General features: G+C 39.3%; 1 long non-coding RNA gene across 3 annotated transcripts; it reads right to left on the reverse strand.

Moving 5' to 3' along the window:
* Window positions 1–13529: 13529 nt before the first annotated feature.
* On the reverse strand, window positions 13530–52981 carry LOC106034903 (uncharacterized). Of its 3 annotated transcripts, XR_001206400.3 has the most exons (4): window positions 51356–52981; window positions 47544–47664; window positions 17392–17467; window positions 13530–16686 (listed from the first exon to the last, which is right to left on the reverse strand). It is a non-coding gene; the product is annotated as an uncharacterized lncRNA (long non-coding RNA). The 3 variants fall into 3 exon arrangements; XR_010829475.1 differs by having other exon boundaries at window positions 47544–52978; XR_001206401.3 differs by lacking the exon at window positions 47544–47664 and having other exon boundaries at window positions 51356–52965.
* Window positions 52982–72089: the final 19108 nt, after the last annotated feature.

Here is a 72089-nt window from a genome sequence, read left to right on the forward strand (position 1 = left end):
TTTACACAAACCTTGTCATGTACTTTCTTCTTCCAGTTAACTCATTTTCACAAATATCTTGCTTTAAATTCACTTACCTTCTTACCTACATGATTCTTAATGTCATTTTACTACAGAGCCACCATAATGCCTCTTTGGATTTTTTTTTTTTTCCTTGTGGGAGAATGCGGCAATCAGCTGCAAATCCTTCACAGGGAAACATGTGAATAGTTTGTAGTTCCTGCTTTCCAGATTGAAATGGATGTGCCAATACCTATACAGATCAGTTTCAAAGCAGTACAATCATTTTAACTCACTGCCAACATCATCTTCACAACTTTACAGCAGCACATGCTGCCATCAATCTCTTCTTTTGTGAAAATAATTCTTTCTAGTTATGTATGTGGAGTGACAGTGACTGAACCATTACTTTACCCCATGAACAGTTAAATAGGGATACTACAGTGGTTGTATCTCCTGTTATCACCCAAAGAAGGCCTTCAACACCACACTAATCTCAACTACAAAAAGCCATTTTACTAGTAGGAGAAGAAAGGACATGTCGGTGAGTCACTGCGTTCCTTCACAAGCTATCATCTTTTTCTGTTCTCCACTACAAATGAAACTTCTACACACAGAATCACAGAACAGATTGGGTTGACTTGGAAGGGACCTTAAAGGTGACCTAGTTCCAACCCCCAGCCATGGGCAGGGACACCTCCCACCACACCAGGTTGCCCAAAGCCCCATCCAACCTGATCTTTAACACTTCCAGGCATGGGGCATCCACAGCTTCTCTGGGCAACCTTTTCCAGTGCCTCATCACCCTCTGAGTAAAGAATTTCTTCTGAATAGCTAATCTAAATCTCCGCTCTTTCATTTTAAAGCCATTCCCCCTTATCTTATCACTATACTCCCTGATAAAAATCCCTCCCCTGGTTTCTTGTAAGGCCCCCTTTAGTTACTGTAAGACCGCTATAAGTTATCCTCAGAATCTTCTTTTCTGCTGGATAGGAAAAATAATAATTTTATAGAGCTAAAGAGATGATTCATGTTCATAAGCGAGCTGAACAATCTGCAGTCTCACCCCTCAAAAGAAAAAAAAAAGTTTTCATGCCCATAAGCATTATTTTTCCCAAAGTCATAAGAGTGAAGTGTAGCTTAAATAAATCCTGCATCTGATTCCATGCTACCTGGCAGCAAAATAAGATTTTTTATATTACAAATGCAGTATTAGTAACATGTAAAGCATACAAACAGCACTTAAATGGGTAAAGACTCAGACACTGATTTCCATTTTCCAGAACTCTTCGTTACCTTTTAGTTACTTTCAGAAGACATCAAAATTATTCTCTTTGTATCGTTATTACAATACTACTAACAAAACAAGAAAACGTGAAATATGTTGTTAACAGTTTTATGTTTGAACAAATGTAAATATGGCGACAGGAAAAAAAATAGGATTCAAATATTTTCTCATAAAAATCCAAATCCTCTGTGAATCTAAATTAATTCAGAAGCTTGGAAATAAATAATTTATGCTCCAAAATCCAAATCAGAAAAAATGATGAGTCGTAGACTGCAGATGTTCATATATTATTCGGTGAATCAGGTGCACTACTTTTTCAGAGAAAACTGCAAGAACAAGATCTGTTACAAAGATAGTGACAAAATTTGAATGAAAATGCTCAAAGTTTGAGCTTGTATAACTGTAAAACATTTTCTGCTATTATATGTTATATACAAAGTATTTTAACATTTTAGTGCAAAGTGGAAAATCTCATTTAAAATAATTTTGAGTTTTTCCCTTATTATAAGTATATTGCTATTAGTGAATCTTGGACAACTCAACAGGAATAACAAGAAAATAAGAATTACATATCTAGTATTTAGAACTTTTTGTGTTCTACTCCATATAATGGTAGCTTAAAGTGAAGATCAAAATATAAGAGGTCATTGCTTTGTTGGTCTACTGATCTCTCATGCTTACAGCAGCTAAATGAACTAAACATATTTCAATCCCACCCAGTTCGTGCCCCTTCCAATATCTCCAAATAACAGATAAACTAATATAAGTGCATGATAAATTACTGACTTCTGAAATCTCACAAAAAAAAAAAAAAAATGCAAACAAACAGAGTATACTGGTGCCATCCTTGATAAATACAAAGCAATAGGTTCTGATGCCTCTGACATCTGACATGTTTTGAAATACCACTAATAAGATTTTACAGAATACCACAGATATTACAACCTGATGGGTCCTGATGGGTCTGAATATAAATGTCCTTCATATTTTCCTCTGCTGGCCACAAACTATTCTTCTCCATACAAATTATGTTATTTAATCTAGAAGCTATCTGCTGAAGCTCACCTCTTTCTAATTTGGCTAATGCTTTCAGAGTGTGCAAGAAACTTCTCTCTGCTACCGTTGAGGGTCCTCAGGAATCAAAAGGGCTCAGCACACTCTAAACTGCTAAGGCCTGGACTGTTGAAGTTGACTCTCAACAAACAATAAAATGCTCTTAAACACAAAGTTTTAACTTCTGCTTATGGGATATTGAAAGAAATGAGAAAAATTAAGGATTTCTGTGTAGGACATGGCTGTCTCTTCAGCCCTGTAGTGTAAAAAAAAATAACTATGCAGTCAATAAATAGTGCTCATCAGGAGAAAGCATCAGGTTGCATTTCAGGGTTCTATCCTGCTAGCAGAAGTGAAAATCTATATGAGGACACCTGGGACATGGGAAGAGAACAAAATTGCTCTGAGCCACTGTGCTTGCTGATAAATGGCACACTAAGAAAAAGACATTACTTTCCTTTCTCACAAGTTGCTCTAAAGGAAATCTATAAGCTGCTTTCAAGATCATGTTTGTTATTATTTAAATTTTCCCTCAACATATAAACCTACCCTGGTATGTACAAAACTTAAGAAACAGAGAGAAACCCAAGCTGTACCCAGGGTCACAAAGCTTTCAGAATCCACAACTGACGATACACAGACAGAGGATGGTATACCAGTTATTACAGCCTAGGACACAAGGAGATTACATTTGGTTTTCTGATCCTCCGCATACTACTCCTCCCTCTAACAAACTGTTAGGCAACTCACTTGGTCTTTTGGCTAAACTGAATCAAGGACACAACAGCGCTTCTGTGTTCCCTGAGCACGACTCACCTGTTTCCTATATTACATATGAACAAAATCCATCTCCTCCCTCCCACACATTGATTTCAAAGGAGGAAGTCCATGTGTGAGGTAGGAGAGAAGCCAGGAGTCCCAGAGTTCACAAAGGGGGTAGGCCTGCAGATCATACACAGCACACACCTATATGAATGTTCACAAATCTTTATGAAGAGTGCTATTACAACAGCTTAATCTCATGGATTATGAATTCTACACACCTGGAACCCCATTTAGCCTAAACCTCAACTGCTAGTTGGAGCCCATTACTCATTCAAGTGAACTGGAATGAGCATACCAATTCTAGATGTTACAAATCAAATGGAAATGTGCAAGCATCCCAAGAAAACCTCTGGAAGAGTTACTTTAGATCACACCTGGTTCTATTTATTTTGTATCTTGCCAGAAGAAGCTATTTTGCTACCAGTATGAGCAAAAAAAAAAAAAAAATGCCTACAGCACAGTACCATAGCTGAATGGCAGACAAGAACAGTATGGGTGATCATTCCAAACTTTAGCCTGCATATAGCAAAGAAATCAGGAATAATCCATCCTCAGATAAAAGTTATTAATTCCCTCCCTATCCCATACTAACTTCATGCACTTCATGACCTTTTAATACTGTGCTGCTAAATGCCTATGTATTGTAAACACTGCCAAACAAGAGCTAGAGTAACCTCCTGTCCCAGTAATAGAGAGATTCAAAATGGAAAACAAAATACATCCAGATTTTGAGAGATCTCATAAATGATTGAAAAAAATGTTTTAAAAAGACCTACAATTTTGTGATAGAGGCTATATCCACAAAATCACATCACTTAGGAAAAAAAAGGATAATTTGCCTAAGTGTTTTTAAATCAGCTCTTGTTCAAATGCTTCCCTCCTCGTGAAACAATGTTCACTTGTAATAATTGTGAGGTAAGACATCTGAAATCAGTAATCCATTCAGACCTGTGACTTTTGGCCGACGGCACTTGCAATTTTCCAGAAGCAATTCTTCAGTGAAGAAGAAGCACAGTGAAAGATGAGAGCATGCTTTATTTTTAGAAACAGTTGCTGTTTCAGACTTATTGGGGTGGGTGTGTTAATAAACTTAGGGAGATTGATTTAACAGGCAAAACTAATTGGTCCCATTTCTCAACAAGTGGATTATTGTGCTTATTCTTACAACTACAAAGTGACACCTGAAGCAGCACATGGCTAACTGCACTAGGAAAGAAAAAACAGAAAAGCAAAACAGTTTCAAATAATACACATAACAGATTTTAACAGAAGAAAGCATTATATGGTCCATTATAAAGCAGGGGAACTATGGTTTGCAGTCACCCATTTCTTGTGCTGAGAATTAATGTATGTTATAAGCACGAGGCCATCTTCACATACAACAGAGCTGATGATGCTCAACAGTCCAGGTTCGCTCATTAGGTGTTCCTAGCAGACTGACTGTAGAGAGAACAGGTGAAGTATTTTTTTTTGGCACACTGAACTTTAAAGGAAGCAGGATGTTTCAAGCTGCTGAGGATTTGGATTGCAAAAATACAGCCCTGAGAGATGGATTAGTGGGCAGGTAATGGCAAAAGGCATCCGGATAAATTGCAAAGTTATGTGGTGAACTTATTTATTACATGCCTATGCAATCTGTCACAGGGCTGTCCAATTTATCACCTTCCCATGTGAGATGCATATATTAATATTGCACGCTGATATCATTTGCTGACAGCTTATGATCCTGTTTCCTGAAATTCATGCATCGCTATTCCCTGCTCTCTCCTATCACAAGCAACTCCAGCCAGTTATACTTTCAGACAAATGCTGAGACTTCTGACCCAGCTGGCATCATGTCTTATGCTCTTTCCAAATCAAAGTCAAAGTGTTGAAAATAAAGCTTATGCAAAACCACTTAATGACTGAGAAAAAGCCAAAGTAGGGTTAGTTGCTAGCATCCTGCTGCTCGTGGATTTATTGTATCATGATATGCCATTGTTCAGCCAGTAAAAGCAACCTTTTATCTTCACCCAGCTGAAAGGATCTTGTCAACACCATTCTACCAGAACACCTTTTTAACATAAATGGCTGATTCATGAAAACACTTGTCTTGCTGTTACTGGTTTTTGTATAATCACATCAGCTTTTAGCAAGAGCTAAACACTACTTTTCACTGAAATACCTACAACAACAGGCTGCAATTATACATTCTTAGACTTCATTGTGTCTGCACTGAATCACAGTGGCAGTTACTCCTGAGTCAGCAAGGCTGAGTCCTGCATGCATTAAGGTAAAATGCAAGTCACGGAAAACTTTGGATATAGTCATTTCACTTAAGAAAATTCTGTCAGCACCTAAAGAGAAACATGTAGTTCTTGATCCCTTTCTGTTTCTCAAACTGCTGGTTTTGAGATAAAGTACTCACAGTAGTTATGAGGTCCAACACAAACTCCCTATTAAATCCGTCTCAGGATGTATCTGCAAGTCACGTTAAGTTCATGTGGAAAAAGAACAGTTTTTCATGAAATAAAAGAAACAAAACTGCAGGCAACCAAACAGAAGAGCAAAACTCAGTTGCCACTGGAAATGACTAGAAAAGATTTAAGAATTGAATCTTCTCCTGCAGATGTTTGGAGCCAGTAAAAACTAAACTCAGCAAAAAGCCGTTACCAGGGGAAAAGCACATTACTGGTTTTCTGGCATAGCTTTAGCATGCTACAGTTAAATGTCTCAAACACAAGGAATTGAGATTATCTAAGGCAACTGTCAGGCTGCCTTGTCTGGAAACACAGTACCTTATTGTCTCCTCCTCACTTCTTCCTGAATAAGAAATTCAAAGCCCAGTTAAAAAGACTACAACTTTCAGGCTGTCCCAGGCTGAGATTTGAAGAACAAATCAAACTTTTGGTATATACTGTTTTCTATGTCATTTTGAAAGGGACAACAAACTTCACAGCTATTCATATCAGCATCTGGATCATCTAATCAAAGATTTATGTACAGAGTTTCTGAAATCCCTAACTTATGATCAGATCATAAATGGGATCAGAGACTGAGACAACAACTGCTGGAAGATCTTACGTAATTTGAACAAGTTACAATTTTACAAGCTACAGAGCACTACTGCATTGTACTACACATTTGGAAGACAAGCAAACAAACTGGAATTGGATAGAAATACAAAGATCCACAGTGATACACAGGGGCAAAGGAAACAGGTGATCGCTTCCATAGGTTCTTCAAAATGCAGACAGACTACATTTTCAGGAAACAATGCACATATGAAATTTAACAGATGAGTGGTGTTTGACCTTGGAGATAGGACCATGTTTTTCAAGGGTTAAAACAATTTTGAGTAAGCACACAGAAAAGCACTAAAAGAGCTTAAAAAGAAACATAGCATAGAAACAGCACACAGTGGAGAATCAGAAAAACATCACAAGAAATCTTTCAGAGAAAAGTACATTCTTAATACATTCAACAGAATTGAACTCTGGGTAACTGAAGATTACAAAACCAGGCACTACAAATCAATATGACAGATGAAGTTCCATTACAGTATGTGCCCCAAAGTACACAGGAAAAGCTTTAGCTCACACGATGGGTACTACTACAGGGTATGTGAGTGATGCAAAGGTGAAGTCAAAGCTTAACATGCTGAAGTGCGTAATTTTTGCAGGAAATGGACTGCTTAGAGTGAATCAAAAACATGTCAAATACTAATTGTGATTCAGGGAGCATTCATGTAGAAAGACAGTGATACGTTAAAGATTGATGCTGAGATGTCTTTATTAGTACAAGGAAGCCATCAACAGAATATAAAATAAAGTTGACAGAATTCTATTGTCCTGTCACAGAGGCATCTAGAAAATGCTGGCAATGGAAAGCCTCAAAGACAAATTGATTTAAAAGATGGAAGAAACTGCAGAAATGATACGACTGCAGTAATTTCAGAAGAGGAATGTCTCATACAGTTCCTGGTATGCTAAAAAATATATATGAAAACACTTTTGCATACCCACCAGACGCAGCCGAGGTAGACTGGGAGGATATGTTATGTGGGGTGGGGAAGGACAATGGAACTAGGTGATCTTTGAGGTCCCTTCCAACCCAAACCACTATAGGATTCTGTGATTCAAGGCATTCCAACTGGCCCTTCCTAAAACTTTAAAACAAGGGATAGTGAATCAGATACATTAGAGCACTTATTATGCCAACAAGTGCATTATAGTTACTTTACATAGAAGCTTACAATAGGAAGAAGACCAGGAAACATAAAGTATCAAAATTGAGATACAGCTTGCTCTAGTATTTGCAGCAACTTTGGATCCTTGGATCAATTGGTTAAGAACTAATGTATATTTTCCTATAATTACTACACCTGCTATCCAGAAATAGAACTGCAAGAGTACAGGAGCTGCAGTACTGAGAGACAGTGGATCATAATTAGATCATAACCCAAAATGTTTTGCAAAAAGTATGATTTTAAACACAACTGTGAATCCACCCTGTGCCAATTACCTCAGAAAAACACTATTCTGAGTATTCATTCAAAACCTGAAAACATATTTCCTTGCTTTGTTGTCACAATAAAATTTCAGGTCAGTTTTCTTAATAAGATGTTACTTTCTGCTACATAGTTCTGTAGGCATACAGGAATGACTGTACTTGATTAAGTAAAAGCAACATGTAAAAAAGGGCTACTGTAAATCCCTTTTATATACCAATAAAAATAAACCATGATTTTCAAAAGACAAAGCATTTGTAGACATAAGGCAATATCCCTCACCATCCTCACAGTATCCTTCCAGACAAAGCGTCCAACGTACAACTAGACAAGTACATAATGTGATGAGCAAACTATTGTCTGATGGGTCAGACTCAAAGTGTTATAGCAAATGGGGTTACATCAGTCTAGCAGCCAGTCACTGGTGGGGTTTCACAGGGCTCCATTTTAGGGCCAGTTATGGTGGTTTTACTCAGGTGGGCGGCTGAGTTCCACCGCAACCACTCTCTCACTCCCTCTCCTCAAAGGGAAATGGGGAGAAAATATCACACAAGGAGCTCAAGGGTTGAGATAAGGATGGGGAGATCGCTCAACAATTATTGTGACAGGGAAAACAGACTCAGCATAGGGAGATAGTAAGATTTATTGCTTATTACTAACAAGCTAGAGAAGTGAGAAACAAAGGAAAAAAAAAAACAAAAATGCCTTCCCTCCGTCCACCCTCTTCCACCTCCTCCCCCCGAGCGGCGCAGGGGAATGGGGGTTATGGTCAGTCTATAGCGCTTCATCTCCACCACTTCTCGGTCACTCTCGTCCCCTGTGCTGTGGGGTCCATCCCACAGGATGCAGTCCTTGCTGAACTGATCCGGCGTGGGCTTCCCACAGGCAGCAGCTCTTCAAGAACTGCTCCAGATATGGGTCCGTACCACGGGGTCTATCCCTCAGGAGCAAACTGCTCCGGCACAGGTCCCCCACGGGCAGCAGCTCCTGCCAGGTCACCTACTCCTGTGTGGCTCCTCTCCACGGGCTACAGCTCCGGCCCGGAATCTGCTCCGGCAGGGGTCCTCCACAGGCTGCAGCCTCCGCCAGTGCAGGCCCACCTGCTCCACCGTGGTCTCCTCCACGGGCTGCAGTATGGAACCCTGCTCCACCGTGGTACTCCATGGGCTGCAGGGGGACAGCCTGCTTCACCATGGTCCTCACCACAGGCCGCAGGGGACTTCTGCTCCGGTGCCTGGAGCACCTCTCCCCCTCCTTCTTCACTGACCTTGGCACCTGCAAGGCTGTTTCTCACTCCTCTCACTCTCCCAGCTGCTGTGTGGCAGCATTTTTTTGTTGTTGTTGTTGTTTTGTTTTTTCCTCCTTTTCTTAAATATGCTCTGACAGAGATGCAAACAACATCGCTTATTGGCTCGACTCTGGCCAGCAGCAGGGCCCTTACGTAACATGGGGCAGCTTCTAGATTCTTCTCGCAGAAGCCACCCCTATGGCCCCCTGCTACCAAAACCTTGCCACGTAAACCCACTACACCAGTTCTCTTTGATGTTTTTAGAAATGATCTGGACAGAAGACTTGAACGCATAGCTGTCGACTCCCTTGAGGTTAGAGATGATCTTGCCAAGATATTGACAATTCAGAGGGCTGGGCAACCACCAACTGCATGAAGTTCAACAAGGGTCAAAATATCAAGAGAGCTGGAAACCACAGAGCAATCAGAAAAATATGATTAATTGCCATCATAGAATCGTGGTGGGACAAATCACACAGCTGAAACACCGGAATCAAGGGCTATAAACTTTTCAGAAGAGAGAGGCAGGGAAGGAAGCACGGCGGTGATGACTGAGGTCATCTACCAGGACTCCTGTAAGACCTTTGACATGGTCCCACATGATATCCTGATCTCTAAATGGTATAGACATGGATTTGAAGGGTGGACTATTTTGTAGATAAGGAATTGGCTGGATGGCCACAGCCAGAGAGCTGTGGTGAATGGAGAAGTGGAGACCAGGGTCTGTCTTGCCACTGGTGCTGTTTAATATCATTATTAATGACATAGACAGGGAAATCAAAGGGCACTCTCAGCAAGTCTTCAGATGACACCAAGTTGAGTGGTGCGGTCAATACAACAGAAGGAAGGGATGACATCCAAAGAGACCTGGGACAAGCTAGAAAAGTGGCCCCATGTGAACATAATGAGTTTCAACAAATCCAAGTGCAAGGTGCTGCACCTGGGCACAATCCCAGACATGAGGAGAGACTGGGAGAAGAAGAACTTGAGAGCAGCCCTGCAGAGGATGACTTGGGGTTTCTGGTGAACAAAAAGCTCAACATGAACCAGCAGTATGCACTTGCAGCCCAGATGGCCAACTGCATCCTGGGCTGCATCAACAGAGGTGAGGCCAGCTGACTGAGAGAGCTGATTGTCCCCCTCTGCTCTGCCCTTGTGAGACCCCACCTGGAGCACTGCATTCAGCTCTGGGGCCCCAGCACATGAAAGACATGGACCTGTTAGAGCAGATCCAGAGGAGGGCCATGAAGATGGCAAGAAGACTGGAGCACATGCGAGAGCTGGGGATGTTCAGCCTACAGAAGAGAAGGCTCTGTGGAGACCTTGTTGTGGCCTTTCAGTACCTAAAGGAGACGTATAAAAAGATGGAATGTGACTTTTTACATGGGCAGATAGTGATAGGACATGGGGAATGGTTCTCAACTCAAAGAGGGGAGATTTAGATTAGATATTAGGAAGAAATTCTTTACTATAAGGGTAGTGAGGCACTGAAGCAGGTCGCCAGGAGAAGTTGTGGATGCTCCATCCCTGTAAGCGTTCAAGTTCAGGTTGGATGGGACCCTGGGCAATCTGATCTAGGGGGTGGCACCCAAGCCCATGGCAGAAGGGTGGAACTAGATGATCATTAAGATCCTTTCCAACACAAAGCGTTCTGTGATTCTATGAAAACTATTAGCAAATGTCCAAAAGAGGTAACAAAGATGGTGAAAGGTCTAGAGGACAAGAGGAATGAGAAGTGGCTGAAGTCATGTGGTTTGTTCAGCCCAGAGCAGAGCAGGCTGAGGGGAGGCCTCATAGCAGCCTGCAGCTTCCTCTCAAGGGCAGTAGAAGGGCAGGCACTGAGCTCTGCTCTCTGGGGACAGCGACAGGACCTGAGGGAATGGCATGGAGCTGCGATGGGACATTCAGGCTGGGTTTTTGGAAAAGGTTCTTCACCAAGAGAGCGGTCAGGCACTTGGACAGGCTTCCCAGGGCAGTGGTCATGGCCCCAAGCTGCCAGAGTCCAAGAATCATTTGGACAATGCTCTCAGACATAGGGTCTGGCTTTTGCATGGTCCTGTGGGGAGCCAGGAGTTGGATTCCATGATTCTTGATGGTCCAACTTGGAATATTCTGTGATGCAATGTTAACTGTAAAGCACATATAACCACAAAATAGATACCCAAGATAGGTATTTTCTCTAAGGATGTTATGACCTGATACCAAAGTGGCAAGCCTTCACTCTTCAGCTTATTATGAAGAAAAAGAATCAGAATAATGGGCCCAAACTCAAAATTGAGAAAAATGAAAAAGCTGAGCTAATCAGTGGAAAATGCGTGCCAAACGATATGGAATTTAATCCACAAAAGACTTCAGAGATATTCATGATGAAGTAAAGCAGTTCAGAGATCCACTGTATACATCTGTACCTCCGAATAAAAGAAGTCCAAAGACTTCAGACCACACACAGGACTCCTGATCACCCATTGCTTAACTGACAGCTTGCTCCTTAGCTGTGTTCTGAACCTCACCCACACAGTTTCTGGGCATGGTTCTGGAGACAGTCCACTGGAGAGGTACCATTCAATAAACAAAAAAAAATTTAAAAAATTACCCCCAAAAAACAATAAAGAAAGCATAATGAAATACAGCAAGTGTACTTTTTAAAATAAATGGAGACATTTCCAGAGCAAACCACAGACATTTTCAGCTATAAGTGATGCCCATCTTAACAGCTTTTTAATAGATATCATCACATACATGCAAAAGCCTGATACAGAGAGGCAGAGAGGTAAGCATCTAGGTAACCTGACTACAGTCTTAGTTGCACAGCAGCATTTCCAAAATGGTGACTTATGTTTAGAACAGGAGAAATCATCTTACAGATCAAAGTACTTATTTGTGTATCTCTTACTTTTTATTCAAGGGTTACATACTACTACCCAAATAATATTTGAGAAATCATACGCTCTTATCCATGCTTCAGCCTTCGGTATCATAACAGCATTTTATAGGTATGTGCTTTTATTTGCAAAACTTCCCTTGGACCATTAATTAGCAAAGGCAAGCACAAGTAATTTAATACTGAACTTGCCAGCACTCTGTCACGCTTGGGCACGATAGCAGGTGAGATTGTCCACTTGAAGTTTCTAAGAGCAATATGTAGTCTCTTCGTGAAATGAATTATAACTCGGGCTTTCCAGGAACTAATATTCTTTGTTTTTGCTTTGCTTTCCACCTCCAGTTCTTTTTTTTATTTTGTCTTTAGGCAACTTAAATATTTAATCAGCATAAACAACAACAATGCCAAATAGTACAATTCTGTTTCTTCAGCTGTCGACTCCTTAACATTTGAATCCATGAAATTAATAGCCTGCAATCAAGGTGAAATAGAAGCATAAATTCACACAAAAAAATCCTCAGCCGATAAACTTCTCAACAGTTCAATATACAGCTCATTATACCTCAATCTTATTTTTATTCCAGTTCATATTAGACTCCTTTAGAGCAAACTTAAATGTATTAATAGTTCCTCCTTTTCTTGCCATAAAAAAATAAATTTATCTAAGGCACATCCATTCTACTTTCCAATCTGTATCTACACATGCACTACAATGGAGAGGTAACACAACACAAACTTGAAGAAAAGGGAATAGTTGGTGGAAGGTGAGGTTTCAGTTGGAAATTAGAAGACATTTCTTCTCAAAAAGAGTAGTCAGGCATTGGAATGGGTTGCCCAGGGAGGTGGTGGACTCACCGTCCATGGAGGTGTTTAAGGAAAGGTTGGACGTGGTGCTTAGGGACATGGTTTAGTGGGTGACATTGGTGGTAGGGGAATGGTTGGACCAAATGACCTTGGAGGTCTTTTCCAACCTTAATGATTCTATGATTCTTTCCTGATTTCATGCCTCTGTAGGGGGTGTGGGCACCCGCGGGTGCAGGCGTGTGTCTGCATTGTTGCTGCATGTGGCAATGCCAGGGCTGCCCCGTGCTGGCCCCATGCTGGCCCCAAAAGCCCCACGGCAGGGCACGGCTGGGCCCAGCAGCCAAGCTGGCGGCGCCTCACCTCAGAGACAGCCTGGGGAAGAAAGGAGGGCACAGCGCTGCCCGGCACCTGGCAGAAAGAAAGGAAGAAAAGGGGAGAAACAGCCCTGCTGGCACCTGTGGGAGAGGACGAGGAGGGCAGGAGGGGCTCCAGGCACCGGAGCAGAGATCCCCCTGCGGCAGGAAGCAGCGCTGGAGCAGGGATTTCCCTCCCTCAGCCCCTGGGCAGGCCCCACACTGGAGCAGGGCACGGTGTGAGGAGGAAGGGGCGGCAGAGAGGGGCTCTCAGGGACTGACCCCAGCCCTGTGCCCACTCAGGGGCAAGAAGTGGAAGGGTGGGGGACGGAAGGGTGAGGCTGGGCATGAGAAAAAGGACAGGTTTTAGTTTGTAATAAGGGGTTTTAGTTTGTACCACTTTTTAATTGGCAATAAATTAACTTGCTCCAATTAAAGTCTGTTTTGTTTCTTACAGTAATTGACAAATACTGTCCCTGTCCTTATCTCAGCCCATGAGCTATTCCATCTTATTTTCTCCCCTTGTTCCTGCTGAGGAGGAGCTGTGGTAGAGCAGCTGGGTGGGCCTCTGGGCCCAGGTCAACCCACCACAGTCTTCGAATACTTCAAAAAAAACAATGCATAGTACTCCAATAGTCCAGTAAACTTATTACACAACCTAAAAATGAGCTTTGATTCTTTTTGTGAATCTGTGTAGCAGTGACAGGGATAGGATAACTTAACACACAGAAATAATATAAGCATTCTGTACACAAGAGATCTGGGAAGACAAATTAAGATATAATTCAGGCTGTGGCCTGAAGCTGTTCCACACACAGATCTCATGTTGATGTTAATCATGAAGTGGCTGGAGGGTGTAATCCTGGAAAAATATGTCTCTTTATAATGGGAAACCATTTTTTCTAGTTGAAAAATAAAACACGAAGAAATCCCTTATAATAGGATGAATTTACACACGATACATACGAACTATAAGCAATTTATTCTGTTTTTACTGAAGACAAACAGTGAAGGAAGTATATATGCACCACAGAAAATATGGCATTAAGACTTCTTCAGTCAAAGAATAAAGGGTTCAATGAGCTTGCTCTCATTTCCTACAGGAATAAAGCTCTGGGAAATTTCAGGCAGAGAAGTGTTGAGACAGAGACTCATCAACAATAGTTTAACTACCAATTATGTTTTATTGTCTAACTTGGTTATCATAGAACACGGGATACAAGGAGATCCATCTATCTATTTTCAAAGACATGTAAAGTTAACAGAAGTACTGGTCGGTCACACTGATAAAAGAAGATAATCACCTATTTTAAAGTGACACCATCTGTTTAGCCAGAACATAATTGCAAAAATAGATAAAAACACATTTTTAAGATTAGTTGACTAATGAAAAAAAATCATGGAATGTCGTGGCTTCACCACCATTTTACATTTTTCAACTGAGACATATTATCACTACAAATGGCTGGATGAAATAAAATGTTCCGAGTATAGAATTTGGACTAGACTGGTATTTGTTCACTGTAGCTCTAAAATGCATGCTCTTATGAATGGGCAACTGCAGTGAAGCCTGCCAAATTAGATAAAACCATCTAAGAAATTCTACTGCATAAAAGCTGCCAGTTGACTTCACTAATTTAAGTTATTTTCAAGTGTTGTATTTAGTCTGTTTTTAGTTCATTTGTCCATACAGAGTAAGTGGCTAACCAGGAATACCTGAATGACATACCAAAGATACCTTTTGAAATGAATCCTTGCTAAACAGTGAGCTGTTATGTGCTATATAATTCATCTGGAATTTCATAGTATACAAATTTTTTACACTGTGTTTAGTATTGCTCCCTTTTAGTGACAACTATTAAGTCTTACATATTTAAAAATTGGAGCTGTTTCAATTGTCTGTGTAACATTTCCTGTTTAACAAACTCTGTGGCGGATTTGGTCCCAGTTCAATAGGAAATCTCATGGTCTTCTCTGGGTTTGCATTTTACTTCCTGGGTACAACAGATTCTACTTTGAGATCTAACATTGTGCCTGGACATCATAAAAAATTTCAAATTGCTCTCAATTTATAGTCACTGCTGCTTGCACTTAGCGTTTTTCAGCAAAGCAATTTGTGTTGTATGATACTTTGAAGTAGTGTCCTTGTAAAGAATCCCATCATATGCTGCAATTTCATCTGTGTAGTCACAATAAAATTTTATACTTGGAAGAATCTGTGCTGGTTCTGTTCACCATCCATGAAGAATTACTCTCAATCTGTTCTAAGGTTAGATCATTTTATCTGCTTGAGCCTGACATATTTTGCTCAAGGGGTGGACAGTACCAGCATCATTTACTCTACAGACTTCTTCATGCAACTCCTTGGCTAATTTTTTGGTTACTTCAGAAACAAACTTCATTTAATAAATATTCTTCAAAATTATGATGATTTTGCAAAGCTGATAGGACATTTCAACAATTGTTTCCACAACATAAGTCTATCAGAATTTACCTCAAAAGATTTCAACCCCAAATGGTTTGTGAAATCACTGACAACTAGAACATACTTTCTTGCTATTTTCTACATTTAAATGTATTGTTACTCAGCTGGAAATCTCAATCACAACACAACTACTCTAGCCTGATAATACAGGACAGGAGAAGAATTTTCATTGATCCATTGACTATTAATATTTTTAACTAAGATATCACCAGATGGTATCCAATGCAGTGTAATTTTATAGTACCCTCCACATAACTTTTGAATACTTTTTCTATCATTAGGGTAGCTTCTCTTTCCTAACCATGCTAGGATATCAGAGCCCTACAAGTGTTCAATGTTGAGTGAGTCTTGTTGAACATGTTCAACAAAGCTCACCAGGAAATGCTTCTCTGGAAGGCAGCTACCATCTCACAGTTTACTAGGAGGCTACAGTTTTCATTAGAAGTCCCCCAAAGCTTGAGATTTTACCCTTCCAGATTTTTTCTTTGTTTTTAACTCAGTTTGTCAGGTTCTGTGGCCAACTCTCTCCTCCCATCCCCTTTCATGGGAGGACTTAATACACTAATTTAATCAAGGAAATATTTAATCAAAGTAATATATCATTAAAATATTGTCAAGCAACTTCAACTTTCAAGGCTTTTGGGAGCCCTATACATTTCTCAGGTCATGTCAATTAAATTTTACTCCCCAAGCTTTCCATTTATTTATTTGTTTATTCTTTTTGCCTTCTACTAATGTACTAAGTTACTAGATCTTGGGTGATCCCTTACCATATTCAAACTCTTGTTCTATTACAGTGAAATCAAAGAGTCAGACTTAAAAAAACTATTTAAAATAAAGCTTAGCATTAAGGTAGCTGAAGATAAACTTACTTATTTCATATTGACAATATAAATATCTCTAGTTAACTGCAATAACCACATTTCAACTGAAAGAGTAAATTCAGCTAAGATCCTTCTTCACACATACCCATATAGAAGTCATTCTATGCTATCACAATTATGTTTTCAGGTCAATGTCTGTGTCTGTTTTCTCTATACGAGGACACAAAAAAAATATATATATATACACAGTTTTGGTCTTTCAAGCCTGGAAAGCTACTTCCAAAGCAGCAGGAACCACCACTCTTGAATTGTGCTGGGATGTCCTTCTTCTGACTTTGCCAGATGTCAAACTCTTACAGAGTGAAGGAAAATGCTTGCCATTATATCTCATGCCAACTGAAAAAGGAATATATTCTTTACTTAGCATTTTTGCACTCATGAAGTTAAGAAGTTCTTTGGATTTTTGTTCATAGAACTTACTATTTCATATTTTTCTTTAACATGTAGCTATTTTTTTCTTTCTGTATTAAAAGCAACCTGATAATAGGTACTATTAGGAGATTACATGTGGTGAGGAAACATGCATGGAGGGTGCATATATGAACTTGCATGCATAGCTGTACCTAATAAACACAGTACTCCACCACAAGCTATGCTGGAAGTTACAGCACTATGAAGTAAAGAGATTAAGACTCCCAGCTGAGAACAGTAAGAATTTATGGTTTGCTATGCAAATCTTGCTGTTTGGAGGCCCCAACGCCATCAGAAAGGATATGAATGGCACTCTTTCATTGTAGTAAAGCAAGGAAGAAAGAGCCCTCACTTTCCTTCCAAATAACATCTTCTCAAGTCACAGAGAACCACACGAACTTTTGTTGTTACTTAAAATTTTTGGATTGATAACTGCAGCTTTTTACAGCAGAAGGATGGGAGGAAATACCCAGAACCTCCTAATTTCTTTCACCCCAGCCTGGAAGAGAGAGTAGATGGGGAACGAGAAGCTTTAAGAAGAGGACATTCTGCTGTTTTAGAACAGTCGACCCACTACAGCAGTGCAAACCAGAAGTTATTTTTGGATAAAAGAGCCACAGAATGACTTACCGAGTATTACATTCCCATATATTCAGAATTGTCTTCATCTGAGCCCGTTTTAGCTGTAACAGCATATTGCCCGATGCTGCAGCAAACATAACTTGCTTTAGCTTAGCTTTCTGAAATCACATGGATTTACCTCTAAAAGAAATTAAACTGCATATGATAAAGGTATAATAAAACTAAGCAACCATTGCATAATTAAACCTGTGGACAGGTAAGAAAAAAAGTGTTAGCAATGAACAGTAATCATACAAAAGCTACCTCCAGTGGAGCAGGTTTGAGGAGGAAGAAAACTCCCCACCATCAATATTCTCCTCCCCAAAAAACAGAACTGGAATGCTCACAACTTGCCTCAAGAACACCACAGAAGGGTGAGCATAGCACTCAATGTAGTAGATACAGGAAATCCTGTTTAGAGCAGTTTAAACTGAATCATTATTGGGAATTAGCTGTAGTATTACATGTTAGTATCATTTTATTCATAATAGTGATAATTGTTTGCAGTACCATGATTAGGCTGGTGAGGCACTGATTAGACTCAAATATGAAGTGTTCTTTAGCCTACACATTGCATAGGGCACAGTACAGCCAAGCATTCTTGTACTAGACTCATTTCTACATAAATGCTAAATTTCTTAATTGCATTAATAATAGTCCTTACAATTTGTCTGTTTTTAAAGCAAAGCGGAAGTGTTCTTTCATGTATGACAAAATTATATATGCTCTCAACACTTTAATATAGGTACCCATACCCAACTCTTCTTTAAACTATTCTGACAAGCTAAAGTATTTCCTGCACAGGTTAATAATGCCTTATTACTCTTATAAAACTGAATAGGTGCTGCAACACATTTTCTACAAACTGCAATAAGCAGCAAGTCACTAGAAGACAATTTCAGAAACTAGAAAGATACTTTAAATTGAGACTGAATTACCGTGAATTAGTAACAGCAGTAATTATTTTGTGTCAGTTTGGGAGCACCAGTAGGACATGGAATGGGAAATGTTTTATTGCATCTCGTTTGCTTCCCAAGCTGTCAGTTTTTCATAGTATTTCTGCTACTTATTAGTCAATAATCTCTACCATTCAAAAAGTCACCCAGAAGCCAGCAGGTCAGGCTGATGGCTGGACTTGGTGATCTTGAAAGTTTCTTTCACCTTAAATGATTATCTGATTCCAAGTGATCTACTAACAAAAAGTTCACATAGATCACTTCATCACCAGTTTAATCAGAAGTAATCTTGTTTATTTTGCGGTATTCATCATCTCAGCAGTTCAACAGCATACTGTATGATAAGGCAGCACACACACGGCTACAATAAAACACCACGTTAAAAGGTAAATAAAATCTTTTAGGGAAGCAAAGTCGCCATCAATATACTCACAATTTCCTAGGCAAGTTCACCGAATTGGAAAGAAGGGAAGAGGTGAAAGTTCTGTCTGTAAACTAGTGGGTAACAGTTCGCCAGCTGCCCAAATTATTCTCAAGTACTTAGGCACATCTCTGGATAAAAATTATTACGGTTCAGAGGATTTGATGTAGACAGGAACATTTGTCAAACTATAACCAAACTTTTTCAATTTACATTAGCGAAGTTATGAAGCTGAACTATGGCAGCCACTTGCACTAATCTATTAGTTAAAGAAAAAAGCCACAATGCATGACATGCCTGCAAATCTATCTATATCTGTAAGCAGATGTGTATATTCAGGAATGCATTTTAAGCATCATTAATACTGATACAGAAAGATACCGCAGTCATCTTTCATAACCAGAGGTTTCACAGCTGCAGTGTGCTTGAACAACCTTCTTCAGCTCAGAGTGTTCATCTGTCTTGTAGAAATGGTTCAGCATTTTCATTCATCATTTGAATGAGGTGTGGTAAAACTTCTACTTTTTTTTTTTAAGCTCAACTAGTGTATTTTCATGGACTGTGCTTTCTGAGCCCATTAATAGTAATGATGTTATATGGTTCATGCTAGTCCTTTCCTTGGGCTGCTGCCCACATCTGAGCAAGTAATAAAGAGGGAAAGCCCCTCCTGTATGGAAATGCATGGCTTCACTGGAGCAGGGTGAGTGGAGTGCAGTTAAAAGCTTCAACTAATAGAATCCGCTATTTTTTCCAAAGAAAGAAAGTAAGCAAGCACAGACAGAACAGGGACCTATCAAAGACAGAAATTCTCCCTAGGATTTTCTTTTTTTTTTTTTTTTTTTTTAATTAAACAGAATGCTGTGCTCATATAAATTCACAGGAACACAGGAGTAAAGACATATTTAGTATGTGCTGTACTGGGTATTATTCTCAGCTGCCTGTTTACTGTATTCTACTAGATAAGTGAGTAAAAGCAAAAGCTTACACCCCTCCCTGTGGCTTAGGAGGCCCTCAGCTGTGCCACATTACCATCATATTCCAAGCTACACTACATCTTTCATCTCCCCAACCGCCATGGATTTTGTGGCATCCAGGATCATGATTATCACTATGCTTGGAAGTACTCTTCAAATTTTATGTTTAGGGAGGGATTATTCGCTTTATTTAGAAATAGCTCAGATTCCTTCCTCTACTCCAAGACCAGAGCTGCTGACATCCATGGGCAGTTTCTCCCCTACTCCATTCAGAGATAAGTTTTCAAAATAAGCTGAGCATTTGGGGCCTGATTAATATCTATCTTCCAGAGTACTCTAAATGTGTCTTTACAATAGTGGTGCTGGGAAGCACAGCACAGAAAACATAACTCAGGGGAGATCGAAACAGTACTCTCAATTTAGACTGCTATGACCTAGAGTGACTAACAGTCCTTAAGGCTGTAAACTGGAGTAGTGCTGCATGCCCCCCTTAGCACACTCCACTAAACTATCTACTTCTTGAATGCCTTCACCATCCCAAGACATCATATCATAATGTCATACCAGAGAAAATAACTTTTTCTACAGTGAACCAAACTACAGCATACAGAATAACTACTGATAGCGAAAATAAAAAAAAAAATCAGGTAAAAGTGACCATCGCACTTCTTTGCCCATCTTGATAAGATGGGAAATCAATACATTTAAAGGAAATTTTTGCATGATCAAAACATGCTAAATATAAATTAAGAACCACAGAAACAACCCTCTAGGCACTCTCTATGAAGACTGACAAGGCAATCAAAGAAAAAAAAATCCAATTTGCCTGCTGCACACAATGAAGCAAAAAATGGAAATATTCTGGGTATGCACACCAGATGCTGACACAATCTCTTTCAGAACAAGTTAAGCAAGGGAACAGAGGGACCCTCAAAACCTTAAGGAAAACTCTTAAAAGACAAAGCATAATCGTCTCTCTCAGCACTACACAGAAGAACAGCAAATGATAGACATGCGTGCAAAGGACCAGTTTCCACTTTATCAATGGGAGTATGAAGAAAACAAAAGAAAACTGTCACCACTTTTGTTTTAATTCTATAATTATTCTCATTTTCATCTCTTCACTTACTTTCACACTATGCATATGTCTTTCCTTTGTTTAGAGCACAACATTTTTCAGCTAGATCAGACACTAAAGACTACAAACCAGCAACGCAGCCTGCAGAGACATAGATGACATTAATTAAAAGCCGTGCTTGGCTTAAGAAAGCCCTATTGTCTCAAACACCAAATGAATTAATCCAGACTGTTCTGAAAAGGGATGACATTATGAATAACTTCCACACGTCTTAAATGCAAGATGGTCCTGAAGAGGCTTGAATCCCAAATCTCTCTTCAGAGGTAAAAGAAAACGTGAGGCCACATTTGTTTTAAGAACAGAATCATTATTTTATGTCTACAGAATCATAAGAACCCAGTTATTCAAAATTCACAAATTTTAATTGATAGGGCTCTCAGATTGGTCACTACGGACACTATAAAACTAACATAGAAAGCATTTTTTTCTAAAGTAGTATGTCAATTTAACAGATGTTTTAAAGGACTAAAATGGATGTTTCCAGAGAATGATGAAGGATGCATCAAGGATGCATCAGTGAAAACATTATGCAAAAAGTAAAAGTGAAATACTGCTGCACAACAGGATGTTTAACTTACTTTTGCAAAACTGAACAGACACTAAGAGGATTCTTTTTAGTGAAAAAAAATTTAGAATGACTCCCAGGCCTTTGATCCAGTCATGGTGGAAACCTGCTCTGGCATGCTTCACAGCCTGACAGAGCAGCACTGTAGAGGAGAGTTAATCAGCAAGATGTATAATGGGAAGAGGTCAGAATCAATAAGGACTTGCTTCTGACACTATAGTGCTGAACACCACAATTCATGCAGCAATTCTTTTAACTAAAAATATCTTCATGATTGCAGGCCAACTCTTATTTTAGTGCCAGTGACAGATTAAGGAAGCGCTCACTACCAAACTTATCATTTATTTATGAGGATTCCAAGTGGTATACAGCAGTGAAGCAATTTCTTTCCCATGGATTTCAGCAGAATGAAAACAATGTTATGACAAAATGCCCATTGGGGCAGAATTAAGATTGAGAAGTCCTTAGTATTTAAAGGTCAGTTAGTCTTAAAAGTCCACATGTTTAGGAAAACCTGCTGTACTAGATAGAAAAAAATGCCCATTTAGCCTCGTGTCCCATCTTTAAGATGGAACAAAAGTGAATGTCTAGGAAATGGTATAAGAAAAGTTAAAAAGTCATATAGTGATACCTTCCTACTAAAGCTTCCCCAGTTCTAAAGATCTGACTCAGGAAAGTTCTGAATCAGAGATGGCGATTTCAGAACTCACAGGCCTTCACAGGTCATTCTTCCATTAATCTGACCAGGGTAAACCACTTGCAGTTAATAAAACTAAAAGAACAGCAGAAGCCCAGCACTCCTGGGCCAAACTGCTGATATCTACATTCCATTGATAACTTCAAGTAGTTAGAAATTTGGAATTAGTAGTTCTGAAGTTAGCTGTGTGGGTTGGAGATGTAAATATGAATCTTTTGAACAAAGGATTCCTATAATAGAACCTCCACTTAAAATCACATTATAAAATGTAAATATGCTTCCCTCATATGTAGATATAGCTGGGTGTTTCATCATACTTCCCAGAACCATTAGTTTCAGTAAACTAACTCATGCTAAAACTTGCTCAGTTTCTAAAGTGCAAACCCACACTAAGAACATTCAATTTCCGTATGATCTGACTTGCTGGTATGGGTATGGCTGATATTCAGCCTGTTGTCTTAGTGTCCTTATGAATGATAAGCACACTACAATACCACAAATGACTGAAGTGTTTGCCTTCTTTATTTTAGAAGTACAGCAGAAGAGGATGCATCATGATTTGACACAATGATTAGACTTTTTAAAAATGGTTTCATATTGAAGGCTAACATTCAAGAATAAAAGCAGGCAGATAATGCAAGAAAACAGGAACCAGTTGTAGTAGCAAGGAGAAGACTGCATGTGGGACTGTTGATCCAAACTAATGGGATCTGGAGGGACACAAAACAGACTTCTTGGAGGGAGAGTCTAACAGCAGATTTGAACTACTTCTCCCTGCCATTTTTTGGCCCTTCAAAGATATGAACTCCAAAATGAGTTGAATCGGGATTTTTAAAAAATCCTGAGAACCAAGAAAAACAACAAATTAACGTCTATGTTGTTAGCCCCTGAAAGCTTGTGTGAGGAAAGGAAGTTGCTGAAGTTAAGATGAAGGCACAAATAAGAGCACCGCTTCTAGCTAAAACCACAGCTTAGATTACATAACCAAGGAAGAGCACAAAACCAAGTGAAATATGATGCATCTATACAGCCTGTTCCCAGCCCCATCCCTACCCCCAAAATAATGGAACACCACCAATCCAAACCGACTTATCCAAAATCCCTATTACTTCAGAAAGACTATTAGCGTGCTAGCGGCTTCTAAACAAGTAATGGTTAAATAAAATATGGTGGGAAGAGTTTGGCAGAGAAGTTGGAGAACTCCTAAAACGAGTTGCCTCATTTTATAATTCCCTGCATCATTTCCCCAACTCATTTCCTCCTATTTGCACAATGCTGTTAAGCACGGTATGTTCATTTACCTAGTAAACCAGCTCACGTCCCCCTTCCTCATCTCTGCAGAAAGAACTTCCCCTTTCCCTTCGTCCTGTACACAGCAACTGAAATTCGGTACAGCTTCACAACAAATACTTTTCTTCGCTTTTATCAAAACAAAAATGGGGATGTTTTGATATTCCGAAAGGGGCAAAAGACTCTTAGTATTCTTCATGCCACAAAAAATCAGCCAACATTCATTCAGTTAATGCCTGGATCACCTATTTTCAGTCTCCCCTCAGCTAAATCTTTCTTGCTAATCCCCCCAGATCAATATAGCTATGTCTAACATAAAAACTGTTACCAAACTGCATGCAGGTAATTACAGAGATCAGTTTCTATCTTTTTGCCAACAACAGCAGATTGTATTGCCCTGTGCTTTAATTCCGCACTTGTTTCAGAGGCTTGGGTTTTGCTGAAGTTGATATACTTGAAGGGCATGAGATATCTGGTAACATTAACTAAATTCATAACGCTCAGAATAAAAAGCAAAATAAAATAAACTGTAATAAACAGTAACTTTTCATGTTCTAAATGATACAAACCAACAAGATGACAATTTTTCATTTTCAGGTCTCAGATAACTTTAACCTTGTAGTATGAGGGGGGTAGACAAGGCAATCTCCAGAGCTCCCAGCTGTCTGGTGACTGCTAATTAGCTACACAGCAATCATTATGCTGAACATTTCATCACAGCAGCATTCCATTTTTTTCTCTCAACCTACCTAATGCTACATTTAATATCTTTCTCTTACAGCACCATTTTCTTGCATTTTACTTCCCACTTTGAAGCGTTTGATACAGCTTTAGACTCCCTCCAAATTTTATGAAGCACCATTAGATTTATCAAGAACACATCACAGCAAACTGAAATCCACCCTTAACGAAGGAAAGAAAGCAAAAACACCTTCCTGGCATCCACTTACTTCCACCTCCTCCACCCCCGCCCAAAGTAGTGCAGGAGAATGGGGGCTGCGGTCAGTCCCCAACACTTCATCTCTGCCACTCCGTCACGGTCACTCTGTGCCCCTGCTCCAGTGTGGAGAGGACCATGGTGGAGCTCAGCTGCCCAGCAAGGTAAAACCACCACACCCAGACCAGTGGAAGGCATCCCTGACCAGGGCAGGGAGGTTGGAACTAGGTGATCTTTAAGGTCTCTTCCAGCCCAAATCGTTCTACAATAAATGTAAAAATATATTATCAACAATTCACTCACATACCATACAACCTTCCCCCGGTGCTGACCGACTTACTAAGAAGTCAAGGATATTGTTTCTACTGTGCCATAATTGTAGAGTACTCAAGAAATAAGAATGGAAGCAACACTTGGTAGCTTTATTATTTCAGACACCTAAGCCCAAGATGGGAGTTAAAGAGCTGAGCATGAAGTCTTAAGAAACATTTTTATCGTCATCACACTTTAAAAAGAAAAATGTTAAAACCAAAGAAGGAAGGAAGTTAAATGTTTTGTGAGCTTTTACTAAGTGCTTTGTTACTTACTGGGTGCTACCGAGCGCTTCATTACTGGTGTAGATTTAGAACCGTGGAGTCAGTTTGGGAATTCAGAGGAAGAACTGATTAGAAACAATTAGGATGAAATGACTGCTAACTGGAGAAGAAGGTATTAAGGTTGACACCTTCAAGGCTGCCTAAGGAAGCCACATTTCTTGCCTTTTTAATAGTTTTGCAAGTATTAGGTCCCTAAAAGATTAGTCTATCACTTTATCTCCCACAGAATTAGGATATTATTTCCTCTCAAATATCTGTCCAAGGGAATGTAATGGGGTCTGAAGAACTCATGAGACAGAATCATAGAATATCCCGAGTTAGAAGGGACCCATAAGGATCATCAAGTCCAACTCCTGGCACCACACAGGTCTGCCCAAAATTTTAGACCATGTGACTACATGCACAGTCCAATCGCTTCTTAAATTCAGACAGGCTTGGTGCAGTGACTACTTCACTGGGGAGCCTGTTCCAGTGTGCGACAACCCTCTTGGTGAAGAACCTCTTCCTGATGTCCACCCTAAACCTCCTCTGCCTCAGCTTGACACCATTCCCAAGGGTCCTATCACTGGTGATTAAGGAGAATAGGTCACCTGCCCCTCCACTCCCCCTAGCGAGGAGGTTGTAGACTGCGATGAGGTCTCCTCTCAGCCTCCTCTTCTCCAGGCTGAACAGGCCAAGTGACCTCAGCCAGTCCTCATACGAGTTCCCCTCTAGGCCCTTCACCATCTTTGTCGCTCTCCTCTGGACACTCTCCAACAGTTTTACATCCTTTTTGTACTGTGGTGCCCAGAACTGCACACAGTACTCGAGGTGAGGCTGCACCAGCGCAGAGCAGAGCGGGACAATCACTTCCCTTGACCGACTAGCGATGCCGTGCTTGACGCATCCCAAGATACGGTAGGTCCTCCTGGCTGCCAGGGCACACTGCTGGCTCATATTCAACTTGCTGTCAACCACAACCCCCAGATCCCTCTCTGCAGGACTGCTCTCCAGCATCTCATTGCCCAATCTGTACATATAGCCAGGGCTGCCCCATCCCAGGTGCAGGACCCGGCACTTGCTCTTGTTAAACTTCACGCGGTTGGTGATCGCCCAGCTCTCCAATCTGTCCAGATCTCCCTGCAAGGCCTGTCCACCCTCAGCAGAATCCACAACTCCTCCAAGTTTGGTGTCGCTGGCAAATTTGCTCAAAACACCTTCTAGTCCTACATCCAAATCGTTTATAAAAACATTGAAGAGGACTGGCCCTAAATGGAGCCTTAGGGGACCCCACTAGTGACCATCTGCCAGCCTAACATGGCCCCATTTACCACAACCTTTGAGCCCTGCCCGTCAGCCAATTGCTCACCCATCGTATGATGTTTTTGTTTAGCTGTATGCTGGACATTTTGTCCAGTAGGATCCTATGGGAAACCGTGTCAAAAGCTTTGCTGAAGTCCAAAAAGATCACATCAGCTGGTTTCCCTTGATCAACTAGATGGGTGATCTTATCATAAAAGGAAATCAAAGTTGTTAGGCAGGACCTACCCCTCATGAACCCATGTTGGCTGGGACCAATGACTGCATTGTCCCCCAGGTGCGCTTCAATAACTTCAAGGATCATCCTCTCCATAATTTTACCAGGCTCTGACGTGAGACTGACAGGCCTGTAATTGCTAGAGTCTTCTTTCTTACCCTTCTTGAAAATCGGTACAACATTTGCCAGCTTCCAGTCTATTGGGACCTCTCCAGATTCCCAAGATCGTTGAAAAATAATTGAGAGAGGTCCCACGATGACGTCAGCCAGTTCTCTAAGCACCCTGGGATGAATCCCATCTGGACCCACGGACTTGTATGGATCCAGATGGAGCAGCAAATCCCGCACACGTTCAGGGTCGGTTGGGATTTTGTCCTTCCCACCATCATGGTCCTCCAGCTCAGGGTACCCTGGGTCCTGAAGCCCATCATCAGTGTTAAAGACGGAGGCGAAGAAGGCATTAAACATCTCTGCTTTGCTTACGTCTTTGTCTGTGAGGAGACCTTCCCCATCAAGTAGCAGACCTATGTTTTCTTTGGTCCTCCTTTTTCCGGTGACATATCTAAAAAAAACCTTTTTTATTGTCTCCCACAGACTTGGCCAGCTTCAACTCTAGTTGGGCTTTGGCCACACGAACTTTCTCCCTACAAACACAAACAGCATCCCTGTATTCCTTCCACGTTGCCTGACCCTCCTTCCAGCAGCCATACGTTTTCTTTTTTCGCCTAAGCTCCAGTAGAAGATCCCTGGTCAGCCAGGCTGGCCTTCTGCCCCGCCTGCCTGATTTCTGATATTTTGGAATCACCTGATCTTGTGCTTTTAGGAGGCAGTGCTTAAAGATTGACCAGCACTGACTGATGGACGCCAATGCCTTCAAAAGCAGTTTCCCAAGGGACCTTGCTGACTAGTTCCCTGAGCAGCCTGAAGTCTGCTTTCCCCATATCCAGGGATGAAGTTTTGGTGGCAGTTTTCCTCCTGTCGCCATAAATTTTAAACTCAACCACTTCATAGTCACTATGGCCAAGATGGCCGCCAATTGCCATGTCCCCCACAAGACCCTCTCTGTTCTCCAGCAACAGATCTAGGAGGGCACCTTCCCTAGTTGGCTCTCTTAGCACCTTCACCAAGAAGTTATCATCGAGGTGCTTTAGGAACCTCCCGGACCTGCTCGTGTCGTCCATGTGGTAATCCCAGTTGATGTCTGGCAAGTTGAAGTCCCCCATTAGGACAAGGGGAGTTGATCTCGAGGCATCTCTTAGTTCCGCAAAGAATAATTCATCAGTATCGTCGTCCTGGCCAGGTGGTCTGTAATAGACTCCCACAACGACATCCCCTTCATTTGTTTGTCCCTTAATCCTTACCCAGAGGCTCTCAACTTTGCCATCACCAACTTGAAGTTCCACACAGTTCAGCCTCTCCTTCACGTACATCATCACCCCCCCACCTCGCCTGCCCTGCCTGTCCCTCCTGAGGAGCCTGTAACCATCTATTGCAACACATCAGCCACAGGACTCACCCCACCAGGTTTCGCTTATGCCAATGATGTCGTAGCTGTGGGACTGGGCCAAGACTTCTAGCTCATCCATTTTATTCCTCATACTGTGTGCATTTGTGTAGAAACACTTCAAATGCGCCTCCCTACACGCAGCACCTTGTGGAGCCGACCAAAGGACCTCACTAGCCCACAGTCCCTCTGATTCTAGTGCACCATCCCTTAGCTGATCACTGGCATGCCTGGTTTTATCCTTCCCCCTTCGACTGTAGTTTAAAGCCCTATCAACTCCTGAGCAAAAATCCTTACCCCTCTCTGAGAGAGGCGCATCCCATCTGGTGCCAGCAGCCCCCATGTCGTGTAGACCTTCCCATGATCAACAAACCCAAAGTCCAGCCAGTTGCACCAGTCTCAAAGCCACGTATTGATAAGACAAGTCTGCTTGTCACCATCGATCCCCCCTATCAGAAGGGCAGAGGCGAACACAACCTGTGTCCCTGATCCTTTAACCATCCACCCCAAAGCCCTAAAGTCCCTTTTGATCGCTCTCAGACTTCTCCTTGCTACTTCGTCATTACCAGCCTGAAAAACCAGTAGTGGGTAGTAGTTGGTGGGCTGTACCAGGCGAGTGCCTTTCTTGGCAATGTCTCTCACCCAAGCCCCAGGGAGGCAGCAGACTTCCCTGTGGGTTGGGTCTGGATGGCATATTGGTCCCTCTGTCCCTTTCAGAAGGGAGTCCCCCATGACGATAACCCTTCTTTCTTTCTTGACAGAAGATGTAGTGATGTGGGGGGTAGATTGCCTTGCCTTAGGCACCCCTTCCAACTGGAATGGGCTTTTGTCTACATTGTTGTTTTGACTGTCGTGTTCTAGAGCCTTATATCTGCTATATAAGGGTAGCTGGGAAGGTGAGGTGGGCGGGGAGAGGGCTCGCCTACCACCCCAAACAGGAACCTGCCTCCATACCCCCCCCCTTGGCCTAGGTCTCCTCCTACTGCCTGGCGGGACGAGGGAGCTTTTGTCTCCTGCATAGCAGGAGACACTTGTGCTGTGGCAGGCTCGTGAGTCTGTCTCAGAGAGGGTAGAGTACACCTCCACCAGTCAGTTTCCCTCTCTGACTCCCTGATGCTCCTGAGCCTGCTGACCTCCTCCCAAAGCTCTGCTACCTGGCTGAGCAGCTCTTCAGTCTGGGCACACACCTCCCACAGGCATACCCCTCGCTGCTGCTGTTGGATACCGACAGAAGACTCGGGCACACCCTGCAGCCCAAGACCTGGACAGCGGTGTGTTTCCCCGAGCCCTCCGTCTGAGTAGCCACATCGGTGATCTTCTGTGGCTGAAGATCCCTAGCACAGATTGCCAAAGAGCTGGCTCATAAACAAGAAATCATCCAGTCTCCACGATGGGGAGGCTGGAATGAGTGAAGAACCTTAGTAATTCCCCCCAGCATATGCTGTATTAGCTTGTCACAAAAAAAAAAAAAAAAACAAGTAGTGATAAAAATTCTGCAAGTGTAAGGTGCAGAGCAACTATCATAGTCACTGTTAATTGGAAGCAGATCAAACTACAGAAGAAAAACAAGTCCAGACTTGCTAAGAGTAGAAGTAGTAAAAGAGATGAACTGAGAGGGAAGAAACAGAGTTGTATCATTGAGCAAGGGAAGAAACTAGGAGGAATGGTCTTTTTCCTGGCTTTAAAATTGTCTGATATCTACTAAAATTAGTTAGTAGTAGACCTTTTTTTCACGGGGGGGGGGGGGGGGGGGGGGGGGGGGGGGGGGGGGGGGGGGGGTATGTAATGCAGAAACATGTTTCTGCACAAAAAATCCAGCTGCTTTATTAGGACAGTGATGAAGGACATCACATCAGTTTTTCAGTATTTTAACTCATCGAGAGAGTAGTTTTAAAACAGGTGCATCCATTTGAGCTACCACAATTTGTAATGACAGTTTGTGGCTCCAAGCTCAGACTTGGAAATTGAAGACCTGGAAAGAGCAGAAGACAGACCATTTTAGCTGTCTGAAGAGCCACCACAGAAGAATGGAACATAGAAGTATGCACTTACTACACTCCTGGTTTCCACTGTGCATAAGTAGACTACTCAATTGGCTAGTACTTCAAAGTGTCACCTTGAACTTGTTTGCTTTTTCATTTCAAGATACACATAATAAGAAACTACAGGAAAGCTTTACTACTGACATTGGAAATAAACAGACACAGCTACCTTGGAAAAAAAAAACACCCCTTAAACGCTTATCAAAAGTTATTGGGGGGGGGGGGGGGGGGGGGGGATTGGCCAGAACTGGATGCTTTTGAAAACCCCTAAGTGTTGTTTGTATTGTTCTTTTGTTTCTTTGTTTTTAACAGAAGTGTCCTTTATTCTCTATGCCTCTATGTTATAGGTTTAGGAATAGAATTCTATTGGTTTACATGAACAAAAGAGACAATATCAAGTGTATCTATGAATGCTTTGTATGTCTTATGAAGTGCCCATATTGCACCATGCCATTATGGATTTTTTTTTTTGGATACACATCATAACTAGACTTCTTTGAGAAATGGATAGTCTTGGTCTCACTTCAAAGTGCAGCCAGATGCTTGGCTTATCAATGTTCAAGTAACTTTTTTTTTTTTTAATGTGGGGGATCTGGGCAGAACAAACGTCAAAGCTGTAATGAGTCCAAACTATAGTTCCCAGTAGTAAGTCACAAAATCAACTCTTGGGAACAGCTACACTTCTGTACTGAGTCACTAGCTATCCAATAAAAGAGATCTGTTTCTTGTTCAAGGAGTTGACAAGACACTAAATCAAAAGTTTGCTTTTTCATAAGGATTAAAATAACCTTGTAAGAGAAAGGGAGGTGAAGTAGAAAATATCCATTTGGAGGGTGAGGGAGAAGATATAGTTTTGGAGGTATTCATTAAATAATAAATAAAAATAACACAGCCTCAAGAAAATCCAGTGATATTGCTGGAAGGTTTGGAAGATAAAATGCTAGTTTTAAGTATTGAAGCACTGATCTCCACAGACATGATTTGAAACCAGACAGGTTTGTCTTGCTCTATAGTCATATTTATAAATATTCAACCCTTCCTTTTCTACTAGTCTCATGATGAATGAAGGTGTTACTCTATCCTAGGTTGTACAACTTTTATCTTTTTCTCTCCCTGTCTTATGAGCCTTAATTTATTTTCAGCTTGACATTTGATTTTGGTTATAAGGTTTGTTTGTTTTTTCCCCACTTTCAAATATGCACTCCTCATTTCCAGTAAATAGATCAGTTTAAATCAAAAAGCAAAGCATGTCTTGTTTAAGGGTTAAGAGTATGGGTACAATGTAATTATCATAAAAATGTTTTTCACAAAAATGTTTCTAAGCTAAAAATAAATACATATTTACCATGCACACACACTCAGTGTTGACAAATATTTTTTAATAATATGGTTTTAAAAGTTTGGTTTCTCACTCAGTTTAACATGAAAAAAATAAGCAGATGGCAACACAGTATGTGCCTTTTGGATATTATGATAAGATATCCATTGCTGAAATGTAAAAATTACCTTGTGGCTACTTCATCAGTATAGTAAGATATGCTGTTTGAAATGCAGAAGCAAACATTTAGAATTATGAATTCACTCAGCATGCAGAGGAGTTTTCAAAGCAAAGTGAAGTTCAAGTTCAGAACAGACTTTTTATTTGAACAATTTTTGTAATATCACAGTTAAAAGATCCCCTTAAAGCAGCTATTAGTTAAGCCTCCTGCCTTCTTTTAATACACCAGTAATAAATATTATAGCTACAATAAAATACACAATACCTGAAAATTGCTGTTATGAGATCTTCTTCAACACAGCAATTAATTAAGAAATGTTAAACCAGTAAAATGTAGAAAGACATAGTATGTTTTGAAGCACCTCAGCAGTCAGTTTAAAATATACCTGTGGAAGGGAAAGAAGCTTAAATATAGAGTGGAGTTTTGAGTTTGTACTATGCATTTTTCAAGTTACATACACTAAGGCTATGTTTTTTCACCCAAATTTAAATGACTGGAGGAAGTTTCAGCACCAAACAAGAAAGACAATGACAAATATGAATTTCTCAAGAAACGATTGGGGTTATTTATTAAAAATATAGAAGAATACTCCCCTAGCTGTCTCCAGACATTTTAAGAGCCACCTTCCTATTCCTTAGAGGGTTAAGCCTCTAAGCAAAAGGCTACTACCATATACTGCAATTTTAAAGAAGGTTTAAGCACAGGAAGGCTGACTACTGTAAAAAGAAACATGGTATGCATCTTCACGGTATTTTACAGGCAGCTCCAACTGGCTTTGTCTGCTCTCCAGCCCCGCTGGATGTAAGCCAGCAGCAGACCAGAAGATGCTGAGGTACAATTAACATGGCACTGAGTTTGAGCTAATAATCCTTGCTGAGAGACAAGGCTTTTAGGCTCATATGGCACTCAGGCTCAGTGCCGTGCTAACACAGCTACATGGCTTCCACTTTGGAGCTGGCTTGCATCCAGCTGGTCCAGAGAGCAAGCAAGGACAGCTGGTATTTGCTCTGAGCATGGGCAAGATTTACTAGTGCCTACCACTGCCTGCAGGAAATGCAGAGCCCAGACCGTGAGCAGGACCACGCTGTAAGCAAGACCTTCTGCTTCTGTTAGCTAGAAATACAAGAGAGAATGGCTGAAGGGAACATCTATGTACTTGCAAGGCTCAGTGAAAGTGTAATAAGGGGAGGATTGTATCCAAAACACACTTTGTATGTGTACTTCTGTCAATCTTGGATGATTAGGTCAAGTATGTTGTCCTCCTGTGACACTGCAAATCTAACTGCCCTGTGTTCATGAAAGAAAATGGTACAAGTATTATTTTGTGCCTTGTGACCTTTCTGTGCATAGTGTTTGTCAGATCTGCCTGTGACAGTGTTCAGACAACCAAAAATCCCCAAGTTTGCTTGTACCATCATGTTCAGAGTTCACGAAACATTTGGATTATTACTCAAACCCAGTCTCTCAGTTGCAGGAAACATGGAAATTCAAACAGTGAAGAGCATGAATCTGGGCTTCTAACTTAGGGGGGCTCTATCTGAGATATAAGAATGAAATCAAGTCTAATGTAAAGTCCAATTTACAATCTTAGCAATATACGTATCAGTGGGTTAACTCAATGATTCCTCTTACTCCAACAGGTTAGGAAGCAATATACAGGGTTAAAATAGGCTTTGGTGAATCAGAGTGAATGCTTTTCAGATACAAATACCCCTCTCCACAATTCACTATATTTTCAGTTCTGTGTATATAGCAGGATCCAAAGATAAGTCTTTCTAAAACTTGTGGAGAGGGAGAAGGCGGGAAGGAACAGGCTTGTAAGCCATGAAATTTGACGTTACTGGGAAATGAAGAAAGTATACCAGAAATCTTGAATTAAATGGAAAATAAAGTTATTAAGAAGGGAGGAAAAATACAACATTTTTTAAAAAGAAGCTTCTTCTAAAAAATGTTGCATATAAGAATTCAAAGTATAAAAACATTAATTCCCTATGTAGACTGAGTATCAACAGAAAACTACTTCCGTGCAGGGAGCTTAAGGCAAGAGGAAAGACAGCTACCTGTCTAGGTGACGCATCTATTTACAGAACACAAGCAGCTTGTAACTCTCAAAGCTGAACCACTTGAGTTTAAGACAGGTTCTGACCAAAGTAGACAGGGTGCAGTAAAGAAGAAAAGAACACATGGGGGAAGGTGTTGAACAGATCTGCCTCAGAACTAGCTGCTGCTGGCATACAGCAGGGAAACGGTCTCCTCTTGGCAGGATGAAAAGAGGCGCAGTGAGGAGCTGATACTACTAGTTGGAACCTGACTTCTGAAAGATAACCCTTGATAATTCTTTCCCAACCAAGGAAATTACAATCGTGAGATGACGGAAGCTAAGCCCAGGGACTCCCCTACAGGAAAAAAACAGTGGCTAAATGCAAACTTCACCAAAGACCCATTTAGTAAATTACCTTTGCTATATATAAGAGGTAGTAGTTGTCACAAGGCAGACCTTCTACTATGTCTGATACTAAACTGATAGTCGTGAGAAATACTTTAGTTTTAGTATTACAGGAAGGCTCAGCAGAACTTAGCTTACTAAAAAAAGGATTATACAGAGGATTTATCTGACAGCACTTTAATACCACCATCCCAAACGCACTTCATTCAAAGTACTTTGCTGCAGGCAAAGTAACAAAATTTAATTGTGACTGTAGGCATTTTCTTGCCAGTTCTCCACAAACAGTCCATGGATTTCATACAACTATCGATCAAAAGTTTAGTGATGAAAGTACCTATTCCTACTCAATTTACACATTAAAACTGACTTTCTACTGTTTTGAAGCATATGATAGATGTTTACATCCTGAGGAGTAGTTAGGAAGAATTTCTATGGATTGAAAGTAAATCATTATCAGTGCGTAAACACAAACATGGACAGTTAAATGCATGGCTAGAACACAAAGATAGCTACAGTCAGTCATTCCTGCACGGAGCTGTACAGTCAGACCTTCGTACTGGGGACACCCTCAAAATCCCCTATTTGTAATGTATAGAGGACTGAATACCAGGTCCAGGCAGAACTCAAACTGCTCATTTCCTCCCCATAAATTACAAATCTCACTGCTCTATTAGACACTGAGGCTGTTTGTGCATCCAGGCCTCCCATCAAGGTCAGACTTGGCAGCATCTACAGTCTTGTCTCCTCCTACGAACATGGATTAAGAACCCTCGGCAGCCTTTGCAGATGCACATCCACTGCTTAGATCAAATGAATAGCTGTGGCAGGGGAACTGAGCTCGAACTGCTTTCAGGTTGTCAGCAGTCAATGGGCTGGATAATTCTCTTACATCTACCCTTCTGATTTCAAGTTTCTCACAAGGCTGAGCATTTCTTTGAACAGCCTCCAATTCCTACCGATGACCACACTTATGTTTTTCTTTTACAGTATTCTATTACAGTCTGTACTTGTAAATTCAGCCTCCTAAACAAATCTTAACATAGACAAATCACGTCCATGAATCTAGCAGTGAAAATACAGCGAAATCAGCAGTCTGGCTCCAGTAATAGCTGGCATTGCAAACATGTGTTCCCTAGGATGCTTTTTACTCATGAACTGTGCCTTACTCCAATTACTAATTACATAGTTTCCTTTTATATTTATGTTTGACATGAGACCTCTCATCTCCAGTGCAAGTCAATGAAGAAAACTAGGGGGTTGTACTGCTCAGGCTTAAATGCTAAATCCAATGCTTTAACTGCTTTAACATCTGAAAAACAATACTATGAGGAAAAGAGAAAAAAGATAGACTGTGGCTACATAATAGCAGTAAAGCTGCATTTACAAATAAAGTAGTTTTCATTACTTATTGTATCTACATGCACAGTGATCCAAGATCACTGTGGAATAGTCAGATATCACTGTGTCAGGTTATTACAAATTGACATTTCTGTTATAGCAATATTTTCTATTCTTTGAAACACTACCATTATCTCCTTACATTATCACAAAAACATTTGTAAGATTATGACTTAGGATGAGAGTCAGCAAAGACTGCCATAGCCAGAAGAAAAATTAAATTTCAAAATTTATAAATTCACTTGCCATGGATTCAATCTATGATACATCTTAAACCCAGCAGTGAAGCATACAACAACTTTAATGTATTCTTCCTACCAGTATTGGAATCACCCACATTTATAGATGGTAAAATTTGTAGAAATAAATTTTACAAAATCTCAGTTTATATCCGCAGTTGATATGGTTTCAGAGACAATTTACAACTTCTCCATTATCTCCTTTTACAAAATGTAGAGAAGCAGGAATACAATCTTCAAAAGCTGCGGTGTAGAAAAAGAGATACCCCAAGTAACTCAGAGCATCCCTAACAGGGCTTTTAAGCCTTCTGCCTTTCAGGAAGGATCAGGCACATGGTGCTGTTTGCTCTTCACCTGTGAGCCCCATCTCTCAATAATCATCACCCAGAGAAAGGCACGTTTTAAGAAACATGAACAGATGCTTCTCTCCTATCAGAGAACAGCCATAGGAGGCGATGCTGGCAGTTTCATCTAACGGCACGCTTGTCATCACCCTGTATGCGGTTTACCAGAGAAGATCTGAAACACCGTTTTACCTGCCTTAAGAACTTGTCATATCATAATCTAACGCGTATGACTTCCCATGCCAGGCAAGTGTCCTAGTCAGCAAAAAAAAAAAAAAAAAAAAAATCACCACCATTCCTTTTTGTGGCCAAATAATACTTAATTGTCATCAGAAAGGTCATGCACCCTCTCCAATAGCAGGTGTTAAGCCAGTGGTAAAGGCATTAGTAGATACATTATATAATGTAAGGATACTACAATATTATAATTGCTAATATAATGCATAAGAGTGTGATAAGGTAATAACATATTTAATCAGTAACATAAAAATATTAATATGACTTTTTGATAGGACTTCTACTAGGACTTTGTAGAAGCTGAAATGAGTTATTTTTAGAATTTATTTACTTTTACGCCATAGCTACAATGTATTTTCAAGGAAGGTTCTGTGTATTTGGTTACTTTTTTTTTTTAATATTGAGCATATATCAAGTAATTCCTTCAGCTTTGTACATTTAACGTGAATGCTAGATTTTTCAGAGTTTGTGGAATTTACACGCACACAGAAGAAAAACTATGCCTATAGGACATTTTGGTTTCTTCTGCTTCTTTTAATCCTTACAATCTTGTAGAGGAAAAAACAAACAACAAAAAAAACCAGAAGCCCAGAAAAGCAAATATATACACACTAGCCAGCTCACACCGTAATTACAGCAAAACATACAAGTGAAACAGAGGTGGTTACACACAAGAGAAGCTAAATCATTTACATGGGAAGATGCATATCCATTGAACAGTGGAAAACTAGTAGTGGAAATCTATGTTTTAAAGCAGCTTGCATTTCTGTGTTCTCGTTTCAACCATTTGCATGCAAAAGTAACACAGCATTAGCATAACTGCTCTACAATATGGCATAATTGCTGGAGCAATATAAAACTCATACATTCCAAAATCATTTGTATACATAATTTCTGCAATAATGTCAAAGGAAAAAAAAAAAAAGCAAAACAAACAACAAAAGATCTAAAAAAAATTTAAAAGGGGGAGGGTTAAAAATTTAACCTCAGCAAATTTTTGATCTCGAGTTACCTGTTGTTTTTCTTCTATTCTGTGCATATACTAGGTTGAATAAATGTTAAAAGACCTGAATGTTATAAGAAAAAATTTCAAAGTAGTTGTGTATATCATTAGCTAGCTACTGTTATTTACCTACCTCAAAAACTGTTCAATAAACTGCAAAGGTTTTCTTGTGATGAGAATGACAACAAAAAGAAAAAGCAGTAACTTCTTCCAGCTACCTAACTATTCTTCCAGTATCAGGGGAAACTAGCAAATATAAAGCCTTTGGCTCTATATTGTGTTCCTTTTAGAAGGGACATCTGAGAGGAGGGTAGGGGTGTGTGTGTGTGTCTGTGTATAACAAAAAGAAACAGCCACAGTGACATAACTCTTCAGAAATACCTAGTTCTATGTCTTTAAGGGAAAACCAGACAATTTGAAAGTCTTGAGGATATTTTCCGAAGTATTGAAGGCAAGCTAGTTGATGGCCTGTATCAGGTAAAGTAAAATCCATGTTTCTTTTCCTTTTTTTTTTTTTCCCTCCAATATCAGAGACCTGGAAACATTTCATCACATTTTTCTACAGTTGATACATGTAAAGCAAAATGAAATGCTATTTTTTCCTGTTTCCAGATTCAAACATCTCTCCATTGCAGAATATATTGTTTTACAGACTGTTTTTACTAGTCTGTTTCTAGTGAACTGAAAACAAAACATTCATAAAGGTTTTAAAGAAATAAATGGAATAGAGCGCCCCATATAGTAGTGCAGGCTCACTTCCCAACCTAGATTGGGTAAAGGTTGCCAATACCTCTCCCCTATTCCTCTGGATGCATCTGTATTTCTTATAGTTCTGCTAGTCTCCCAGATTTCCCTCATTTTGCTAGCTATGGATGTTATTTCCCATTTGAAGATAACACCCCAATGAAACAGCACAGTACTAACAAGTACAAAGGAGCTGTGCAGCACAGTCGTAGCTGTTAACACCCCTTTACACCAAGCCTGAAGGATACAGGTACACAGGTAAGCTGAGCACACAGCTGAAGCATCAAGGTAAAGCATCTCTAGTCTGCTCTATCACTTTCTCCATCTGGATTCAGCAAAGCACATGCAAGGAGAAATCTATCTTCCTGCACCAAGCTAACAGTAATACCAATAATACCCCCAAGAAAAATAAAACCTCTATAAAAAATGAACTTGTTCCCTTAAAAATAGTGAAAGTAAGCCTGCTTCGAACTGATACAAGTCTGCAGTTACTAAAGACTGAATTTCTAGATAAAAAGCATAATAAAATAAATTAACAAAATGGTCTTCCTAAAGAATTATCCAATGCATCTTGTGTATAATCAGCAGTCCAGAGAATATATAACTGAGATGATGTAAACCAGACTGGCAAAAAAACAAAACAAAAAACACTAAGTGAAGCATAGTACAGCACTCATTTAAATGGCACATTCCAGGTGGAAGTGTGTGTGCCCTGCTGGTGCTTTGAGCTGGCCAGCAGCAACACAGCAATGAGCCACAACCCACCTGCAAAACTGCCACTGAACCTCCTGGAAGTTTTCCAGATTCTCTACTGGAATTTGGGAATGGCAAATGCTTCAAGGGGCAATGCCGTGCTGCCATGGCTTTACTATGGGAAACATATTTACACCACTGGCTCCAGTCAGCTCTTTATGACACAAGACTGTGGCATCACTTTACTGCCCAGGTGCTCCTTACAAACCCAAAAGGGCATGAGGGGCATTAGAAGCATGCTGGCTCCTTCGTGCCAGAGTCACTATGGGGGCTGTGCTACCTCCTGCAGATGGGGCCCAACCTCCCTTCCACTGCCATGAGAGAACAGAAATAAATTGGCTTTGGAAAAAGCAGAAAAACTCAGCCAGGCCTGCCTTTCAAAAGAAAAAAAAAAAAAGTTTTCAGGGCCGTAGGTATCCTTGAGTTCTTCATCTGCTTCCTACGTGTCTATACTAGGCCATGTATTAGCTGACACAAGCAAGTGAAACTCCTTGTAAACACAGCTCATGTTTTGAAGCTAAACCACTGTCTGCATCTCACTCACTGTTTGTCTTCACAGCAAAATCCGCAGGTCCGCAACCTGAAACAGCAGCAGGATGTCTGCCCACAGCACACGGGTGCCCTATTTGCCTCCACATGAGTTCTTGCCTACCCAGTGCCCGCTCCTGCACGTCTGCACCTGGGCTCGGAGGCCCATATCTGCCAAGAAACCAGTCACAGCCAAGCCTGCCCTGGCAGCACCCCACCACAGCTGCTAAGATGGAGCATGGCGGCACCGGCGGCCATTTTACAGTCACCATGCCTGGGCAGAGCCAGGGCCTTCCTGTGTTCCCTCACTGCCTGTCCAGGTAGCAGGGCGGTTTTCATCAGGCAGCAACACAAAAACTCCTAGGCAGTCTAAAAGAAAAGCTGAATGAATGTGCCTGGTTAACTGTGCACAGCATTCCCCGTGCATCCACAGTCTGATCTTCACCTCCCTTCTCCAAAGGGAAAGGCAGCCCAGAGCCTGAGGCACCTGGTGCAGGCCTTACCAACGTGTACCATCAGTGCTCTTGGCCCAATACAAACAGTCGGTTTTGAGGTGACCGAAACCATTCATGAACGAGACTTTAGGTTATGGCAGCTTACTCTGTGAAAACAGGAGCTCAATGCTCAACATAGGTTAAAAAAAATAATCAATCCAGTGCCAGAGATTACTGGGAACTATACTACCATATAAATCCTTGGTTTACATACATATCAATACTAACTGAACTCTGATCCCTTTATTAAAAAAAAAAGGAAAACAGGAAAAATATTTGGAGAAGGGGAACAAATAATTACCTCAAAAGGCTCTGCTTGAAAGACTGATGGTATGGGTTAGGACTCTAACATGAAAAGAGTCTAAGAGGTCTACAAAATCATGATTAAGGGAAAGATCTTATAAAGACAGAGTTCAACAATTCATCAGTTCTTCCAACACGAAAACAAATTTTTTCAACCCCAATAGTGGACCTGTAAACTCTTTGTCAAATAATGTTGAAGATACAATTTCAAAGGGAAACCAGACAAGTGTTTGAAAGAGAAGGACTTTGAAAATTAAAAAGAAAAAGATAAGGCTTTTTTTTTTTTCCTTCCTTAAGACACCCTCAGATGTAGAAAGTTGGGAAATTGAGAAAGCGAGCAGAGGAAATAGTAACATATTTTACTTTTTTATTTATCCATTGGTACCTGTTTTTGGCTAATCTTGGTGAGAAGACGCTGGGCTAGAAGACTCAATTAAACAAGAATGTTTCTGGATTTTCATTCTAGCAGGTTATGGGATGGCACTGTTGCTCCAGAAGAGCAGAGATCTTAGCACCAGCTACACCGTATACAGTTGGTAAGCCTTACCTTCCAACATTTGCCTCTGAAACTCCATCCATTCTGCAGTACATGGTTGAAGTAAAAATGCTTTGCTGAATCCCACATAGTGATTGGTAAACACTGCTTATATCACTGCATGGATTGCCTGCTTCTACAAAGCAGCCTCCCCTTCTGAGGTTGGTGAAATACTGCAGACAATTCTACATCTGTGTCCTTTCCAGAAGGGAAAGTTTTTCTGTATAAGGATAATAGTAGGGTGCTTGTCTCCCAGAGTGCGTACTACAAACAAATCTGACATCTCTAGGGCAAATTCTGGTACTGTTTTGGCTTTCACAATGCAAGGAAGCTCAGATCCCTAAAAAGTTAAAGTCACTGTTTCTGAACCACTACCTCAAACTCCCCATCTCAGAATGCTTTTCAAGATTCTCAACAACCCATCTCAGATTCAACATGTTACACTGGGACAACTGTTTACAGGGAACACTGACAGACACACTTCTGTCTACGCATCACTAACTTGTGTTTTCCAAATACGCAATTCAAGGTAGCAGGAAGGTTTTCTGTCTTAAGAAATGTTCTTGGCTCCTTTCTCTATTCACTAAACTGCATTCAAATAGCTTATAGATGACTGACTGGGGTGATGTTCAAATGCACCCAACAGGGGAAAGCTCCCAAACTTGCTTTAGAATGACTCTGTGTCCCTGTCGGAGAGTAGGTGTCTGATTATACCCACCGAAGCCCGCACAGTTTATTCTCTCTCCATCTTGACTTGGAAGTTTGAATCTGTACTCAGTAAGAGGTTAGTGATGAAAAAACAGGTACAGCATTTTGTATGTATTTTGTGTGTATAGCTAATATCATCTAAGTGATTACCCATAATTACTTTAGCTTATGGGCAATCCATAATCCATTTCCTGTAGTGTTCTCTCAGTCAAAATCTTCTAGTTTGTCTACTTGTCTTCTTGTTCGTCTACTGTACTGACTTGCTAAAACATGTATCAATGTTCCTTCCACAATCTTTTTCTCCTCGTTTTCAGTAATATAGCAATTTTTTCCCCTCACTATGGCATATATTGATGTAGTCAAACTGTATCACACAGACTGGTGGCACATTACTGTAAAATAATAAAATCCAACTGCTGACTGACAAATACTATGTTAAGTTTGCATCCATATGTACTTGAAATAATATTAATCAGCATGGTCTGTATAACATACACTTTTCTGAGAACTTACATATAAACTGCAAATCTATATTACCTGTACACTAGCATAGGGACAGGATAATTCACTAATCCTGATCATAAGAAATTCCCCGCGATGACTGTGGGAACAACCTCCAGGAACAATTTACATATGGTCTTCATGATTTTCAGGATGCTCCTAGCAAACATCCTTCACCACTGCCTTGGATCTAGCAATGTTGGCTTTGAGCAAGTGACTGGTCCATATACATAATGCTCCATGAAAATCAAGTTCTTTGTATGTGGAAAATGAACTGATTGATGTATAAGGAACAGCAAGAGGTCACAAGTGATACATCTTCTTTAAAATATAGAAAGCATGCCATAGAACCTTTTTCTGAAGTATGATTTTAAACATCTTTGTAATGTTTGGAAATATAAGACAGATATGGAAGATGATAAAATTCATCAATTTAATTGTAGCAATAAAGATCCTGCATAAGGATCAGGAAAAGACTTCTTTGACATTTCACATCTAGTCATCTGAAAAAGCACAAAAGGAAGATATAATGATCCTAAAATAACATTTGCCATACTTGAAACATCTGTTCCAGTCTGCATTTATAGTTCTCCTGTGTTCTCATCATTTCCTTGCATCTTATCACATATGATTCAAAACAATATAAAAACAGGTTTTCTAAATTTAAGGCAATAGGAAGGAGGGGATAAATGCATGCATATCTCTGCATCCATCCCTAGAAATTAAAGCATGCTACAGGTAACAGTGTTTACCACTTAATTGGTTTCTTTATACTGTCTCTGCTCTCAACTCAAAACCATCTCTGACTTTCTGCTCCCTCTAAGTAGAGTATTTAATAGAGTATTTAAGACTTAAATAACAGGAATAGGGAAAAAAAAAAAGTAAAACAAAAAGCACACGTTCAGATGCTCAAATGTTGCCATTGTGTTTTTGAAGCAGTTTTTCCATCACAGAATATATTAAACTGATATAATAACATAAGACTCTCCAGCTCTGATAGGGGCAAGGAAGACATCTGTTCTTTAACGGAATTTGTAAAATATTTATTTGCTTATTTGGGGATTATTTCTTGGTAGAAAATTAATAGATAATAATAATCAATAGACAGTAATAAACAATAGATAATTGTTTTGTCTGATAGGTAGATGATCGGATTCTTCAACTGTGATGATATGATGATACTTGAGCTACTTTATACACTATAATCCAAAGCAGAAAATGTGACAAAATAAAGGCATCCCACCAATTACAGGCAGTGCTATGAACAGAATAGCGAGCTTGGAAAATGCTTTGATTGCAACTGAACTATGCTATTTTATAAAAGTGTTGTTAAAGCTGTGGATCTAATTATGCCCTAATGTACAATGGAGAATCAGGAATTTCGGACAGCTATATTATTCTAGGCATGGTAAGAGACAGGTAGCCCTAATACTATATGTACTGTGATATTACTCAGATAACAGATTTGATGGTGGTTTTTGAGTCAAAAAGCCAACATTACTACACTTGTTCACCATGAATCCTCCCAAGGGTAATAATTTTCTAATGTAACAAGGTTGGTCATATAAACTGCCTGCCTCTGTCAGCACACTGTATTAACTCATATACTTTCACTGTAGAGAGTAGACGCATACCAGTTTTATCATCTGAGAATCTCATTTCAAACAGAAGCAGGATAAGATCGTTGCATGGGAAACAAATTTACCAGGTAACTAATGTAGAGCTAGACTAACTACCAAGTGACCATTTTTATCTCAAAGTGACCACAAAAAGTTAATATGATCCAAACTATAGAATAATCTTTTAAAAATAGTAATAAAATATTGAAATATTGTAATAATGCTTCTTTAAAAACTGAAATATTACTTTAAGCTTAACCAAAAATGAAAATTGCAGTACTTCTACCCATTTCTTATTGCACTAACTGTAAATTTAAAATTTTCATTGATATTTGTGCATGTTGCGTGAGAGACCCTTTAAACAAGCAGGATAGCTAAAATCACAATCTAGGGATTTAGATGCATTCTGGTAAATGAAGCCATCCTACCAACTACATCATTTCCCATTAGTGGTTTAAGTTTTTTTTTTTGTTTGTTTGTTTTTGTTTTTGTTTTTTTTTATGAAAAAGATGAGATTGAGGTTTGCTTCAGTCACTAACAGCAAGTTCTTTGTGTTTTTTTTTTTTTAAACAGATTTTGTAACAGCATTGTAAAACAATTACGTAAAAAAAGAATTGTTTGTTTATTCTAACAGAAAGGTAAACCCCAGGGTGACTTAGACCAATCAAGGCTAAGCAACAGCCAGAACAGTAGCAGATGAAAGGCAGCATTGACTATTAATCATGGAAGATAAACACTTCCTTGGACAATGAGCTACTTTCAAAAAACAAACACAAGTCAATTTACTTAGACGTATTCCTAGGAGACAAAATTGAGGAATTTGTTTGATAAATCATTCATGATAGATCATTCCCACAGTTTTAATTATGATACTCTTCCCATACCAGTCAACACTAAGAGAAGCTCAAGGGACTCTAAGGCTCAAGACCACTGATTGTAGGAAACAGTTTTCACCTTCACATTGACAGTATGTATGGGGACTGGATTCAGTGAGTAAAAGCTGGTATCAGCTAGTAATCTTTATAGTTCATGGAAGAAGGGCAGGTGATCACGCAAAAGAATTAAGCAAGACTGAGAAGATGAGATACACAGACTCCTGAATACTGCAGTAGTTCCTGCTGGTCAGAGAGAAACACAGGTGCACTAGCTTCTCTGCCACTGCCACACTGTTCTCATTAAAAGGTGAAAACGATGACATTTTCCAAGAGCTGAAAAAGTTGTGCTCTTCACAGGGAATTAATGAGTCCTTGTCTTCTTAAGAGCAGAGTAACCTCAGCACCAGTCAAAAACTTTCAGTCTCCCAGTCACAACATACCTTGAAAAATCTGACTCAAAGCACTAGACTTGACTGAATTAAAAGTAATAATAAAAACATTGCAGTAAGAGTAAAAAGTGACAAAACCTTCATAATCAAATCACTGTATCCCTTTTATACTTTCTGTAATGAAAATTTCTCCTTTGCTTTAAGGAAAAATTCAAGACTAGTTCACAAGAGCAAGTGACAGGAAGCAGCAGAAGAAAGGAGTTAAGCCCCAAAAGAGTGCTGTCAAGAAACTTTTTCTTCTAGGCATAAGAATAAAAATACCCAAAAAAAACATTGTGGGAAGATATTCTGAGAACAGCAACAAAAAACACCAATTTTAGAGTGCTTGTTTTCCTTGTAGAAGTCTTTTTTCATTTTTAGTTTAGTTGACTGTTATGAGTGTGAAACTACAGAACTAGAAGATAAAAATCCCCCCAAACACCCAACTTGAAAAAAAAGAGCAACAGTACTTGAATTGTGCTTTGTGTGTATATGATTCGCTTTTCTTCAGTAAGTTTAACTGTAGTCTAAAAGAGTGAAAAATTTGGCTATAAACATGGGAAATAAACAGGATTGTCTATTCCAACTATTACAGATACTAATTTCTTATCTACATTTGTATCACTGACACTACCTGAAGCATACAACCACCTTCAGTGAAAACCTCACTTTTCCAAGTCACAGCAGAGGCAATAATACCATCTCATCACTGATATTTGTGAATAAGTTTCTTTTTTCTTGTTCTGTACCTCAGAGAAGACCCTCTTTCCCAGAGCCCTGTCATCAAGTACTTCTGTGGGGCACAGATCAGACTGATTCAACTGCAGTGCATATGGTAATAGAACAAACAAGAAACTATTGCAGAGGCATGCCAGTCAGTTTGTATCCTGTTGCTTCCAGAATTTAGCAAAAGTCAGAGGGAGACTAGCTGATTTATCCAACCAATTATCATGTTCTTCTTAAGTAACTGTTTTTCACAAAAAATAATTCATTGTTTATCTTGATGTTGGCAAGATAACAATGCCATCTCAAAATCAGATACCACATGACCCTTATAAAGTACTGAAGGAAGCAGCATGAAACCACCTATATCTCAAAGCTTTTCCGAGGAATCATCTCCTCCTATATTCCATTTATTTAAGGCCCCTGGCCATAAGTGTCAGGAGAGGTCAAATAGCATTGTGGCCACATACCATCCTGCCCCAAACTCTACAATCCAGTAAGGTCTGTATGTCTGAAAAGACATTACAGGGCTGTGTTGGGCAGCGCCTTGGGGGCCTGCTGTTTGGACCACTTCGCCCTTCAGCCCACACCACACTGGCAGTGCCCCCAGAGCCTCCATGGCAGAGTTCCCCTTTACCACAGCTGTTGCAGGACTGTGGGTCTCGTGCCTGACATCTGCAAAGCCAGCGGTGCTGCTGCAGCACCTTCCCAGGGAAGCAACTACCACTGGCATGCGACTTGCCCCTCTTTATCCCCTCTCTTTCCTTTGCATCATTTCAAAGATTTTAGCTTTTGCTAGAGAAAACTAAATGTAGTGCACAACAACAGAGATAAGTCTCTTAAATACTTAATAAACATTACCCAATATTAGACATGCATAGGAATTAAAAAGTCAATTAATATGCAACACTTATACCTGATTAACATGCTCCAAACAATGCTAAGAGCATCACAAACACAAACAAACAACAGGGAATATAAGTAGGTCCCAATGAAAAGTATAAAGTACTAGGGAAAAAGCATTGAGAAATCATCATCCTTGTCTTCATCACCAACAGCAGCTGCACTGGAGACCACCCTACCCACACAGAAGACACTCATCTGAAGGAACCCATCATTGTTGTTCCTATCTAGCAAGTGAGGATGGTTTTCCTTACTGTTTTCTCAGTCTTTTTTTTTTCCCCTCTAAAACTAATTTTCATACCATGACAACATATGGTGTCAGCTATGGGCCCTGCTAATACATTGCTGAGCATCTGAATCTGCTTCAACATCCACTGTTAAACAGCTATCAGGCTGCCAAAACAGTATGAAATCCCTAAAATCTTGTTGAAGCAGATTCACATACACAATTCACAACCACGTATTAGCAGGATCCATAGCTGCATTTTAACAACATAGATTGTTTTCATACAGTCCTCCCCCTGCCCCATCACCAAACATTCCACCTTATTTCCAAGCCATAATCTATTGATGAGTTCTTCCTTAGCCACTGTTAAATGCATAACTTCTGTGAAGTGAGGAGGAGAGCTCCAGAAGGAATTGTAAATGGTGTCAGACACCTGGGATAGGATGGGATCAGCCAGAGTGAATCTCCAGTGATACATGGGGCATTTCATTGGCAGAACATGTCTGTCATTTCAGATCTCTTGGAAGCCCTTTATCAGGTGAAAAAGTCTTTATCACAGAACTTCATCTCACCTATCATCATACTAAACGGCTGCCTTTCCAGCTCACCTCCAAACAATTATGATACCATTGCCCCAAGCACAACAACACGACAACAACAGCTGTAATCAGGCAGCTAAGATTGCATACAACCTGAAGCAGAGGCATGTTAACAACATTCACTGGCTATCCTCACTCTCCTTTAGCAAAACAGCAAATTTGTGATTTTCATTTAGAGGTGACCTGCCTGAGTAACAGCATGCCACAAACACAGCCAATGCACTGGTCCCGCACGTGGGTCTCCTCCTGCTTCCTTGGCAAAAGTACACTTTGATTCCAGTCAGTCCAGCCACAGAAGCAATATCCTTTCGATACCATCTCTGAATCAAGCTGGTGCTATTCCTGAAGGGGAAATAGCCACCTCCTGCAGTCAAGGCAGCAGAACTAGATCATTTCTAGAGGCTTTTGTTAGCTGCCTACCTCCTCACAAGGGCACAGTTTGTTCCCAAATACCGCGCAACCAAGGTAACTGCTGGGATGATTCTTTCTCCTGTGCACCTTGGGGTAACCGCCTCCTGCTGCGTGAACTTCAGCCCTGGTGCTGGTAACAGGCCAGTGCATGTAGGAATCAAAGAGAAGTAAGGCGGTTAGAAAACAGGCAGGAAGAGTGTCAAAACCTGGCATTCACAATGCTGGAAAGTGGCATGAAGACAAATTTTTCAAGACAGTTTTACAAAGACCTAGGCTATTTTTATGCAAAGCAAGCTGACAGTTTAGGCTAGCACATAAATAACCTTCCTTAGAAAATAAGAAGTATTAAAAATCCACACTTTATATTTATAAGCAACAGTCAATGAAAATTAGAACTACCAATGAACTGAGCAGTTTGTCCAAGTTATTTTGAACTGAGCAGTTTGTCTAAGTTATTTGTCAGATTCTAGGTTTGGCTGATCACACCTCTTCAAGTCTGTTGATTTCTTTGATATTTAATTAGCATTGTAACAGCAGAATCAGAGCCTTTATCATCTTTGTTTCCAGTGGAAAAATAATGGGAGGCTCTGATGCCTTGAGTGAAAGACTGCTGATAGAACACATTTTTATCAATGTACTTCCCATTTCACTACATCACAACTTCCACAGACTTAAGCTGATTCTATCTAATATTTATTGTTTTTTTTTTACTTTTAATCTATTTAATTATCAAAAGATGCAACCTTTTCAAAGAACCATGATCCACACTGCTGTTCCCAGTCGGCAGCATTCAGCCTGCTGCTGTACTACCTCTTGCTTCTACTCATTCTCTCTTCAAACACATTGCCTGGTCTCTGGATGCTTGAATGCCCAAATCCCGTTTCTCTATACAGTTTTCATAATCCCAGCAACTCTTTTTTTTCCTTTTATTGTCTCACAGAGCACCACAGCAGTCTGCCCAAGCACTGAGCACAGACAGAAGAGTTGTCCCTACATCATAAAGGGACTTGCGCAGTTAGACTTACCACTGTTTGGACAGCCATAGCTGAGCAGAATACCACAAAGCCTTACTTGGTGCAGGGCAAGATGCAATTTAAATTCAGCAGACCACCTCCTGCAGTAACTCTGAATAATTTCACTCTACTTCATTACAGTTTTGCTGAAGTCAGAACTAGACTTACAGATGCAGACTGAGGATAAGGTCTCAAACTATCATGGATAAATCCCTCTTAGAACCACGTATTCAGAGGCTGAACAGTGTCTGAATAATTAACTGTTGCTGGGAGGAATTCTCCTAATACTGATAATTTTTGTTCATATGTACTTTATATCAGTGCTATCAGTCTGTTCCCTTGTGCTAATGTTCACAACGAATAGAAGAAAGTGATAAACTCAGATGATGGGCTTTCATCATTCCGAAGAACAGAACAATGGCAACAATTATGCCATGCTGACATCCTAGCCCAGCCTCAGCCCTGCCCCACCACTAAGGACTTGCTTAGGGATCACTGGACTGTATCTGATGCCAATTACCCTTATTGGGCCAGAGCCTGCTACCTTGGTGGGGCAGCATGCATGGATTAAAAAAAAAAATAGAGAGAGAGAGAGGCAAAATGTTAAATAGTGAATTATGTCTTCATTGTAGATTTTGGATGGACAATGAAAATTCAAGGAGCTTCTTTCTTAGACAATTCCCATTTCATAGCCAGAAACAGTTCCAACATGTGCACTTGGGCATAACAGTGTATGAGCCCACTGCGCATGCATTTCAAAAGCAGGCAGAGAGAAGCAAAAAGGCGGCTACACTAATACACCAGTGTCAAGCAGAAAAGCTAAATTCTCTAATGTCGTGGTTTATTATATTACTCTAATACTTTCTCCTTCAGAGGGACTGGTAGTACCAAGGAATATGAATGTCTGGCACACTGTAACCCTAAAATCACAGCAGCATTAAGTTCTTATATCTTTTAATTATTTCCCTTCTCTTTTCTCCGGTTCACTGACTTTGTCACAGTTAAAAGTACTTTTGCTAGAAATACAAAACTAATCAGAAGATACTTGTTATAAAACCTTACTTCACTCTGATTTCAGCTGATCAAAACATGGCTAGTGAAGTTATATGTAAGTAATTAAATGAATACTTATACCATGAATTGACAAGTGTCCTTACTGAAGCATGTGGAAGTCAGTACATCACTAACTTCAGTAAAATGATTTATATATTAAACTTCATGTTATTGTCAAGGCTATACTGTTTTGTTCCAAATGCTGTGTCAAATGTAGTGGTCTTCCATGGGCAAGAACTACATAATTGCATGCCTACACATAAATAAAATGGTCCATGTTTTCAGCCTTCCTGAACAGAAACAAATGCTTCTGCAGAATGGATTACATAAATGAAGTGATGACACAGACATCTGCTGAACTTGTTTACAAGAACTCCAGTCCTAAGTGACAGCTTGAGCCCAAACCTATCGCAACTTTTGAAAGCTGCTATTAAAGTCTGTACAGTTCAGTGTAGTGATAGTAAAGCCTTGAAAGTATGACTGAAGTCACTGAACTGACAGCAAACCAAGTCAAACTCATTCGCTCTCAGGTTTACCAATGAGATGTAAGTAATTCCAAAAGCAAAAAGATACCCTTCACCAGGAAAATAAACCCAACCATTTCTTTAAATTTCAAGAGACTTCATGTTCACTGAACATTTGTACAAAGTTTCTTCTTCCATATCCTCTCACATTTTCCTTATCAATAAGGCTAAAAAAAATTTTTAAACGGGGATTATTGGACCTTCTCCCCCCCCCCCCTTCCCAGTAGTAGTGCTTCCAAGGCGATAACAGATGATGGGTTTCTGTGTTTGTGCATGCAGACAGACATTCCAACAGTGTTCTGACTGTTGCAATGCAAGGAGATGTAGGTTTCACAGTGACTAGGGAAGCTGGATTATGGAAAACAAGGAATGAAATAGCATCACATGTTGGCATTACTAAGCTGCAAAGTCTTTCTGCCACAGGTATTTATAGATTTGTAGATGTAAAAGAAAAAAAATCTGTTTTCAGGCTCGGATTTTTTTCCGGCAGAAGTAACTGTGGTTTTTTTTTTTTTTTTTTTTAAACCAGAAAGCAACGAGTTTGTACAAAATTACTCTTTGAGGAAAACTGAATTTGAAAAAATGGTTTTGGTATTTAAATTGTGACAAGGCATCACATAACCAGAAAGCCCTCTACTGTGAGGTTTTTAAACTTTACAATACAGCACTGAATAGAACCATGGTATATACTGAGTTGGAAAGGACCCACAAGGATCATCTGGTCCAACTCCTGGCTCCACACAAGACCACACAAAAATCAGACCATGCATCTGAGAGCACTGTCCAAACGCTTCTTGAACTGTGTCAGGCTCAGTGCCACAACCACTTCCCTGTGGAGCCTGTCCCAGTGCCCAACCACCCTCTGGGTGAAGAACCCTTTCCTAACACCCAGCCTGACCCTCCCCTGTCCCAGCTCCATGCCGTTCCCTCGGGTCCTGTCGCTGTCCCCAGAGAGCAGAGCTCAGCGCCTGCCCCTCCGCTCCCCTCGTGAGGGAGCTGCAGGCCGCCATGAGGCCTCCCCTCAGCCTGCTCTGGGCTGGACCTCAGCAGCTCCTCATACACATTCCCCTCCAGACCTTTAGCCGTCTTTGTAGTCCTTCTTTGGATGCTAATATTTTTCTGTCCTTATACTGTGGTGCCTGTGCTGCACACCATTCTCAAGGTATGGCCACACCAGCGCAGAGTAGTGTGGAAATAAGCTAGATGCATTCATTTCAGATAGCAGCGATACCTTAGCAGATAAGAGTAGTGTCGTACTGCCGCTTCAGGTGACAACACTGACTGCTTGGTCAGTACTTTCAAGTTAAGTCTTACAGGCCATGAGGTCACAACTGGACGATGCTTTCTGCATGAAGTGAGATCCTGACATCATAATGGGAAAAAATACTGCTTCTAATCTTTTTTTTTTTCCATTCAGCTGCTCTTATTTTTATAGCCTCTCTTTTCCTCATTCACGAAACACAGCTAGTATTTCAGAAGTAAAATTTATTGTTCATTACTTATAGCAAATTAAAAAAATAATGATTTTCTTTCCACTAAACCCAGCAGCAATATCTTTCTCTCCAACTTTCTGACAACGTTTGGTCCAGTAGCTTTGCATTTAACCTTTACTTCCCAGGATCAGAAGTCACTTCACAGCTATGCAATCAGTCTCTCAGAGTAGCAATAAATCTTATCTTCTATTACTGTTCCCATATCAAAAGTAATTGTATACTTCATGCATAGCAGCTAGATAATAAATTTGCAGTTTAACACCACAGGATTTCAAAGAAAGCATGGCTGAAAATATGTGGTTAACATACTGTCCCAACTTTTCACTGTGTGACTACAGTGGAGGTTCAGGTATGAATATCTGACTTTTAGTCAAGAATTTCAGTAACACAGAAAATACCACCCTCTAATAAAGGCCTCGTCAGAGCTGGTGTTCAGCATAGGCAAGAAAGAAAGAAGGCTGCTCAGTGGGTTCACCCTCTTGAGAGCCCTCACAGAGATGAGAGTAGCACAGTGTGGTGTCATGTCTCAGCTTCCCCTCAACTTACTCCTTAAGCCACCCTTTTCCTCAACCTCCCTTCCTCCAGCTCCTCCTGACAGCGTGGTTCACAAGTGCAACAGTGATCCTGACTTCTGCACCCTAATATGGTCCTGCTTTGTAGATTCTAGTAAGCATAGGGAATTCTCATATCTGCCTCAAGTGAAGGATGAAGCTCTGAGCGAACAACTATTTCTTGATCTCCATGTCAAGATAAGCCAGTCAGGAACTCCCAGCAGACATCTCAGGGCCTATCAAGTTTAAATTTCTTTAGACAGAAAGACCCTTAACCTCCACCAGGAGCCACCCCAAACATCACTGATCTTCGCAAACTGTTTGCCACTCAGATCTCCCAGCCTGCTTCACTGGGAAGCTACCAAGCAGCCATCAAAAACTTGACATTTACTGAAATCAGTTACGTTATCATCACCCTTGAAGAAATACAGGTCAGACAATTATTGCTGACCATGGCTTAAGCTATTCCTGTGGTCTATGTGGAAATTTATTTACTCCAGTTTTCAAAGGAAATATGGAAATATGATTTAAATAATTCAGCTCCTCTGAACTATTACTCAGATTTTAAGGTCGCCTTTAGTTTCACACCAAAAATCACTGAAAACATGAATTGTGTAACTATGTCAAATCAAAGTTCAGATGAAGTTTCTATGGAACGTGACAAATGCAAATTCTAATTCGGGAGGAGCAGGACTGGGGTACAATTTCTGAAAGGTATAAATAAAAGTCAGGTATCTAACATTGATTTACATTGTGGTTTTACTACTTAATTTCAATTTCTTTTTCTCAGAGTAGGGACTAAACAAAAACATTAAACCTTAGCATCAGCAAGACAGTAGAAACCACAGGATTACTTTTATCTCTGCTTGGAAAATTTTTTGCAGGCCTAAAGGCCCTGAGTCAGGAAGGTACTTAGAAAATCCTGTTTGTAAGGTTCACTGCTGGTTATCTGGCTGCATCAAGGCACTAACATGAAAGTAGTTTTGCTTTTAGAGATGATAAATAGAAAATGAGAAAACTACTCATTTTGTATACAAAGAGAAAAAGCCACTGATGTATATTCCTGACACACGAGTAAGATTTGTTGCTATACAGAACGCAACATTACCAATTCAACAGTGAAAAGAGAAATGATGATTTTGTCGTAGGAAAAACAATTTGGAAAACAGGAATAAATCATTACTTTAAGCAGTATAGTTTTCTTTATAATAATGAATACTCTTAGAAATGCAAATATCGATGTTTAAAATGAGAGTTAAGAGGAAATTTACAAATCAGAGAGACTGATTTTGCAATTTATACTAAAAGTCAGAACAAACAAAAAATGAAAAGCAACTTAAGATATTCTAACACAGTAGTATATCAGAAACAGGAAATGGTTTTAGTTAGACTCATGATTGTGTCAAACTTTTTTTTTTTTTTTTTTTTAATTTGTACTTGCCTTCCTTTATATCGCATTTTGGGCACATATGGTCACTTTTGCCTTGAAACTCCTTGAAGCTTTTTAAAATCAGGTATACTTAAACTGTCGTGTTATTTTCCACTAAAAAAAATCATATGAATATGCACTGTTTAACTTAGTGCCGCAATATTACAGATCAGTTTTAGACTTTTTGGTTGTTTATATCGATCCGGAGTTCGGCTAGATCCTATAACCAATCTCTTATCCAACATTAAATAACAGGGGATCTTTAACAATTTTATGTACTAAGGGTCTCAGTTTCAACAAAAAAGGCATGGTGTTTTTTAAATGAGCTGAAGATTACAAAACCAGATTCTGTTCTTCCTGTGACAGTCATGGGGTGCTTTGAAAGCTGTTGACTTGATAATGGCTGGGGCTGCATATGTAGCACGACAGACAGCTATTACAAAATCAGTACTAGTTCACATGCAGCTCTGGAGAAAACCCATGAGAAATGGATTTTCTCATGTCACAGTCCTGCTTCTATTGATCAGATACCCAGAAGGAAAAAGTGAACATAGGGATGGACGGATTTAGGCAGCAGGCCAGTTTTCTTAACTCAGCAATGGGAGAAGTACTGGCCACACACTTTTTGACTTATCAGATACCAGGCATTTTACTGAACTCAGAAAAGCACTATAGAGCTCTTGTAATATAATCAATGCTGTGGGGCAGGCTTTCTCTGGCTTACTCCACAGGGCTCAGATCAGTTCAACCTTTTTTTGTAAAGAAAGTACCATGTGGAAAAAAAAACTCCCAAGTCTCCCTCTTTTCCCCTGGCAAACAGTTTTGCAGCTTGGTCTCCAGTACCTCTGGGACTGGCCTATTTATCATCTCCTTGAAGGGAACAGAGCACTGAAATCAACAGGAAGAACATTTCTTTGCTACAAAATATGAACATTCCTGCAACTACGAGTTCAGTTTCAACAGAAAAAAATAGCTTTCTGGCCCACAAAATGGAAAGACCATAAGATTCACTGATCTGTGGAAAGGTTTTTCAAGAGGGGCAATGGCAGCACCTTGGTCACCCCTGCAGCACCTTGAGAAGCTTGGAAAGGAGTGGGGGAGTAAGCCAGCTTTCTGCCTTCATTCTCCTTCCCATCAACAGAAAAAAAAGCAACTGCCCCCCTCCTGTGGCATAGACCTAGCTGTCTGACCAGCTGAGGCCAGATGCTAGGATGACCCTTCTTCCATATCATTCACATATTCTAAGTTTCTTTAAAAATATCCCCTACTAAGTATTTCTCAGATTAGAAGGGAGCTCTTAATCAGTATGAGTTATGCCACCAGGGGTTTCAAGAGTGACAGAAACATTTTAGGGAGGAAGTGTTTACTCTTGGTATGAGCATATCACAAGCCCAAACAGACTGGAAGACACAACAGAACTGCACATCACAGCACTGACACTTTTAACAGTGGTTGCAGTTCTTCACGTCTACTGTCATATACTTGTGTTTTCACATAGCTGTCCACAGTATTTTACAATTTCTCTGATACAAGAATAAGAGAGTTGGGGGATGGGAAAGATTGATATGAAAAGTTTAAAATACCTAGTATTAGCTGTACAGTAGGATCTGACAAAATTAAATGCTTTTGGTATAATATTTAATAGGAAAATGTTAACTTCTGTGACCACTTATGAAGAGAGAATATGCTGAATGAAGCCTGTCATTTTTATGTGATAACTTAAAGTGCATTCAAAAAGGAATAATAAAACAAATCAATGGAGAATTCAAGCATATGATCTAGAAGAGATAAGCTGGAATACTTCACCTGTCAGGTCACCGCTTCTCCATAAAATCCCTCCAGATGAAGAAACATGGGCCAGTGACTTTACCAGGTTTATCAGAAGCTTCCACAGTTGCCCTATAAAACACTTTCAGACTCCGGTGTGATGCACCAGCTTCTGACTGCGCATCTTTGTCTGCTCAAACCTGCAAACTTCTAAGCCCCCAAAATACCACTTTTAAGAAAATTTATCGATAATCACTTATTAGCTTTTCCCGTCAATTCTTAGGTTTTTAGAAGGGTTAATATTCCAAATTCCACAATGTTTACTTGTGAAATACATCAGTGTATTGGAGGTCACTGCATATTTACATGATCTCACGCTTAGAACTTTTAGTTAGTATGTTCATTTGTTTCAAAGTGCTACAAATTCTGATTTCTGTCACAAGAGTTCCTTACCAATTAGTAAAAACTTTATTCAGATGAAGCTATCATAATAAGATCTCTTTCTAAAATTATGCAGTACTTTCGCACTTTAAACATACCTAGTTGTCAAATGATTTATGATACATAAGTTTATTCCTAGCTTGGAATGACTATGGTTACATATGCTAGGGAATTTAATTTAATTACACCATGCTCTGGGCAAATCTGTTAAAAGCCTGCACTATGCTTATCCGAAAGATTTGTGCCATGTTTTCCCTTTTACAGTAGCTTTTCAGCCTAGAAATACAGAAATTCTGCTGTATGCTTTTAATTGGAATATTATAATAAACCTGTCCCATGCTTTGATTAATGCTTATTGGTCATTGTAATTTCCTCTTGGATGACCTGCCAAATTCAGCTTTATAGAAGTGACAGCAGTGAATTCAACTGCCAGATTTTTATTTTACTTGCATATACCACTTACACATTGCTACATTCATACATCTTTCCATATAGGTTCAGTGGTTGCCAAGCCCTATCAATCATCCAAGTAGATATTAATAAGTATTAATGCAAAGAAAAGTAATCTTATCACAATTCTCGTACTGAAAAAAAAAGTGAGAATTAAATCTCCTTGTTTATGTATAATCTTAATCATCACAGAGCTAGGTTATATAAAGTCCTCTTGTAACTCCTTCTGTAAGACTACAATTTTGTACTAATTTCACAATAAAAACAGGTGACATCCTCTGACAACAACAGGTGCTTGTTCACATAGTTTCTCGTCCCTCAGTTATAGTCATATATCTGTATAGTGGTAGAAGCTGGTATTATGTGATATGGAACTAATCTACATTTAAGCAGCTGTGGTGTTTGTTTTTGATGTGTGCATGGGGGGAGGGGAATATTTTGTGCTTACATTTTGTTTTTTTTGTTTTTTTTTTTTTTTTTTTAACATCTAGATCATAAAACACCTCTAAGTTGAATATCCACAAAGAATACTTGTATCATGGAGGTACTGGCTGGGTCACAGGCAGTAACAGGTAGAACTTTCAGCTTTTAAATGGTAAAATTAACAGCTAATTCCACCTTTTCCTTCAAAGAGGAGGATGAAAGAAAAGGGAAACAGATCTTAAGTTAAAAATGGCAGATATTTCACTTAGGATACCGTGTTAAAGTTTCAAATACTGTGACAGCAGCGGTATAAAAACCTAAAGAAAATAATTTCACAAGCATTCAAGCCCTGTGCTGCTTATTAAGCAAACCATTTCTGCATATACTCAAAACTTCAAACGTCTTGGCTCTTAACATTTACTTTCAAGATTTATAGGCACACTCATTGTGCCCGACATAAATGCTTCTGCACACATTATGCTCGCAAAACCTCATAATGGGCATGCAAATTGATATTTATTCACTCAAAGCCAATAACTACACATAAATGAGCACTGCTTCTGCAGTTACATTGATGTATCCACTGAAGTCTTCTTTCAAACTTTTCCAAGCAGTGTTCAGGGAACACATGTAGGCTTTTATTGCTGTCACTGGTTTTAAGTATTAGTAGATATAGCCACATTCTCCTTAAAACACACCATTATGCAGTTTTACTTTTACATGCTGAGAATCAGATACCGGAGACAAGGAGATTATTGTTCTGACCACCACAGAAGACAGATCAAGTACTTGTGCCTCATTTTATCTACACCCGCATCCCAGAGAACTGTAACCATGATTATCAGCGTGGCTGTTATGAAGATCAATTAATTTTAGATTGCGAAGCGCTGATAATGAACTCTAGAAATCAGACAGAATTGCTTTTAAACACCAAGCCTCTAGTCAGGAACAATAACAAGACATTATTTCCTCCCACTGCATCAAAAAAAAAAAATATATATATATATATACACACACACACACACAATTTTCTCATACTATTACAGCTCTCATTCTGAATTCATTTGTTAAAATACTGCATTTCTCCCAAAAGAATAGTAGATGCACTTTTGGTCTTTAAAAATAACAAAGAAACACACCAATGATCTCTTTGCTATTAATACGGTGAAGAAAATAACTGCAAAATATAATTATATTATGGTTTATGACTGAAATCACAACTAGAGTTAATGTGCAGAAGTTTTCTCTGAGGAGGACAGAAGATGCATTATCTTCTTGTTCAGCTTCTCCACTAACAAAAGTTAAACCACTGCTATTATTCTGCTAAAGAACCGTTAGATTAAGGTCAGTGATGCAGTATAAAGAAGTGGGTAGATCAAGTATTTTGCTAACTCTCCATGATGCATTAAGAAAGCGGGTACTCTGTATGTTAGCTTTGTGAAATGCAACTTCAGCTCCACTCCAAGCAGTTTTCACACTTCAACAGATCAATCACTTTAAATTCATTAAACATCTACTAATAATTAACACAATTGATGTATTTGATTTCAGTGTTATGACTGTTCAGAAGCAAAACCAAGCAAACTCTACAATGTTTATACCTATAGTTTCTTTCTACCTACGGTTTCACACACAAATGTCTAGCACTTGCTAATCTGAGGACAGAACCCATTGTTTTTATTATTCAAAATACATCTTAGTTTCCACTGTACATATTCATTTCAAATTGCACTGTCATCCATCAGTAAGATACAACCTAAAACATAATCATAGTGGGAAATGGGAGGCCTTATATTTTGAAGAGACTTGTTTAATTAAAAGATAACCAAAATTATTTTTTATTCAGGGCAAAATGTAATTTTATTCATTTGTTTTACAGTGTAGGAAGATAACAGAGCATCAAGTAAAGTCTTAAAGGGTCTTAAAGACACCATTCCTAGGTACCTTATGTTCAATATGAACCTTGTGTTCTTGGTTGGGAAAGAAGACATCACTACCATATTAGAGTGCCTCCATGTAGGAGAATGACCCAGCATTAAGGCTTCCAATTTCTGAATTTGTCTCACGATATTCTGTGCTATACCCTGAGGCAAACTAAGCTTCAGATTCTATGCTTGCTTTCAGAGTGAAAGTACTACAGCCCTAAGACAATTGTATTAGCTTTCTTTCCATTTTTCTTCTTTTACTTTTATTCATAGATCATAAATGTGAAATTCATCTTGCTTTGTTTACAGAGAACAGATTTAGTTCCTTTATAAACTTGTAAAATGGAAATACGTGCTTGCAATTGTTGTGCTTAAGCAGTTAGTCACAAACCTCAGAAGACAAATTACCCTAACCATAGTTTCAGGAACAGCATACGTGGAAAACTTTTCATTGTAACTCATCTTTATTATGGAAAAGAACAAAAACAAGCATTGCCATTAAGGTGCTATCCTCTTATCCTGACCAACTTAGTAAGGTTTGATGTGAAAGAATAGCTTGAACATTTGAATTAAGGCTTAATATTTTTCCTATTCTGTGAACAGTTAGAAGTATTTCTGTGCTTAGTTGTCCTACTCAATGGTTAAACTTCCCTCTGTAGTTCCTAACAGAATCAAGTCCATTCTCCAATACAACTCCAGTAGGCAAAAAGACAAGCACTGCAAGTAGACTAAAGCTACTCACACACTGCTCAGTCTTATTGAGGTATACAAAGGCATAATTTGTATTTGTTTTCCCCCAACAGTAGAAATACACTATTTTCATCTATCTGCTGTACACTCAGCTATCCTTCACACAAAACATATAGGAATCTTTGAAAGGTATACCCTTTTAAAATGTGTCCAGAATTAACCAATGGGTTCAGGAAATATGACTGACAGATAGAAGTAGTTGGCAAAAAAAGGTAAGCAGAATAGGGCAACAGCCTTAGAAAATCAAGTTTCTTAGAAAATAATTGTATTTAAAAGAAGGAGTTCATAATCTGTTGCTGTTCAAAACTGAGCAACTCTGGACACCAGTAGAAGGATATAGATATAGAAATTAATTTAAAAAGGATTTAAACACAGAGCGTGATTACTTTATGACATCAGGGCACTAATCCAAAGACCTTTGGTATCTTTTTTGACATGTCTTGTAACATCAGTGCATTTAGACATTTGGTTTACGCTATAAAGGTCACAGTATTCTCACATCACAGAATAGTGTAAAAAATACAGACTATGAATCCTAGTTATCAGGAAAGATATCAGTAAAATCCTAGTACTAACAGTGCTAAATAACTACAGGATAGACCACAAGCTGTTTGCGAAGATCCTTCAAATAATTAGTTTGAGGCTTTCGGACTGCATTAATAACATCGTTTTGAAAGCAGAGAACTCTGACAAGAAAAAATAACACCAGAAGTTATCCTAAATTACCTTAACACATCCTAAGTCACACATACATCTGTCAGAGTTCTCTATGGATCATAGAATCATATCACAGAATCACTTGAGATTGATGAGAATCATTTGAGGTTGCTCAAAGCCCCATCCAGTCTGGCCTTGAACACCTCCAGGGATGGGGCATCCATGGCTTCTCTGGGCAACCTGTTCCAGTGCCTCACCACCCTCTGAGTGAAGAATTTCCTCCTTATACCTAATCTAAACCTACCCTCTTTCAGTTTAAAACCATTCCCCCTTGCCCTATCATTACCTGATCAAATAAAAAGTTGCTCTCCATCTTTTTTTAAGCCCCCTTCAAGTATTGAAAAGCTGCAATTAAGTCTCCCCAGAACCACCTCTTCTTCAGGCTGAACATCCCCAGCCCTCTCAGCTTTTCTTCATAGCACAAGTGCTCCAGCCCTCTGGATCAACTTTGTGGATAACAGCTTCAAAGTTGCTTATCAGAATTTCTCATCAAGTATACCTTTGGAAGTATTCATTCTGTTAAAAGCACCAGTAATTCACTTATTTGTATCATGGTTTTGGCCGAGACTGTTAATTTTCTTCATAGAGGCATACAACACTTTTGGATTTTTGATGAAAATAGTGGTGATAACACACCAGTGTTTTAGTTGTTGCAGATCAGTGTTTGCACAGAGCCAAGGAGTTTCCTGCTTCTCATGCTGCCCTGCCAGTGAGGGGACTGGGGGGTGCACCAGGAGCTGGGAGGGGACACAGCCAGGACAGCTGGCCCAGGCTGGCCAGAAGGATGTCCCACACCTTGTGGCATCACATTCAGCAATAACAGCTGGGGGAAAGGGGGGGGGGGGGGGGGGGGGGCGCTGTCAGAGTGATAGCATTTGTCCTATTACATGTAATGAGCCCTGGCTTTCTTGGTTATAGCTGAACACCTGCCTGCTGGTGGAAAGTAGCAAATGGATCCCTTGTTTTGCTTTGCTTGCACACGCAGCTTTTGCTTTACCTAGTCAACTGTCTTTACCTCAACCCATGAGTTCTCACACTTTTACCTTTCGGATTCTCTTCCCCATCCCACCTGGGGAGAGTGAGCAAACAGATTAGTGGTGTTGAACTGCCTGCCAAGGCTAAACCACAACAGTTTGCTAATGCAAGGTATAATCCTTTCCCAAGTAAGAGAAAACCAGAACAGAAATGGAAAAAAAAATAGACCTGCTGTTTTCCTAGCAAGGCATAAAGGGATTGCCCATACCAAAACTGCAGAAATGAAGGCATTTATCACAGACATTTCAGCTACTCTCTGCTGACCATGCTCAATAAAAGGAAAATTTAAGAAAACGGCCTTTCAGGCCTTGCATAAGAAGCTATTGATTTCACTGGCTACAATCTGGTATCTCATTCCATTATTTAAAAAAAAAAGTTAGGGCATATCGTTATTGCCAGCAGCATCAGACTTGTTCCAGTGCTAGATCACTAACACATTAATGGTTTCATTGACAGCACTGTGAGGAACGGACAACGGTCCTGCCTATTTACCATGAGACTCATAACTACACTCTCACTCAGTAGATCATCCGGCAGATTTTAAGTACAAGGTATTTATCATCATAAGAACTGAGCAAAGTATGTGCTATGTTTAAGAACAAGTTACCAAAGCCTACTAGAAATTTTAACATATTGGGGAACAGAGACAAAGATAGATTGTTATGCCTCACAGATAAGTTTGACTTTAAGGAAAAGTACACAAATACATCTTTATTAAGAAGAACATTAGCTAAGTATTCTTATTCCATTCAACCACAGTCCCTCTGCAATCTTCTAATTGTGGCACGCTTACTCAGCAAGCAACTGTACATTTGAATAGAAAGCATTCTTCAGTAATGTTTCTATTCCTTGATTGCTATCTGAAGAGCACTGGGGATAACATGATATCTGAAAATTTGATTTCAGATTTACTTTCTATTTAATAAAGCAGGATTACTCCATACTCTGAAGCATAAACTTGTTTGGTCCACTTAGAATTTTCTTGAGTATTTTACCCTCAAGTATTTGAAGCAAATAATTATGTTCTTTCCTGCCAATAAATAAATAAATAGTGTTAGAATCACTTTACATCACTAAAAATACTGCCAAGTCCTAAGGTAAGGAACTCCCACCAAAAATGTTTTTCAAAAAGAGCTGCAAGAGGTTTCAGTAAAAAGTAGAAAACATTAGTTACACAACAGAAAACAATATAAATTAATGCAAAAAAAATGCATTCTACACTTGCACAAACAAAGCATTTAAGCATATGCTTAATTACAAGGAAGTAATTCCTGTGGCCTCAATGACTTTAAGGAGAAGGTCATACCACAGGGACATATGAGATAATTTTCCTTTCAGGGATGTGCTGAAAATAGTGGGATTCCACGATAAACTTAGCCTTAACCATTCCAAAGTTATTAATAAATGAGGAAGACAAATGAAAGACTATCATAGCTTATATTGAGCTATATAACAAAAAAAAATAAAGACAAAAAACTATGGACTAAGTGATAATAAAATTATAAATCAGTTTGGCAGGCTAAACAACAAGCAAATGAGAAATTACAAAGAAAACCATGATGATGGCTTTAGACTAAACCCCCCTTTTTCATATATATATACATATATATATGAAAGGCTCCATTACTTAAGCCATTTGATTATGTACTACTTTCTACATATAAATTCTGTGAGCCAGCAATATATTTGGCAGACATTATATCAGGCAGCTCATAAGTGTGTTACAACAGGACTGTTCTACCAGCAGCAGCCATTGTCTGACTGCACCCCAGTGAGTCTGGTGCACGCCCAGGGAGGCCGCAATGTCCGGGCGATGTGGTGTCCCTTGGTACCGTGGCACAGAGAGGCTTGGGGCAGGGCCAAAGCTGAGGGCCAGGGCTCTGAGGCAGCTCCTGAGCACAGGGTCCTGCCCAAGCTCCTGTCTCTCTCATACCCAGCTACCACCCAGCAGATACAGGCCATGTCCCACCATGGTGCCTGGCCAGGGGGCACAGGGAGGCTGGTGGGCCTGGTGACATGAATGTGTCCTCCGCATTGACTCCAAGATGTACGTCCATTTCTGAATCATCGCGGAGGGCAGAGCAACTCTAAGTAGAGTCTGCACCTCTTTTATAGTACATAATATAACAAAGACCAGAGAAAGCAGCTAGCTAGGCACTGGTGGGACTCCATGCCATCAGAGTGTGACATTAACGGAAACACTCAAATGGAGGGTGGGACTTTTCCATTATCCCACCCCACGGGTTGAACAACTTCCTGGCTCTATTCAGTGCTAAAACACTACCCATTCCAGTCAACTGCTGTAAACCATTAATATTACAATCACTGGGTATTTTTCAAAGATATCTTTCGGTCAATCATAATTCAGGAGTAGATTTGCATACTTGTTTCCTTTGAAATGCCTTGGAAATCATTTGAAGCTGAGATATGTCAGAGCAATGAAGCTACCTCAAAATACTCTATAGTTCTTCAACAATACCCTTTAACAGTAATGCGTTATCTGCTCTCATTATAGAAGAGATACTCCCAAACGATGAGGAATTAACTTCATGCCAGGGGACTATCACACTGAGCTTTGTTAAATGTACTTTTATGTTCAAAGAGTATTTCCACTGGTAACACTTCAAATCACTTACATACTTAATCTATATTCCTAATTATAATGTTTTATTCTTTAGTGATTTTTTTTTTTTAAATCAAATAACATACTTTAAAAAGCAGGAATAGTGCTCTCTTCCCTCCTACAGGTGTAAAGGAGGAGCAGATTCTTTGACATTTTCAGTCTTACTACGCTTAGAAGTTAATGTAACAAATAAAATGCCAGTTGTGAAATTGTTATAAGAGGCGAAATTTAGAAGTTGAACAGCATTTGATGTCAAACTCAGTAACATGAATCTGACCCTTTTCTGTTATCTCTGGGACAGATTTTCTGTTTAGAGTCCCCACGCAGCTCGAGAGAACTAGGCAATTTGGAAAGATAATCACAAAAATACCAATTTTTAAAGATTCGAACACAGATTTCAGCTTTGGGCACTACTATCACTTAGGGTTAGGTGTAGGCAGTTAAAGGGTATCACCAGAGTTTCACTTCTTAATAAATAGACAGCAACCTTAATACTACAACTGCCAGTTTAACGTATTTTATTTTAAAATTAGAGTGTTTTTATCTTTTAATAGTACTACATGATACGCTTGATCATTAATGCTACCTACCAAGATGGGGGAATCTAGGAATTAAATCCAATGACACTGTTCTTTGCACCAGGCATTACTAGGATATGAGCAGGAGAAAAAAAAAAAAAACTGCCACATCTTAGGAACTTCTAAAATGATTATAACAGGATCATTATTTTAGATTGGGTATTCAGATTTACTCTTAATGTTAACCACTGCAAAAAGATCATCAATGCAGATCTTAACAAGGTCAACTACGATATATTAACAGTATTTTCCACTTCTGTAGTGAAAAACACAGTCTACAAAAGATTACTGCCTTATCCAATTCTTGAAGCACTACATCTAAAAGGACCATGAATAGGAATGGATTTTCACAGGTTTTTTTTCCTTATAGTAGTCAGAAAATCCCGTAAATAACAAGTATCAGAGGAAGAAAGGCTATTCATGTGCCAGGATCTGATTGCACCAGCAATAACTTGATTATAGTTTACTATAATTATATAGCCTTCTGTTCATGCTCTTATTTATATATGAATATGGCAAAACGTTGCTGAGGTGAACTGCTGATAGCCTCACATCTACCTTACAACAATCACTTAATTTCACTACAAATACAATACTAGGCTTCCCCCTCCCCTCTCAACTCATCTCTTACCTTTCGGGGTTTATTTTTGTTTTTAAAAATCAGCCTATGCACAGATGTCTGGGATGTCTCATATTTGGAAAACTTTTTGTAGCACAGCAACACATTCGTTTTTCTTCTAATTTACATAGCCAATTTACTGTTATTGCGTGTGTTTTTGCACTGTATTCAAGAAATAAAACATTCAAGTGCTGAGAGAAACAGCATGAAACTTATTTTTCTCTTGGAAATTGACACCGACTCCAGTTAGAGTCTTTATTTTCTGCCTTCACACTGTTCTATTTAGTCCATAGATGCCTTGCTTTTTTCTCATGGCAGATAAGACCAAATAAATTTGTTCTTTTATTTTTTTTAAATGCTGTATCATTCCAGTGTGATTATTTCTCTTCCTTTCTGACTTTTTCTTGACTTTTAAACTCTATTAAAAAGACTTTGCTTGAAAGCTTTACAAAGCTGTACCTTTTGTTAGAATTTATTGCAAGTTAATTTGCCTTATCTTCTAGGAAAATATATTGCTGAGTGTCCCATTTCTTCTTGTCTGTTGTTGTTTATAACTGCATACTATCTCTTTCCTGTTCACAACTGTAACTGAATGTACTAATGAAAGCAAATACCGTGTTGTTTTTTTTATTAGTTTCCTTTTCTCAAAGGAAATCTCTATTTCATAGGATTTAATTTTTATTTCCTCATGGTAGTGTTAGTTTTGTAGTGTTTATCCATATTTATGAATCACTATATACATGACAACATACACACTTGTTTACCCAGCTAAATAAAAGCTACAGAACCTATGCAAGAATAGTCCTTGTTTCTGTAGCTGTTCTTCATTGCAATTTTTCACTTAACTTTTTTGTAGGCTGCATTAGACATTTCTTCTTTAAAAGAGAACAGGAATGCTTGTGCTGCTATTCTATTTGATTCTCACATATAGTTGAAATACATGTATTGCAGCTGATAGACCCAATGTCAGAACACATAACACAAGCACTCTTGAAAGCAAAGTAAATGGATTCTATATTCAAGACTCTTTCAAATTGTATCCCCCTAAGGAACCAAAAGGGAGTGATGCAACCTCAGCTAGGGAGTTATTAATTCAGATTTAAGCCTTTGTTCCCAGTTACTTTTAACTCTATTTTAAAAATACACTTCAGCTTCCCCCACCCACCCCTGTTGTATTAGAGCTCAGGTGTTGGTTAACTTGAGGACAGTTTGCTTTTTAGAAGCATCCAACTGTTTTACCGTTTGAGACTTGTCTCCAGGTGTGATTCAGCACCAGGCAGAGAGGTCCAAGAACTGCTGGACCATTACACACCACCATGTTCCAGCACTAAATAACTAGTGCCAAAACTTTAATGCAAAGTGTCTGCGAGGAAGTCTTCCATCTCCCTGGCTACCAGGAGCATGAGGATCCTGACGAGACAGGACAATGTGGGACCACACTTGGATTAGCCTAAAATGAATGGAACGAGGTAGGGAAAGGAAGGCTAACACAGCTGTAGTGCACCCTCCCTCCCAACAAATCTAGCCTTTACTGCAGTCTGTGACCTAGATTCACTCTCATACAGTAAGCAAGCTATGCCTAACAGGAGTGGTTGTATACATCCTCCCCCACCCTCCAGTTGTCAGCAGAGAACTATTTAAAAGCAATTAATAGCTTCTAGGTAATCACCACCACTTGGTCAGGCTCAAGTTCAGGTAAAACAGATAACCGTTCAGACAGTACTCTCCTGTTCCTGTCTTTATTATTCCCCCTATGCCCTGGCAAACACATTCTTGAATTGTACTCATGCTGCAGAGGCTATGTTTGAGCACACTGCTGGAAAGCTGGCTGCACCGTACAGAGCAGACAGTTCCCCCGCCACTGTGCAAACACAAAGATTTCCACCATAAAGGACAAGGATGCCAAAGAAATCCTGCCAACTGGTCCACCAATACAGCTCTCAGTGCACAACTCAAAACATTACGACCTCAAGGCACCATTATGGTAATTTAGTTTCACCTCCTGCATAAAAAGAGAATTTGCAGGTTTTATTTCACTGCTGTAGATGTTAGGGCCTGGAAGCAAAAGATGATCATTATGTCTGACTGACCTTACTGTATCAAGATGAGAACCACAAAAAAGTCATTTGAGTGTTAGGAGTGAGGAACTGTTGTTCTTAAAGGCAAACTGGTATCTTCACTTTTATGTATGCCTTAATTTATTTTAGTTTCTGTAAGATATGGTGCTAAATATACAGACCAAAAAAGTCAGCTCCATAAAAGATTTACAGAGCTGATAAAATTTTATATAAGAAGTCTACCCTAATAGATTTTAGTATTTAAGGAGTCATTATCCTAGTTCTTTCAGATAGTAGCCCAGGACTGAAATTCCACTTACACAGTGATGTAATTGGTTACATAAAATTTAATTAGTTGCAATGTTGCACTCCATTGGGTGTTTCTCATCCAACCCCTAACACCAACCATCAATGTCATGCAAATATATTTTTTCATTAAGTTTCCAGTAAGAAAAATGAATCTTATCTGTTACTGAAAGTTGGCACATACACAACTGTAACATTTAGACATAGGTGAAAGTGCCATGGCACAAGCTGAAGCTGAGATTTATTTTTAGCATACAACCCTGTCCCCAGTAAGGGGACGTTACTTCTGCATACACTGCAGATTGATAAGGGAACAAAAACAAAAGTATTGCTTATTTTTATAGAGTTTTATCGGTGTAACTACTGAAAGCCAAATACTAGTATGATTGTGCATTTGGCTACTAAAGAGTAGCACAAGAGTTTATTAAAGCAGTGTCTGCTGTTCTAGTCACAGTGCCCTATATTATATATAGGTGCCCCGGATATATATATATAGGGAGAGAGAGAGAGAGAGAGAGAGATATGACAAATCAAAAGTAGCCTCTCAGTTTGCTATTTTACTGAACAATGGCTTCCCAGTATTATTAATTGAGAAAGTTTAGAAAAGGCCTTGAGATTGGGGGGGGGGGGGGGGGGGGGGAACACAAGGAAGAATCTGGAGTTCTGACCATAGTGAAAGCTCTGTAGATATGGATAAGCAGCAAAAAAAAAGTATGGCATGTTGTTTGGTGGCTTCATTTTTCATTATTCTCCCCACCCCTCTTGTGAGCTTATGTAAACCATTAGATTTCCTTAGCATTCGTAATTGCTTTGCTTTGCAAGTAAAGGTCACAGAGGGGTTGATGTCCAATTGATGTGGAAGACTGGGAAGGCAAAGTGTTCTGTACCTAGAGGGAATTGTACAGGTTAGGACAAAAACGTGTTCAAAACCTAGGCTACTATAGAAGGAGATCTCAAATTCTGGTGCAGTGAATTTTTAAGCAGTTACACAAGCACTCTGTCACCTGACAAAGTCTGCATCCATCTGTAGCTGCTTCTACAAACTTTAGGCTGCAAAGTCAAAGTTGCCTTGAATATTTGTTTGAAACCTATTCAAAATGTACACAAACCTGGCAAACAAGTTTGAGCGTTGTGTTTGTTATATGTTCTGTAATAGTGCAAGCACAAACAACCAGTAACAAGTTTTGAGCAATTTCAGAAAGGATTCTCATCACAAACTCAAGAAACCCAACTACATGGATAGTTTTAGCCATCAACAAGACAGTACACTACACACCCTGATGTCCTTCCCCCACCCCAAAAAAAAAAAAAAGAAAAACCTCAGTCAACCATTTAAGTTTTCAGTAAGACAGCAGAGTCAATTTTAAGAAGAAACTTGCAACATAGTGTAACAGCCATAAACTCAAAATCAAATGCAAACGGAGTATCACAAATATTTTTAAGGCTGAAGCCTATTAAATTGCTTAATTCTCAAAGGAAGTGACAGAAGCCCCACTACTTGAACCGGTTAAAGCTGGACTGTACAAAATATCTAGCTTTCAGTACCTGCCTGGAACAATCCCACACCTACAAGTTATTGGACAGGATGACCTCAGAGGTCTTCCCAGCTCTAATTTCTTTGACTCAATGAATAAACATGAACCTAATCAGAACAGGTACAGTGTTTATCTAAGCAATAATGTTTAGCTAACTGGAGCACACAAGGGAATTAACTGCTTTTATGCTGCTGATTAAACAAGATCAGAGCTTTAAAATAGGTTTTGGAGTTTTAATTTGCAGACCTTGATATGAATTTGTATAGTAATAACTTGTTTATAACCTTGGGCCTGTGAAACAAGCCTTTAGATGAAACTTTATAAAAAATAGTTTGTAGAATACAAGAACAGAAGACCTGACTCAAATTATGTAAGATTTACATGTAAATAACTTGTAAGCCTTTTCACACACAGGTTTAAAGTAATTTTAGAGAAAAAGAAAGTGCTAACAGCGATTGAAGTTTAAATCCTAAAAGCAGCTTGAACTATGCAATACTGCTGGATATTTTAAGTTTGTATTTGTGTCAGATAAATCTAATTTCCCTATGAATTTAGAGACAACTTATAATCACTTATATCACTATTCTTTTTTGACATTTTCAACAACTTGTAAGTCATTGATGACTCAATACATTATAGTTTGTTCTCCACCATTCATTTACTCAAGCTTAAAATTGCTTAAATTGCTTTTAAATATGACCAAGTTGTTATTATTAGTTTCTGTATGTATGGTTTTACAAAGTCTTTTCCCTAAATATCTGTGCTAGCACAAGCCAGAATACAAGATACAAGAATGCTTTTATAGAAAAGCAAACAAGAGGTCACAGATCTGGTCAGTTTGAGTGTACTCAATATAAATTAGTATTTACCAGTGTTGTATGTTCAGTACCAAGTTCTACTTGAAAACCCTACAGACAAGTTCCTTTTACTTTTGTTTGTTTGTTTTGCTTGCTTTACAGTCAAGAAATATAACACTAGGTTTGGAGAAATAAGCTGAACTTTATTTCTTCTTGAAGAAACAATAAAAACCGTTGAATTCCAATCCATGAGTAAGCCTGCATAGCAAACTGGACCAGGGAAACGGCAAATTTTACCAGAGGTCTTGTGGCATGTTGGCCGAGTGCACTGCAGACAGTCGTTACCATAAAGTATTACCCTATGATTCTAGTCTATTATTCAGATATCTTTCACATTATAACTGCATTTGATATCCAAGTACATATACATTGTAAAGCATATCACAGCCCTCATGGCACCACTTCACATCCTTCCACTTGAGACAGGTCTGTTGCTGGAATGGGACCATTCACATGGCTTAATGCTGTTCAGAGCACGTATGGAATTATGATCTGGTCTGAAGATCTCTTCTAGCACAAAGACAAGTTTGTCGTTAACAGCTGACATTACTGCAGACGACATTTGCTTTGGATCAGCATATTCTCCTCTATCAGATCACTTTTTTTTTTTTAATCAAGAAGCATTATATATATGCTTTCATATCATACTTACCCTTTGGACATGTAAACTTTTAAATATATATTTTTTCCCTTCATTTTTTATCCCCTAAATGAACTTCTAATCCTACTATTTTTACCTACTTTATTAACTTCGTTAATGTATTAGTTTCCCCTATCTTCTCTGACCATGCCTTTTCCCATTCAACTCTGCGATCCAGGTCTACATTTTTCTTCAGTTTTACTCCTGACTCCACCATTATTTTTCCTCCTCAAGTAGAATGTCATACTTATAACATTTGAGTAGAATTAACTTATAAACTAAAGTGTTTGTTAGAAATATTGAGAACAGATCAGAAAGTTAAAGAGGAAACCTTTACAACTTTAGACAGAAAAAGACATTATGAAAAAAGATTACGTGAAAATTACTTCAATTCAAGGATGTTTTATTTAAAATATTCTATTCGATAGACAGACTTTAGGTGTAAGTTTAGGAGACTGATATAAGCATATACTAATCTCAGTGGAAGAATCTAACCTCTAAGGTAAGGTCTCAGCTCTGCTCTTAGGTACTTATTTCTCAGCCACCACAAAAGTATTGAAATGCTATTACTATAAATTTCTAATCCCAGAAAAAAAAAAAAATCTATAAACTCACGTTGCTTCTGGTATGGATTTTTTTATAACGTTCCCAGGTGCTTTGTAAATAAAATGTCCTGTCACTTAAAAGGAGGAGTGATTTTAAGATCTGAGGATGGTTCGTAAAACCTATTTTTCTTCTGGTACAGCCTAAGGACTGCAAGATAATATATTATTCTAGCTATTATGAAAACCCACATGAATATGAAATAAAGAACTTGTACAAAGGAGGAAGAAGACTTTTTAAGGTCTGGGTTGATGCAGAAGCAGGAACTTCTGACTTCCTAAATTGATCTCTTAAAAAAAAGTCACTGTTAATTACAAAACATCTTTAGCATGATTTTTATTCTTGAATAATAAAATAAATAACAGAAATGAAGAGTAAACCATAAAGCACAAAGAATTGACAATAATCATCACTACATATCAGTCATGCCTACTGCTTTTCTAGGTGCTTTGCTGAAAAGTTTTACAGAACAAAAAAAAAGTGAAAATAAAATAAGGGGTTACCCCCACACAAGAATTTCAACAGTAATACCAGATCCACAAAGAATTCCCCTACCTCCAGTGTAACCACCAAATGCAAGTATGGTTTTACAGTAGTAAGGGAAGTTGCAATATATTATATATCCTATCCTTTTAGTCATTAAAGTCATTAGCAAAGGGAATGCAAGAGTATTTAGGGAATCAACTAAAAATTGAGACAACCTTGGAGATGAATGAGTCTACCAGAACTACTGCAGAGTACTTACTATGCGTTTTACTATTTCTAGTTTTTAGGCAGCTATTTAGATAAATCAGTTGTGCATCAAGTCAAATCAACTTTGAATTTACTTAATGAATTAAGCGAACAAATAATTAGCTACATTGTTTCTTCTGAGTCTTTTCAAATGAGAATCTACCCAATGAACAGTTAGAATGCTGCTATATAAGCTATGGCTTTCTATAGAAATACACTGTTGATATGATCACATTGGCATTTTCTTAAAGCATAGTTAGGTCTCATTAGCATTATATCCCACTATTTATAATTACTGGTCATAAGACACTGTAATCAAAAAAGTCACTTGCCGTGGGGATTTGTTTTCCCTTGAAATATAATACAAAACCCTGGAATGTTTCTGTAACAAACAGCTATGTTTTTCAAGGCATGAGTAAGAGACAAATGTGGAA

The sequence above is a fragment of the Anser cygnoides genome, chromosome 2 (assembly GCF_040182565.1).
Source record: "Anser cygnoides isolate HZ-2024a breed goose chromosome 2, Taihu_goose_T2T_genome, whole genome shotgun sequence".
Taxonomy (NCBI): Eukaryota; Metazoa; Chordata; class Aves; order Anseriformes; family Anatidae; genus Anser; species Anser cygnoides.